General features: G+C 34.7%; 1 protein-coding gene across 1 annotated transcript; it reads right to left on the reverse strand.

The window, feature by feature from the left end:
* Positions 1-477: 477 nt before the first annotated feature.
* On the reverse strand, positions 478-43,752 carry HPGDS (hematopoietic prostaglandin D synthase). Its single transcript, XM_031942332.1, has 6 exons — positions 43,629-43,752; positions 27,211-27,352; positions 23,936-24,028; positions 19,724-19,833; positions 7,069-7,167; positions 478-914 (listed from the first exon to the last, which is right to left on the reverse strand). The coding sequence occupies exons 2-6, from the start codon at positions 27,341-27,343 to the stop codon at positions 750-752; spliced, it is 600 nt and encodes a 199-aa protein (XP_031798192.1). The 5' UTR covers positions 27,344-27,352; positions 43,629-43,752; the 3' UTR covers positions 478-749.
* Positions 43,753-72,089: the final 28,337 nt, after the last annotated feature.

Here is a 72,089-nt window from a genome sequence, read left to right on the forward strand (position 1 = left end):
CCTCAAAATTTTTGAGATAGGTTAGTAGAAGTCTCACAGTAGTGAGTTACATTATGGGAATTTTGATCATATTTTGATTTACATGTTTGTTTAAACTGTTTGGTAATGTAAAGCAATGATTCTTTTTGAACTATGAGAACTTCTTTTTCACATTTAAAATGTTGGCTCCTATATGATAGTTCAATTCATGTTGCATGTTTTGTTGGAGCTAAATAGATCTAGCAAGTTATATTTGGTGTACATATGGATTTAGGAGGGCTTTCTAGAAGGAGAGACCATTAGCTTAAAATTTACTAGTGTGAGCGTCAATTGTAAATGGAGTAAAGCTATTTAGAATCATAGCTTTTGATCTAGAAGGAACCTTAGAAGTTATTGAGTTCAGTTATTTTATTTTACAGATGAGAAGACAGGCACAGAGAGGTTAATTATTTGCCCCGAGACACATATCTAGAGTCAGATACAGGTTTTGAGCCTGGGTGATCCTGATCCTTTTATATCTAGTACTCCTTTTACTACGCCCATGGAGAAAGTACTGGAAGCAACATACTTTTTGATTTGTTTTATACAACAATATGGCAATAATGGGAAATTAATGCCATATTAATTGATTGATTTCCAACAATGACAAATGTAGTGGAGAAAATGTTAAATTTATAGTTATTTTTGTAGAAGACATAAAACATAATCAAGAATGACTTTTACATGGTTCAAGCCAGGGGAAGAAGACTAACCCCAGACCAATTGCTGGTCTACATTCTGGTTTCTGGCCTCTGTTTTATCCAGTCAGAAATTACAGGAATGCTTTGAACGTTTTTTCGTAAGGCTACCAGTTTAGGATGCTTGTCCAACAAGTCATTTTTAAGGACCAAAAGTGTGGTGCTGCAAATGTCCCAGTAGAAATCAGCCCAGGTTACCTAATCAAAGAAGAAAAAAAATTGCTTAAGGTTTTCATTTGTGTATAAACTATTAATCTAACTGAATTGTATTCAAAGGACTTAACTAAATGCAGAATCATTAATCTTCACCTTGCCTCTTAGTGAAAACCAAATAATTCTTCCCCAAATTTCAGAGAGACAATTACCAGGAAACTTTTATTTTAGGAGTAAAGGAATGAGAACTTAAGAATGGGAGTGATAACATTCTTTCTATAAAGTGTACTCTGAAGCAAAAAATGGAGATGTAGGTACAGAAATGAAATTTTCCCTAGAAGAGTCTTTAGATCATAGAATATGTATGTAATGGGGCCTTGAGTTCTAGAGCTGAGACAAACTAGTCTCTTCCCCCTATTGTACAGATAAGGGAACTGAGGTTCAAAGGGAAGTGACTTGCTCAAGACTCCAAAATAACCCAAACTAGGAAATCAAGTGTTCTTTCCATCAAGACCCCTCTTTCTCTGTCACTGATTGCTCATATTTCTTGAATTTGCTCTTTGTTATCTCTGCTGCTTAATTGGGTAGAAGTTTAGTTGATAGCAAAGTGCTCAAAGAACCTTTAGATATTTTTCTAAAGGTTTTATAAATTTTTACTTTATAAAGGCTCTTATTCTTAGTGGTAAAAGGAGCAGAGTAGAAAGCACAATGAAAAGAAATCACTTCATAGAGCTAAGTGATCTCATTTTTTACAGTGTTCATCTATAAGATAAAAAGTTGATACTATAAGGTCCTTTCCAGTTCTAAAATCCTGTGAATTCCTATGACGAGGAAATGTGAAATGACGAGTGAGGGAGGAATGTGATGGACTGAGTTGGAGGGAATAATGTAAGATGAGAGGCTGAGTTAATAACAATATCTCAGTCTGTACTTCCCTAATGGTGGCTCTAGCCCTGGCTGACTTGGGCTTCAATAATCCAGCTCCCATATCTGCAGCCCTAACATTAGGCTATATTGCAATCCTTTTCTGTAGCTTGACTGAAAGGGTCTTCAAGACAACTCTAGTAGCAGATGGAATGAAGGGGGTATAAACCTATGTGGTTTGAGTTTTATAAGCTCAGCATATCCTGAAATAGAGTTTCACATTGAAAATGTTCTTAAATTGTTAATAAAATTATATCCTGGCAATTATGGACAACAATTCTATGACTGGTCCATTATAATAGTTTTATTTGTTGATTTCTCAATATTGTCAGCTTTGTATTTTCAATATGAAGATTTCTGTTTAGGAAAGATAATTTTTGGTGTATTCTGGCCATGTGGTTGTGTTTGTCTAGAAATTTGGTAGGTGTTAAAATAATGGTTTCTACTGCTTCCTTACATAATCTGCATTGATCAATAAATCTTATCTCCTCAAGGATAATCTTTCTGTAACTGGTGGGAATGATTTGGTCTTGTACTATCATAGATCCCTCATTTCAGTACACAAATGTGTATAAATACTGTTAAGTTCATGTCAGTTTTGCCCATTAATAGGGCCGTTTGATAGGCTCTACCCAAAGTAACTACATTTGGTTATATTTGATAAATCCAGTGGTATTTAATTTTGCTCTGTGAATAGATTTCTGTTCATTGCAGAAGTTATTTTTGTATGTTTTTAATCTGTTTCTCTTGTGTTCTGAAAACGTAAATCAATCCAGAGCCTATATTTTACTAATGTATGTTGTTTATTTGGGTTCTTCCTAAATCTGTTATCTGTCTTACTGTTCCAAAAATATACATTAAGTAAAGTATTATTTAGATTTTAATATTTCTAAATGTGTTCTTCCCATTGAGCTTTTTAGGCAACTAGGTGCTGCAGTGGATACCTGGAATCAGGAAAATCTTGAGTTCAAAATTGGCCTCAGACACTTATTAGCTGTGTGACCCTAGGCAAGTCACTTAACCTCTGATTGCCTCAGTTTCCTCAACTGTAAAATGGGGATAACAGCACCTACCTCCTGGGGTTGTTGCGGGGAATCAAATATTTGTGAAGTCATGTATGTTCCTGGCACATAGTAGGCGCTATATAAATACTCCCTTCTGTTTGACAATGCTAATAAGTCTCTTGACATATAACTTTGTGCTTATGTGTCTTTCTTATCACCTTTGTCCATTGGCTCAATTTGGCTTCAGAATTTGAGCTTAAAGCCATTAGTCTTTTTTTCTTGGGCATATTTTTGGGAGGGTGACAGAAGGGATAAACCTCCTATTAATCAGTGAGGAGAACTGAAGGAACTCTGAGGAACTTTCTGTACTAGGGAAGATTGGTAATTCCCCTAGAGAGTTGCCTAAGAGAAGTGACTTGCCCAGGCCCCCATAGCTATTATGTCAGAGGCAGCTTTTTATCCATTACTCCATGTTGCACCTCTGACAACCATTAGGACTATTATATGTCATTTCCATTTTTCAGTGAAGTTCAGATGCAAATAGTCCTGGGCCAAGTCTCAACCTTATTATTATTATTTTTTTAATTCTTTTAATGTTCTGCCAATTTGCATGGATAGATAAAATAACTATTGTAATTGCATAAAAATATTGGGATATAAACTCAACTCATGTAGGCTCACTGAAAATATCTTTGGGAAAAACTCCAAAGTAACATTGAATTTTTATATGCTTTAAAAGAAAAGTAAGCTGTATGTTAGAGATTCAGTTTTCATATCAAACGCTTTCTTTGTATTATGTATATATGGAAGTTGTCTTTTTGTAACTTGGAGGTTATGGACATTTTGTACAGTGACATCGCTTTAATATGTTCTTAAGATTTTTATGGATAATCTTATGTTCAAGCAATTATGGCCAAAAGTCCTGTCTGTTAAAGTGATCCAAGTCCAGTGGTTTATTTTTTTAATTTCTCAGATATTTTAAGTCCTGTACTTGTAATATATGAGGGTTTGTCTTCCATTAGTTAGTGAAAATTAATAAGCTGGTATATATAATTCTAGCTACCAGGTTATGTTTTCCTGCATATTTAGTAGAAGCTAAACTTTTGCATCCTGAAATGATGGGTGGGTTGCAGTTTCTACTATTTCTTGGCATCATGTAAAATGACTAACGAGCCCATCTAATTTCTAGTGGTTTAGAATTGCTAGCATAAACACCTATGTTTTTATGAACAAATCTGCATGCCTTGGCCATTTGTTTGATGCTTCTTTTATTGATGTATTTTGGGTTGGGTTTGTGAAGATGATGGTGATCATGGTAGGTTAATTTCACTCTTAGATCTTAACTATTTTGCATTGGCCAAGAACTTGCTAGCAAAGCACTTGACTAGCTTCCCCTCAAGTATAAGTCAGATCCTACCTTTTGAAGAGCAAGTATTACTTCCAAAAGATACCAGAGACCTGTATATATATCATTTGTACATATATAAATATATATTTTTTTTGTATTCTGTCTCTTCCTCTGCGCCTCCTACCCTGCCCCCAAGCTCCCCATTAGACTGTGAGCTCCCTGAGAGCAGATTGATTTGGGGTTTATTTATTTTTTTTTATTTTTTTCAGCATTTGTATTTTTATTGCTTAGCACAGTGCCTGGCAATTACTAGGCATTTAATAAATGCTTGTTGACTTGACTTCTCAGAATATAGGTCAGTTATGTGTTCATGCATTTGATAGAAAACATTCTCAGTTTAGCCATTTTTGGGGTTTGTTGTTTTTTTAAGACTATAAACATTTTAAAACAATATATTGACTGGGAAACAAAAAACTTCCCAGTTGATTTTTCCAAGTTGTTAACAATTTATCAGTTCAATAATTACTAAAAAGGCCTTCTGAGACTAGCAACATTTCTCCTGTCTTTTTTGATTATTGTAAAGACTCTTTCCCACATTCATGGCTTATGTGTATGACAAATATAAAATAAACCCAAATACAAAAAGAACTCGCATATTTGGTGTACACATGGAAAGTTGTTTGTTTGTTTTTTTTTTAAAACATGACATCAGCAAAACATTTTTTAAAGAATAGTTTATATAAAATATGGCATTTATCGCAGAGACAGTTTAAGTCTGTTATGGTTCTGCTGAGCCTTAAACCCCATTGCCCATCTTAAATAGAATTGAATTCTGGCTTGCAAATTGATAATGAAATTATAATAAAATCACTTGATGTGGATGATACAAGTTAAAATGACTCCACCAAAAAACCCAAAGCTTCAACGTGTAGAGTCTCTCTAATATTAATAATAATTGTTAGCTTCATAAAGCACTTTTAAGATTTTCAAAGCATTTGATTTTATTTGATCCTAACAACCTTGCATGATATTCCTCCCTTATGGATGAAGAACTCTCTGCCCATGATTAAGTTATATAGTTAGTAACAGAAGCAGGATTTGAATTTCTGCCTTCCTGATGCCAATTCCACCCTTCTATGCACCATGCCACCTCTGTCTATCAACGTACCAATAATACCAAAATGTCATTTGTACTTTAAGTATAAAATATTCTATGTCAAAGACACGTCTGAAGGCTAATTGGACTGTTAGATAAAGATGATAATTACGAGTATCTTCTTATCTATCTTATGGGCAGGATAATAGAGTATAAAAATATCAAGAAAGCTGAGGCTGTATATGTCAAAAGATTTCCTGGTAGTCAGAAATGAAAGCACTATTGGAAGGACAGTTAGAGCTATTGACAAACATGCAATATCAGTGCACATTTCAAGTTGCTGATTCATAATCTTCCAACTTCAAAGGTATAGTGATATCTTTTTGAGGGGCCAAGTTTGAATAGTATAATTTCATAACATTTAAATTTTCATGGATTTGTTTATGTTCTTTTTTCATTATCGTGCTCCTCATGTATATAGTTTTCCTGTTTACTTTTTGTCAATTTATGTAAATCTTCCCATGATTCACAGTATTCATTATAGTTGTTGCTTTAAGTATGGTAATGTTCCATTATATTTGTGGACCACAATTTTGTTTATCCATTGTTTAGTTAGTGAGTATATACTTTGATTCCAGTTCTTTGCTATCACAAAAAGTACTGCTGTCAATGTTTTTGAGTGTATGGTTCCTTGGTTTTTATCACCAAGCTTTCTCATCTTTTTTCAGTGGAGTTTAAAGGGAAACAATCCAAGAACAAGTTGTTTTTATGTGTTTAATAATTTGCAGACATTGTCCATCAGAGTAAGATGACTGATGACTTGTTTATAAAAAGTGTATTAGACTTTAAGCTTATTTTCTGAATATTTACTGAAAGTAGTTTCAGAACAATTTTAGTAAAAATAATGAAATAGATAACTAAACTCACTATTATTACTAAGCCAATTATTTTTAAAAGCTTTGCTACACAGAAGCATTCTCATGACTTGCTTCTATGTTTTCTCTTATCTAATGTGCCTCTATGATTGGTCAGTATCGAAAGGAAGCAATATTGTGGCCTTACCCATATAACCAAACAAGTTAATTTATTTCATTCTTAATCTCATCTGTAAAATGCAGATGTTAATATCATTAAAATCACAGGATTGTGATGAAGATGAAATTGTTATATGTAATAATATAGCATTTGATAAATCTTGTAGTATTATCTAAATATTACTTCTTATTTTGGTCCATTAGGCCACAGTTGATAAGTGTTTCCAGTAAGAAATGAATTAGAGAATACAGTAGAGGGTCAGAAGATCAAGGTTAAAAATATGATTACTTAATACATGTGTTACCTTGGGCAAGTATTTTGTCTCGATTTCCTCATCTTTAAAAATAGATGTAAATATCATTATAGCTATACCAGTATAGATACCAATATATCATTTAGCTGTTACCAAAGCTTAATGGAGCATATGAATCACTGTTCTTAAACATCTGAAGGATCTATGATTTTTTTAGTGTAGAATACTCCCTATGTGGGAGCTATCAGCTTTTTAGTAGGTAAGTCCTAAGAAGTTGCTCAAGGCACATGGAATTAAATGGTTTGCCCAGAATCCCATCACTTGTAAATGCCAGAGATAGGATTTAAATCCAAATATTGACTGTTTTAGTCCTGCTCTAATGAGGTTGGCTTGCTAACCAGGTCAGGTTGCCTATTATTTTTTAAATTATTTTTTACTATATATAATATATTATCACTACCACTATTATCATTGTTATCATCAACAAAAATAAAATTTACCTTAAAAGCATTACTGCAATGATATCTTAAACTACTTACAGAGTTGCCAACAAACCAGTCTTTCTTCCCTAAATAAAGATCTAAATCTTGTAGTAAGCTAGGAGCGTCATGTGTGAGCAATTCGTTAAACATCTGGTCCTAGGATAGGGGGAAAAAAACAATGTTAGAGTTTAAGCCAATCTGTAACTGAAAATTTTATCTACATTTGTAAAGTATGGGCTAGTTCCCTGGAGGGCCCCAGGGTCAGCCAATCAGGATACATCAAAGTCCTTGGTCTTTAGGGGGAGAAGTGAAGGAGGCAGGCAAGCTGCCATATGGCTTGCCAAAGATGTATCCTGGATTCTGGAGTCCAGAGTCTCCAGCCTCTCTCCTCTTTGCCCTTCCACCAGATGCCTCTCACTTCTCTCCCTCTGCCCCCCAATCCTTGTCTATGATTATCTTACTACCAAACATTCAGCAAGCACCAATGGTGAGGAGAGCTATTATCCAAGTATATGTTAATAGAGCCGTTGTCTCACATTGAATAGGTAGCCTTAAGTTCTCTCTTGTCTGATTCAGTTTCAGCCCTCTACATCTCCCGCTTTCTTTTGTTTTAGAACACAGGTGGTCACACCCTCCCTGACTTCTCAGGAAAGGAGGTGAAAACACCAAAAAGATGATCACGCCCTCTGACTTCTCAGGAAGAGAGATGAAAAACACCAAAAGGAAGTGGGGAATCAAGCCAGATATTGTTAGCGGGTTTTTGGGCTGAAGGGTCTTACTAGAAACAGGTATACACAAATCCATCAGCATGGGAGGTATTACACAAGCACATAGCAATAAAGCACAGGTTAGTAGTGATGACTCTCCCCACAGCCGGTGGAGGCCCCATGTGGTGTAACAAACATTAATTGTACATGCAAGTAGTGATATAACAAACAATATGAATCAACATAATGTTGTAAAAGATTTCCAGAAGTCCTAGAAGGAGGGTATGTAAATAACAATCACACATACACCTCCTTGAGCAACCAAGAGATAGTCCAAAACCAATCTATTGTCCATTACTTCATGTTTCAGGGAGTCCAGTGATCCTCGCAAGTTTTTGAAGTCCTGAAACAGTCTTCTTATGTTAGGGAATCCAATGATTCCTGAGGGTTTTCGAGTCCTACAACGATCTTGTCATGTCTCGGGGATTCCAATGATTCCTGAGGGTTTTCAAGTCCTACAACGATCTTATTATGTATCAGGAATTTCAATGATTCCTGAGGGTTTTAAAGTCCTGCATCCGTCTCATTAACAATTTTTATGTCCATAAGTCAATTGCTGTAACTGCCATGCTGTTTTCAGTGTTGGGCATAATCAATGATGGAACCACCTGATGTTTCTTGGGTCTTCTTCATTTCAAGGGTGGTCTTCATCTCTCTCCAATGGACAAGGTGAATACAGATCATTGGCATCCATCTAATTCCTTCTCCATCTGTAGCGATACAAGCAAACCCTCTCCCCCAAGCAGTTAACCTATCTGGTCCCTTCCATTCATCACTTTTTGGATCTCTCCACATCACCTGGCGATTATCTAAAGATAGTGGAGTTGCTTAAACTGGACACTGTCCTTCTTGTGGGTTATAAAACCTGTCTGCCAGAGCCAATGCATCTTTGTCAATAATCAAGAAGTTAATTCTATAAAGAGCTAAATTTAGAAGCTCTCTTGGGTTACCCGTGACTCCTCCTTTCTTTTGTCTTTGGAGAAGCATCTTAGTCTCTGTTTCTCCTCTCTACTGCTTGTCCTTGAGGATTAAAAGGTATGCCAGTGGTGTGTGAAATCTGATACTGTGCACAAAAGTATGGAAAATGTTTTAAAAGTATATGCAGGTTCATTATCTGTTTTTATTGCTTGTGGCACACCCCTAATTGCAAATGTTTGTATAAGGAATTCAGTGACTACTTGGGCTGCCTCTTTTGCTGCTGGTATTGCAAAAGTGAATCCTGAAAAGGTATCTACTACAACATGGATAAAAGACAGGTGGCCAAAACATTTATAATGGGTCACATCCATTTGCCAAATTTCATTGGATCTCAAACCACAAGGTTCTTCCCTGGAGGGAGCATAGGAGGGAGTGGAAAGGAAGGCAAGATATACACACTTACTATGCTCCTAGCTTCCTCTTTTGTTATCCCAAATTGTAAACGTAAAGCTTGAGCAGTCTGATGATATTTAGAATGAGATTCTTGGGCTGCCTGAAATAAAGGAGTATTGGCCAACATGGTTAAAAGGTGATCTGCCTTTGAATTACCATCAAAAATAGGACCTGGAAGCCCACTATGTGAGTTGACATACAAGATATAAATCTTAGCTGGATGCTTTCTCACTTGCTCTTGAAGTTCCTTAAAGAACTGATCTATATTAGAAGCTACAAATTTTATTTGGGCTATGGTAATTCTTTGTAGCACACCTACTGAATAGACTGGAGCAGATATTATATTTATATCTCCTGGATAATAAGAGCTAGAATGATTGCATACAATTCATTCTGCTGAGTGAGCTGAAAAGGAGTTCTGACTACTTTATAGTTGTCATAAGAGTATACAGCACAAATATTTTTGGATGCATCTGTAAAGATAGTTGGTCCTTTAAGAAGAACCTCAGAAACCTTTTCTTCAAAAATCCATTGCCAATTATGTAATAGCCGGGTTATCTTTAATGGAGACCCATATGTAAAATTGGAGCTGTGGCCAATAAAATTTTCTATTCTGGGATGGTTACAGCATACATTAATTTGTGCATTGGTATAAAAGATGTATATCTTGTCAGGTCTTATCCCAGATAATTGTACTACTAGCTTAATGGCATTTAATAAAATTCTAGCCAAAAGCACTGGGTAAGGAATAAGGATTTGTTTTGGTTGTGCTGGGAGGTTCACCCACTCTATCACACTGTGTCCTTGATGAAGGACTGCTGTGGGTGCCTCTTTCGTAGCAAAAACTGATATTTCCAAGGTTTTTGACTTCCAACCACATTGGATAAAGCCAGTTCTACTTCTCTCAAAGCTTCTTGAGCTTCTTTTGTAAGCTGGCATGGTGAGTTTAAAGCACTGTCTCTACTTAAAATGTCATATAACGGTTGCAATTGATAGGTAGTCAAACTTAACACTGTATGCATCCATTGGATAGCTCATCAATTTCTGAAAATCATTTAAGGTATTTAGCTTCTCTGTTCTTAAGGAAAGTTTTTATACTGTAGGCACCTTAGGATATACTCCATATCCTAAATATTGGAAAGGAGCATGTCTTTGAATATTTTTCTGGGGCTATATGCAATTTGTGGTTCCTTAGTGTTTCTTTGGTCTTTTGTAGACATGCTTCTAACATTTGCTTCTCGGGTGCACATCGCAATATATCATCCATGTAATATAATAACATTACTTTTGGAAATGCTTTTCTTACTAGAGTAAGAGCAGCAGCAACATACACTTGATACATAGTAGGGCTATTTTTCATTCCCTGTGGCAAAACTGTCCATTCATATCTTTTATAAGCCTCAGCTAAACTAACACTGGGCACTGAAAAGTCAAATCTTTTCATATCCTCCTTATCTAGAGGGATAGAATAGAAACAATCTTTAATGTTTATAACCCAAAGAGGCCCTTCTCTAGGCAATTGAGTAGGAGATGGAAGTCCAGGCTGAAAAATTCCCATAGTTTCCATCTGTTCATTTACTTTTCTTAAATCAGTCAACATCCTCCATTTTCCAGATTTTTTTCTTACAACAAATACAGGGGAATTCCAAGGACTTAGAAAAGGTTGTAAGTGTCCTTGGTCAAGTTGCTCCTGTACTATATCTAATAAGGCTTGAATTTTATTGCTAGCTAAGGGACACTGTTCTATCCACACTGGTGTGTCAGTTTTCCATTGAATAGGAACAAGTAAGAATGTTGACAGGCCTTCAACAGCAGCCGCCTAAAAAAACCTAAGTACTCATTTGTAATCCTAACTGTTGTAAAATGTCTTTTCCCCACAGATTGATGGGGATTTTTTTCAAGTATAAAAAGAGTAAAAATTCCTGTTTCACCTTTAAATGTCCATCTCAAAGGGGTAGTACTAATTTCAGTTGCTATTGATCCTCCTATGCCAGATATATAGGTGTCTGCCTTAATCTTTGGCCAGTGACTGCAGGTCAGTTTGTACCTCTAATGACTCTATGATCTGCACCTGTGTCTACCAGTCCTTCTAATGGTATGTCATTTACATAGATAGTAAGCATAAGATGGTCAGCTGTGACAACTCTTGTCCAGTATATATTCCTGGATTCTGTTGCTTGGAGTCAGAATCTGGGCGACTATCACCAGATTGCCTATTAAAAGTCTGTATCAGTAAACCTCATCTACTACTTCTCCTGGTTGATAAGTCACACATTGTCTACCTGTATTAGTGACTGGGATATTAGCTACACATTCCCCACATTCCCACATCAGTTTATAAATGAACACTATTTTGTAAGTACTCTCAGGAGGTGAAATGGTCAAGCCTACTGTGCCTGGAGGCAAGGGATCCATAGGCTGGAGAGGAACAGATTTCACCTCTCTAGGGGATATCTCAGTAGTCTCAGCTGCATACAACTTTATTCTCCTCAATTGTAATCTCTTTCTTCCATTAGATTGCTTCTTGGCTGATTGATTATGTAATCCCTTCCTCCCATCAGATTGCTTCTTGGCTGATTGGTCATATCTGAGTACTGAGCTTCTAAAGACTCTCTGGGTGTAGCATCGGATGCCATGATGCTCCAAGTATTTTTGCTATGGGTCCTGGGGCCCCCCATCCCATTTCCCTGAATCACTCTACATTCTGATGTCCAATGGAAGTCTCTGTTGCAATTTGGCCACTCTGTTTTCTCACTCTGTCTCTATGCCAACATTGAGCTTTCAAATGCCCTACTTTACCACATTGAAAACATTGAAGAGTCTCTCTCTGGAAGTCTTGCCAAAAGGGACCCTGTCTTCTCATGTTCAGATCTTGGGAAATTTGCATCATAGCCTCTGCATAAAAGGTATTTGTGCCAACTGTGGCACAGCATCTTATGATCTCCTCTATAAGGAGCATCCTTGTGTAGTCCTAGTATAATTCTTCTACAAACCTCATTAGCATTTTCTTTAGCAAGTTACCTTATCATAATTTCTGTTGCTGCATTTTCAATAGTTCGTATGACAGCTGTCTGCAGACGTCCCACAAAATCAGCAAAAGGTTCATTTGGACCTTCCTCTGTTTTTGTGAAGGCTTTCCCTCTATCTTGTTCACCTGGGAGAATGCCCCATGCTTTGATAGCAGCAGAAGCAATGTGTTCATATGCTGCTATGGGGTAATTAATCTGGGCTGAAGTGTCTGCAAAAAAACCTACACCTGTTAGTTGGTCACAGGTGATTGGTGTATTAACTCCAGTTTGCCTATTTTGTTGGGCTTGTATCCTACAGAGTTTATTATATTCAGAAAGCCACAACAAGTTTTGTCCATGTTCTAAGCATGCTATAGATTTCAGTCTTTTGGGATTAAAATTTCATAAGCCAAATTCTGTAATAACATCTTAACATAAGATGATGTAGACCCGTAAAGAGTGCAAGTCTTTTTTAGGTCTTTGATAATTTCTATATTAAAAGGAATGTATCTTGTTTTTTTCTTGACCTGAAGAGTTAAGCTGTACAATCACAGGATAAATTTCTATTCTCAAATCAGCTGTATTCTGCCCTTCCTCTTTGGCTTTAAGAATTGCCTTTTGTAATCTAGTCATGGGGGATGGGGTTGATTGCTGGGGAGGAGGTGTTGGTGATATCACTGCCCCTTCCACTCCTCCTCCTCCCTCCACCCAGGAAGGTGTATCCCTTTTCCCAAAAGAATAAATTATTGCAATTGCTTTTCTGGAACTGTAGCAAGCTTTCTCTATTTTGTAGGTTTGGCAGGAAAGACAGAGTTGGAACAATGTCAAGTTGATGCCATCATAGATACACTGGATGACTTCATGTCAAGGTTTCCTTGGGCAGAGAAAAAAAAAAATTCTCCACCTCTACTTCCACCCTAGCTTCCTTCAAATACTCCCAGTTATCAGTTCCAAATATTCCTCAGGATTTAATACCATAGTATTCAGTGTTTCTGAAACATGAACTGATATAAACCAAAATACTGCATGTGAAATGTACATGCACCCATAAACACAGTATATCCCCATCCTGCCTCTATCAGATTTACCCCAGGTATTAGATAAAATCTAGAAATAAAAAGGACCTAGAATGCCTTCTTGTGTTGAAGAACCATTCTGCAAAGTGATTCAACTATTACTGGTCTGAAACAGGGAACAAGAAGTTTTTCAGATCTTTCTGTGTTAATTTTTCATATTTCTTTGTGGGATTTGGGTGAAGTACTATATGAGGTTTCATAGCCTAGTGAATAGAGGGTTGACTGAAAAGTCACTAAGACAGAGGTTCAAGTCTCACTTCTTAAGTGGAAGTAAGACAACTTCTCTGTACCAGGTTATTCCCTGCGATAAATTACTGGAAGGAGTTCCTTCCATCCTCTGATCTTAGAGTTCAGGGATAAAAAAACAAATTGTGAATTTTAAAGACATGTATAATAAAACTCAACACAAAACGCAATTAACAGGTGATTGGGACAATTCTAAGGTCCCCCCTCCTTTGGAATTTGAGGATTCTGGGCAGTGAATTTTACTTTGAATTTTAAGCCTTACTATTCAAAACTGTATCATAGAGGCATTATTTTTTGCTTATCCATTCACTTTTCCACCATTAATTGTCTACATCTAGTGAAGCAATAAGTGAATCTTATGTATTAGTTGTCTTCAGATATTACTTTGTGATATGAGGTCTCTTAAAGAACAGGTCACTTTTCAAGTTATGACATAAGGATTTTGTTACTTAAATAATTTACAATAGTGCTCTCTTCAATTGCTTTGAGAGATGGCAAAAGAGGCAAAAATTTAATGTATTTTGTCTAAACGCATCACATTGCTAGAATTGTGTTCTATGGTTTAGCCGAATTGATCTTGTCATTGCTATCATGCATGATTCTATCTCCCATCTCCATATTTTTGCACAGGTTATCCTCTGTGCCCAGAAGATACTGTTGCCTCACCTCTACTGCTTAGGATCCTTGAGTTTCCTGAAAGCTCATCTTAAGTACCACAATCTCCTAGATGAGGCTTTTTCTGATTCCTCTAAGCAACTAGGATATGTGTACATACTTGTACACATGTGTATACACGTTTGCAGGTTATGTGTATCTATAGATATGTGTATATACATTATATATTCTTGTATATGTGTATATATATATTATTCATAAATACCTGTTGATTGGTCGAATGAATGGATGGGAGGGTAGATGGATGGATGGATGTAGACCTAGACAGTGAACTTAGAGAGTCCCAAGAAAGGGAAAGTATATTAATAATATGCCAAATTATTATAAGGATCATTTAACCTTAAAAGATATTTTGGGTTTTGCTAAAATTTTGCAGTTATTTTTTGACTTATGAAATCTTATTAGAAAAAATATTGGCCCACTTGAAATTAAATATCTGAAATTTATATATAGTTGGTAGTTTCAGGAAGTTATTATAAGAGAGATATTTTCATAATCTATTCAAATGCAGCATATTTTAGCCCCTTTAAAAACAAAGGCAATGAAGTATGAATTGATTAATTAGTAACATCTTTTACACTGATTATTATGAGCCAGAACTTGAAACAAGGTGTTAACTCAATGGAATTGATAGAAACAATGCTTGTTTACACCTTTGAGAATTTACACATTGGCTCACACATTGGAGTTCACAAGTTGGGAGATATCCAAGTTTACATCTCCCATAATCCCACTCTCTCAGAGGAGGAGTCAACCTTTGGGTTCACACCTTTAAGAGATCATATATAAGAAGCTCTCAGTCTCAGCGAGGATCAGTTGAAAAAGATTGAAAGTCAGAAGTCAGTCAGTTAGAAGATTGCCAGGAGTCGGAATTTAACTAGAGGCAGAAGCTGGCAGAGGCAAAAGACTAGCAACGAGAGCTCGGAACCAAAGAAAGCTAACTGGGCTATTTTGGAAGAGACAATAAAAGATTGAATTTTAACTCCTGTCTGTATTTGAAGTGATTATTACTTTGAACCGAAACTAAGGCTGTCTCCAGGAAACCTCCCCAAGAAACCTGCTCCTAGAGAACAACCATCATATTTTTTGAAAAAAAGAACATTACAACTGATGAAATTCAATGGCACAGTTTGTTTGAATCATAAGGTGGCAACAGTGCAATCCATCATAGAAAAAAAAGAAATGGTAAGAGAGCAAAAGATTTTTCTTTTTTGTTTTGTTTTGTTTTTGTTTTCAAATGAGTAATATATTATTAATATTTGCAAATGGCAGAAATGATATATTCATCAATAGACTAGACTAAAATGAGCTCCTGGTTCTCAGAAACTTGAGGATAAAGAGAAGCTTGAGAACAAAATGAATGCAAATTGATAGTCTAAAAATTATTGAAGTCTTTCCCCCAAAACTCTCAGCAATAATCAGAATTAATGACTTCTGCTCATTTTTATTCTATTTCTAGAATATTAGACATGGAAGAAAAGTAATGACTCTACAATGCCCAGATCATCAATAGAAAGTTATGTGAGGGCAAGGACGGTTTCAGTTGTCTTGTAAAGACAGCCTAAACAGAGCACAATGTCTACTACAGAGTAGATACTTAATCATCACTTTTTGATTGATCTTTAGTAAATCGGTAGAAGGGCTTATCAACAATATTTTCTAACATTTCTCTATTACTTTGATTTACATTTTTTATGGGAAGCTGATGTATCTGAGATATTATGTAAGAAAATTACAAACCTAATATAGGAATAATATTTAATCTTTAGTTGCAATTCATCTCTTTTGTATCTAATATTTCTTTGGATGTATATTTCATTTCCATACTTAGACTATATTTGGCATTTGTGCTTATTTACCTTTTCTGTGTTTATATTATGTTAGGGTGATTGTAGAATAAATAATCTGCTAATGTCTGAATGGTCCCTCTCACCCACCTCTGCAAAGTCACTCATGTGAATTTTTCAAATGCCTCTCTCTTTTTTTTTTAATTAAATATCAACTTTTTGCACATGTCTCACCATGGGTTATATCTTGAATTCCATTGTTCTTTGGAATATATTATTCCATTCCTTTCTGAGGTTTCTGGTGGTTGTATAATAGTCTTGTTTTACATGGATTTCCTTTCCTTTAAGAAGACTTTTGAAGATCTTTTCCATGGTTATTTGTAAAATAAATAAACTTTGTTGTCATTTGAATTGTTAAATCTAACCAACATGTTGTATAGGAGCTTTTCTTTTTTGTTCTTTTTCTTTCTTTTTTCTGGAGGTGGTCTGTAAATTCTTTTGATTAGTACTTGTTTTCTGTATTCAGACATTCTAGACAATTTCCTTGTATTATTTCTTGCATTATGTTGTTGTTCTTGTGTTGTTCTTCATAATTCATACATTATGTATGTATGTATGTTGTTTGGGAGGCTTATGATCCCTAAGTTACTCTAAGCATCTTGTCTTCAAGATCATATATTTTTGCTTATTTTATGATAATATTTTTTCTTCCAGATTGCCCATAACTTTTGTGTATTTGCATTAACAATTAATCAGTTCATTATTTTCATTTCTTTGATTAAGTCTTACCACTATGGTTTCAAGTATTTATGTTTTGTCAATTATTTCTGCTCAGCAGGCCATAAATCTGTTTTCATGATTCTTACTTCTCTCAAAATATTTGGAAACATCCTGGAGTGATTCCATAATTTTGGGAATTTGCTTCTTGAGGTATTGATTTATTTTCCTTTGCCTTGAAATATTTATTCACAAAAGTCTGAACTTTAAAAAATGCTCTAGAAGACATCTTTCTATTTTTATCTTCTTATTGATTTAATTGCTTATACTCAAGGTCTTTCAGATTTCTCTCAAAGTTATCTCAAAATGCTAGAGAGTTAATTTTTATCAGCTTCAGTTTCTGCCTCAGGAGATTTCTGGGGAGATAGAACTGGACCCAGCTATATGCTAGTATCTTTCTTTTCTTTCTGGTGCAGCCCCACACAACTCTTGGTCAGATGCTGCACTGTTCTTTGTTCTTATTTATCTATGTCCTCTGAACGTGGGAGGGAGGGAGAAAGTTACTTTCTCCTACTTGTTGCACCAGAATGGTAGACTGAGATTAGGATCAGAGTGGACTGGCAGAGAAAAACAGTAGCAAGCAAGAAACCTGCTGAGTGAATCCCAGAGAACAAGCATTTGTCTGTTCTGCCATTCCAGAATATGGGAGTGTTTTAGAATTAATCTTTTCTGATATTAATTCATCAGATTGTTTATGTATTAGATTTCTTATTAGTTGGATATGGAAACAATTGCAATTGCTTTTCTTCTTGTACATAATTCTTGTTTTGAATAGTTTTGAGAGTTCAGGAGGATAAAAGAAAAGCATATAGTCCTTCATCTTATTAATCACATTCCTCCTGGTTGTACTTTAAAAATAATTTTCCATCTTCAATAGTTTATTTTTCTCTAATTACATATAGAATTTTTTTCTAAAGTTTTGAGTTCCAAATTTTATCCCTTCCTCCCCCCTTCCATGAGATGGTAAGTAATCTGCAATAGGTCATACATGTGCAAACATGTAGAACATTTACATAATAGTGATTTTATAGAAGAAAACTCAAAAAAATGAGAGAAAGAAAGTGCTTCAATCTGTCTTCAAATAGTATCAGTTCATTTTCTGGAGGCAGATAGTGTGCTTTATCATAAGTCCTTTGGGATTGTCTTGGATCATCATATTATTAAGTCAATCACAGGTCTTCAATGTACAATATTGCTATTCTTGTGACAATGTTCTCTTGTTTCTGCTCACTCAGTTCTGTAATCAGTTCACTCAACTGAAACTGCTCTCTCTAGAGTCAGTCTTTATCTTTCTTGACCTTTCCATACACTCAGACACTGTCAAGCATCCTCTTCACTTTGATGCTTTTTTCTCTGCAGGTTTTAATGACACTGCCCTCTTATGGTTCATCTCTTATGTCTAACTGAACCTTGTGAATATCCTTTGCTGAGTCTTCATACAAGTCATGCCCATTCACCATATGTATCCCATATAGCTCTGTTTTAGGTCCTTTTCTTTTCTGTATCCTGTTCAAGTTGCTGGATGGCAGTGGATGGAGCATTGGGCTTGGAATCAGAAAGACATATTTTCATGAGTTCAAATGTGTGACCCTGGACAATTGCCCAGGAATTCCTGGGAAAATTTTACCCTTTTTGCCCCAGTTTCCTCATCTGTAAAATGAACTAGAGGAGGAAGTAGCAAACCTCTCTAGTATCTTTGCCAAGAAAACCCCAAATGGGATCACAAAGGGTTGGACTCCTGATGTTCCTATTTTTAAAAAAATTTTATATATATATATATATATATATATACACACATATACATATGCATTTACATATACATATTTGTATACATATATACATATGTAATAGGATTGGACAACAACATTGACCAAAAACCATTGTTGAGCCTATGTGTCATCTGTATAAACAACTTCAGAAACTAGCTTCCACTAGTTTATGTAAGAATTATGATAGAAACAATAGATCAAAGAGCTCAATCATGAACTCTGAAAGGGAAGTTATTGGTTTTTAAATGTTTTAATAATATTTTTTGAATTCTCTTATGAAGTAACTAATGAATTCTCACAATAACTGTTGTATAGGGAAAGAGATCAATTGAAGGGAGGGAAAGAAGGAAAGGTACTGACCAATGTACCCTAATGTTGCTCCAGAACTAAGAGTAGGTTCACTATTAATGACAAAGTTCCTCTAAGTGTCTCCATCCATCAATATTCTGATCTTTACTGCAAAAATCTATTTAACAGGAGGAAAAAAAACTATAAAATATATTGGATGTAACAGGCTAGGGCCATGACTTCAAACCAGCATGGCAGGTAAATGATTCTCAATGCTTGTGAAAAATCCAAAATATGGGGAATATATGCAATAATTAAGAATTGATGGCCTTTGAATAAATATCATTGCATCATTTTATGTCATTAGGATAGGAAAGGCATGATGTCTGTGTGTAACATCTAAGGTTTGTGGAAAACATCTGATATGTGAGTAGGAGGAATGGTGGGTAAGAGGAAAACAATATGATGGAATAACGAGCATAGAGAACAATAGATTATAGCAGCAAGTCACTTCATTTCTCTTTGGGACCCATTTTTTTCATCTATAAAATGAAGTGCAGTAATCTAGATGATTCCCAAGATTACTTTCTATTCAAAAGATTTTGAAAACTTCTTTATCTTTTACATTTTCACATGTGACTATCATATGAATATAATACCTTAAAATTTTCATTTATGTATATAATAAAAACATACCTGTATATATATGCATACACACATATACATGTATACATATATACATACTTACCTGTATATGTATATGTTTTGTGTAGGAGTGTGCCGAGACCTCTGATTTCATTAGGGTAAAGAATTTATAGTAATACAGCCTCTATAAATCAGAGGTAAGATCTGAATCCAGGTCTTCCTGAATCAGAGGCTAGTTTCCTATATATTCTAATATGCTCCCTATATATAGTGATTATTTTTATGTGTAATTGATGACATTACTTTGATATCTTTTTTTTTCTCCGCCCAAGGAAACCTTGACATGAAGTCATCCAGCGTATCTATGATGGCATCAACTTGACATTGTTCCAACTCTGTCTTTCCTGCCAAACCTACAAAATAGAGAAAGCTTGCTACAGTTCCAGAAAAGCAATTGCTATAATTTATTCTTTTGGGAAAAGGGATACATTGAATATTTACAAAGTTTTCCAATGGTAGTTGTGTCTAGATACTAGGGGCTAATATATATATATATATATATATATATATATATTATATGTAACATATAATATATAATATAATTTGCATGTGTGTGAAGAGGAAAAGAGGGCCAAAAGTGAGTTTTAAAAGAAAATTTCCTTTATTTTTTATTGGGGGGGAAAAACAAACCATCATTGTTGGTCCTAAAAGCTTTTTCCATTGAGACTAATTTAGTATGAATCAGTAGTTAGACTATCTCTACAGACTGTACCTATTTCTTTAAAACAGGAAGTCTTAACCTAGGCATCTGTGGATAGATTTTAGGGAGTCTATGAAGTTGGATGCAGGGAAATCTACATCTTTTTTTTTTTTTAAACTAACCTTTAGTTTCTTTTAGTTTATTTTATGTATTCAAATACATGTGTTCTGAGAACAGATTCTGAGAATGTTTTCAAGTACATTATTTCACCAGCCTGCCAAAGGGGTACATTATACAAAACAAAAAAATTAATCACCTTTGACTTAGTGCATAAAAAACCAACCATTTGGCCGTGGCTGTAATAACAAATATTAAATGCTCAATGCTGATGCCAACAAAATTCTTTCTGCTCTCTAGATAGAAGATCCTCAGTTCTTGTCTTATTTTTATTTTTCCTGCTGAACTACTTTGAAAAATTGTTTAAGAATACATTCTCTAGTAGTCATTCCCTTTCCCATTTCTTTTAAACTAATAAATACATTGCCAGACTCTTAAGCTTCACTTAACACTTAACCCAATTTGCATTCCTATCTCCAGTTAACTTCTTATTCAAGCTTAGAAAATTGTTTTAAAAAAACTTTGTCATCCCAGCTATCTTGGCCTTGAATCTTTCTCCTTTGTATGCCATATAGTTGCACTTTTCCTTCTACAGAGCATTCTATCTCCTTTCATTATTCTCCCACAGTCATTATTAAATTATTCTCCTCTTTCAGTTTGCATCTTTCTCCAGTTCTCAAATATTTCTAAATACCTCCTTCCTACTGAGTTAAATTTGTTAAAAAAAAAAAAATAAGAGCCATGCCCCAAATGATAAATGATCAAAAGATATGATCTGTGCCCAAAATAAATTCATGCAAATCCTTTGTTCTAACAACACAAAAAAATGAAAATGACATATATACAAAAATATTCATAGCAGCTCCCTTCTTAGGGCTTAATCCTAGAAATTGAGGGGATGAAGAAATCAAGCCATTTTCCAATTGATAAATGGTCAAAGGATATGAACAGACAATTCTCAGACGAAGAAATTGAAACTATTTCTAGTCATATGAAAAGATGCTCCAAGTCATTATTAATCAGAGAAATGCAAATTAAGACAGCTCTGAGATACCATTACACACCTGTCAGATTGGCTAGAATTACAGGGAAAGATAATGCAGAATGCTGGAGGGGATGTGGGAAAACAGTGGGAAAACCACTGATGTATGGTTGGTGGAATTGTGAATACATCCAGTCATTCTGGAGAATGATTTGGAACTATGCCCAAAAAGTTATCAAACTGTGCATACCCTTTGACCAGCACTGTTACTACTGGTTTATATCCCAAAGAGATCTTAAAGGAGGGAAAGGGACCTGTATGTGCAAGAATGTTTGTAGCAGGTCTCTTTGTAGTGTCAAGAAACTAGAAACTGAGTGGATGCCCATCAGTTGGAGAATGTCTGAATAAATTGTGGTATATGAATAATATGTTCTGTAAGAAATGACAGCAGGATAATTTCAGAAAGTCCTGGAGAGACTTATATGAACTGATGCTGAGTGAAATGAGCAGGACTAGGAGATCATTATATGCTTCAACAACAATACTGTATGATGATCAATTCTGATGGATGTGGCCATTTTCAACAATGAGATGAACCAAATCAGTTCCAATAGAGCAGTAATGAATTGAACCAGCTACACCCAGCAAAAGAACTCTGGGAGATGACTATGAACCCCTACATAGATCCCCAATCCCTCTATTTTTGTCTGCCTGCATTTTTAATTTCCTTTACAGGTTAATTGTACACTATTTCAAAATCCGATTCTTTTTACACAGCAAAATAACTGTATGGACATGTATACATATATTATATTTAACTTATACTTTAACATATTTAACATGTTGGTCAACCTGCCATCTGGGAGGGGGGAGGGGAAGGAGGGGAAAAATTGGAACAAAAGGTTTTGCAATTGTCAATGCTGAAAAATTATCCCTGCATATATCTTGTAAATAAAAAGGTATAATTAAAAAAAAATTGAGGGGATGCCCATCAATTGAGGAATGACTCAATAAACTGTGCTGTGTGTTTGTGATAGAACATTATTATTCTATGGGAAATGATAAGCAGAATACTCTTAGAAAAAAAGAAACACCAACAACCTGGAAAGGCCTCCATGAACTCAAGCAAAGTGAAATGTACTGTATACAAAGTAATAGTAATATTCTGGAATAAACAGCTGTGAATGACTTTGCTATTCTCAGTAATACAATCATCCATGACTACTCTGAAGTACTAGTGATGAAAAATCCTATCCTACCCAGAGAAGGAAATGATTACATCTGAATATAGATTGACTTCCTCTCTATCTCTTCTTTTTTTAACTTAATTTCTCTTGAGGGTTTTAATTTTCATTGGGGTAGGAGATCTATATTTTTTTCACAACTTGACTTTTATGGAAATGTTTTACATAACTTCACATGTGGTTTCATAATTGTGAATGGGAATAAGGAAGAGAACCTAAGAACTCAAAATTTTTAAAAACAAAAAATTGTTTTAAATGTTACTAGGGGAAAATATCAAGTTAAAAAAATTTTAAAACCCCAATAACAAAATAATAAACAAATATCTCCTCCCACAATTCAATCTTTGGTTTTCTTTACAAATCCCAAATTCTCTGAATCATATCTACAGATTCTTTTCTTATTCATTTCAAATACTTCTTTTTTCCTGTCCCCTTCTGTTAAAGGTTGGAAATACAATAGCCATTACTGTTTCCGTGTTCAAGTGTCCCATATGGGCTCAAATGTTAATAGAAAACATTACTGATGTACTAAACAAGAAACTAAAGATTTTAGGAGAACTAATAGTGTTTTCCTTAATAGTGTTTCCCATTAAACACAAAATTTTCAGAAGATAAAAGCAAATTTTTTTTTGACTTAAACCTTAGTTTAAGAAGCTGGTGAATGAAAATGAGGTTTTGATTATATACCAATGATTAAATTATAGAAATTAAACTCTGGACTGGCCAGACAGAGATGGAAGGGATCTAACAAAGACTAGTAATAATCTATTTGCTTACAATATTGCAAATCTTTTTTTTTTTAAAGAACAGACTTTGAACTAAAATGTAAAGGAAACGGGAAAAATTGTCTATATAAATCCATTAATCTATGTGTGATAGAGAAAAACCACCATAACAGATGAAGAATAGCAATCAAGATTACCAGATATCCAAAGGAGGTAGAATCCAAAAAATGACTAAAAAATAAAAACCATAAAATTAAAATAACTATATACAAATGCACAAAATATGACTATGAACACATAATAGACACTCTCTGCTCTCTGGGGTTATTTGGGGAGGGGAGGGAAAGAGGCAATCAGGATTAAATGATTTGCCCAGGGTTTAACAGCTGGTAAGTGCTCAAGGCCAACTTTGAACTCAGGTCCTCCATACTCCAGGACTGATGCTCATTCCACTACATTGCCTAACTGCCTCCTTTGGGGAATTTTTATGAACAAGTGTTAGGTAGAATGAAATTAATATTTGGATCAAGAGACTGTAAGATCTTTAAAAGTAGGGACTTTATTTACCTTTGTAATCTCTACTATCTCTAGCACAATATTACACTTTTAGGTGCTCAGCAAATACTCTTCCAATAAATAGGCTTTAATATTTTTATTCAATACAGGACCTAAATGCTAGTGTTTCTCATGGCCCAGAATCAAACAACATCAAAATATATGTAATTGCAAAAATCTTAAATGAATTACCTGCTTCTCTAGCCAGAAATCTTCCTATGGCAAGACTCTGGTGAAGGGGAACTCCATCAACTTCTAAAATAGGAATTTTGCCAAATGGAACAGCTTTAAATAAAACAAAATAAATCAATAGATAATACACAAAGTGAAAGTACAATGTGATTTTTTTCAGATGAGTCATGGAAATTTTAAAAAAATAGTAGTGATGAACTCTTTGGCAAAGGGTATAAGGGAAAAACTCAGAGGGTTTTAGACATAATTCCAAAGAATCACTTTCATGATGACACTACATGTGCCAGAAAAATGACCAGGTACATTCTTGCAGCTCTTACTAAAGTCAGCCAAGTATCAATCAAAGAAATAAACATTAAGTATTTACTTTTTCCCAGGCATTATGCTACAGGGAATAAATGAAATAATTCAATACCCTTAATGGGCCTACAATCTATTATATACTGAAAAATCAATATATAATGAGGAAAGGCAGTCACAAGGATTATGAATTAGAACCACAGAATAGTAGGTTTTCATGCCCTTTCCAGTAGTAATGGCAATTTTAATTTGATTTTTCATGAGCAACCAAATATAGTTATTCATTGTAGTTGTAAAATATGCTTTAGGAATACCATATAAGATAAAGTTTTTCAATTTCAGGTATTTCAATATTTTTAAAATTCATAGAATGCAAGCTGTTCTATTATATTGTTTTACTTATTTATTTTATATAAAATAAAGGCTTTTTATTTATTTAGAAGATTGTTACAATAAATAAAAATTTTTCAGATAACATACAAGAGTCCTTGCTTCCAAATGTTGAAAATTGATTGAGACAAACCACATCTCACATCCTAGGACATCTGTGGTATAGCAGACAGAGTATTCTTGGAATGAGGAAGAATTGAGTTAGAAAGTTATTTCAGATTTGACCAGTTGGCCTGCAAGGACTCTTCAACTCTAAATTTATGAGCTCAGAGTCCATAATCCTCACAAGGCCTCTGGACTAGAACAGATCACTTCCTTCCTCTTTTTAGCATACTGGGACTTCCCAATTGAAAGGACTTCTAGACTAGCCCAAAGGCACAAGATGTCAAGCCCCCACTTTTTGGCTGGAAAATGATCTATCCTTGCCTAGAGTCATATAGTTACTGTCTGATGCTGGATTTGAACTTAGATTTTCCTGACTCCAGGCCCCACTGTGCTATCAGCTAGTTACCTCAGGGATCTGTGCTTTGTAAATTAATTATTTGGATATAGGTACAAAGTTATGAACATCAAATTTGTAAAATAACATATAGCTGAGAGGAAGAGCTAACACACTGAATCACAGAGGCAGGATCCAAAAAACATCTCCACAAGCTAGAACATTGGATGAAATCTAATATAATGAATTTCAGTGGGGATAAATGTAAAATTTTATACTTAAAAACTATAAAAAGAAACTCAGCTTTCCAAGTATAAGGTGGAGAAGATGTCATTAATAATTAGTTTGTCTGAAAAAAAGACTGGAAAAAAGTCTACTAGAAGTAGTAGATTGTCAGCTCAATATGAGTTAACATGGCAGTGTGGCAGCCCAAAAGGCTAATGTCATCCTGAGTTAGCATAATAGTTTTCAGTACTGAGGAACTGAGAGTTCCCACTGTTCTTTATACTCGGTAAGTCTCATATACAGTAGTGTGCTCATTTCTGAACTCAAGAGTTTCTGAAGTAAGGCATCTTATCTATCTAGATATCTAGAAAAAAAGGCAGCTCAAATAGTGGAGGGCCTTCAGTTGAATTCATGCCATATAGGAGGAGAAAGAAAAAGAAGAGAAAAAAGAGAAGAAAAAAGGAAGAAGAGGAAAAAAGAAGATAGAGAAGGGAAAGAAGAAGTTTCAGAGGGAATAGACTTGTTCTGTTTGCGCTCAAAGGTCAAAGCTAGGAGTGATGGATGGTGGGGAATGGGGAAGAAGTTGCAAAGAGGATGAATAATCATCAGGAATCAGGAATAGCTTAGAATGGTCCAAATGGGGGAGGGGGCTGACTAGAGAGGTTACTCCTCTTTTGGGTTTTTAAGTAGATTCCAAATGTCCAGTTGTTTGGTGTATTATTGTGGGGATTCCTTTTAGGTAGGGTTTGGACTAATTGGCCACTGAGGTCTATTCCACATTTGTAGAGATTTTGCTTAAAATAACATTCTTATAGAATTAAAATGAAATATTGGCTTTTCAATTGGAATATGAATTATGACATTCTGGAAAAATAAATATAATTCAATTCTTTGATGTATGTTAACTGAAAAAAATCCTAATGACTAAATACTGACATCAACACTTAGTTCAGAAACTTGCTATCTGTAAGAATAATGGTATAGGACGAAAGAGGAACTGGACCTGAGATCTCTCTTCTCTGCTTACTATCTATGTGGATTTGGTCTTTAACTCTAAAGCTTATATTTAACTCTAAAGCTTATATTTTCACCTGAAAAAAGAAAAGAGTTGAATGAAATGATCACTAAATTCCATTGTAACTCTAAATCCTAGGTATTCAATGGCAAGTTTTGCTGAAAAGCTTTTGAGCTAAGGTTACTCACTTCATTTATATAACTTTTATTTCTTCATTTTTAAAATAAGGATTTTATAGCCACAAAAAGACAATGAAACATTGAGTATGGCACAATGGATAGAGAAAGTCAATCTGGATTCAAGTTCTGCTTCTGACATATACAGGTTTATGCTGGACTTAACTTCTCACTGCTCTAGACAACTTTGAAAGAGTATTAAGTTACAACATAAGTACCAATCTCCACTGCCAGAAATAGATCCAGATAGTTAGTGAAATATTATGTATGAGTCTAAAAATGAAAAGACAAATTTAGATAAGATTAAGTATCAGCTTCAATAGAAAAATAAAATGTTAGAATAAGGAAAAACTCCCTTTAAAATATTTTTAAATTGAGTGTATTCAAATTACCTTGTCTTTACAATATTCATTTGAGCATTCTTCAGGGCTCGCAAGATGGATTCTATTGTTCTTAATGGATATCTCTTTCTTGCCACAATTCTAAACATTTGTGTGCTACTCCAATCCAGAGGTCAAAAATAGCCTCAAAAAAGTGATACTGTGAGTTTTGATAAACTGAATAATTAACTCTTGCCGTTACTCAAAAGTTGGAAATCTCCTTTTAACATGTACATGAAATTGCCATGTTACTGGATATTTTATATCCAATGGAAGAAACCATCATGGTTCTAAACCCATTAGTTAAATCATTGGTCAAGAAGCATCAATGTCTTACTTATTCCACTTACTTTGTTTGACTGTTGGCCAGTCATCTTGACTTATCCGATGGTCTTCATACTGTATGTCTAAATAGGCAAAAAGGTAGCGAATAATTTCTGCTCTTCCTCTCATGTTAAAATAAATGAGTTTGTAGTGTGGCATGGTACAATTCTAAGAAAGAAGAGTAGGAAACATTATTTAAGGAACATTTCAGAGGAAAAACAACACACAAATCGCCAGCACATGTGGTTAATCACCTCATTGTCTCCCTATTACATCCAAGACCAAATATAGCCTCTAGCATTTAAAGTTTTTCATAATCTGATGCCTTCCCAGCTTTTCAGATTTCTCATATTTCACTTCCCTCAAAATACTCTATGATTCATCCATATTGGCCCACTTGCAGTTCTTCCAAGAATCCAGTCCATTTCCATACCTTTGCCCTGGTTATCCCCATACATGGAATGCTTTGCTCCTTCACCTGTACTTCTTGGTTCCCTGGCTTCCTTCAGCATTCAGCTGAAGTATTATGTTCTGAAGGGGATCTTTCCTAGTCCTTCCAGATGCTAGTGCCTTCTCTTCTCAGATTACCTGTCATCAACTCTGTATATATATTTGTATATACACCTTTATTTATATGTTGTCTATCCCAATGAATATATACTCATCCATCCTGTTTTCTCTAATTACATGGATAGTATTCTAATTTAGAATTTACTTATCTCCCAGGTTCTTCTTTGAATCCTCATCTCTCTCAATCCTATCTTTCCATCCAAACCTCCACCTCCCTACCAATATCCAATCTGTTTTCAAGATCTATTAATTTTACCTTCATGACTTTCCTCACCCATATATCCCTTTCTCTCCTCTGATAGGACTACCATTTTGGTATAAGCCTTCATCACCTCACGCCTAAACTATTGCAATAATCTGTTTATTTGGGGGTTTTTTGTCACAATTTTTCTCTACACTCAAGTTCATCCTACACTCAGCTTTTCAGAGTGATTTTTCTAAAGTACATATCTAACCATGTCACTTTTCTACTTAATAAACTCCAATGACTCTCTATCATCTCCAGGATCAAATAAAAATCTTTTTTGGCATTCAAAGTCTTTCATAATATGGCTCCCCCTTCCTAGTCTTCTAATATTTTACATGTGTTACCTTCAAATACTTTATGATCCAACGACACTGATTGATCTACAAGAAGGAGCTCCATCTCATAGTGTTGGGCATTTTCACTGGCTGTCCTCCATCCTGGGATGTTCTCCCTCCTCATTTCTGCTTTCTAGCTTCAAGTCCCAACAAAACACTCTACCTGCTACAGAAAGTTTTTCCTGATCTCCTATAATTCTAGTGTCTTTCTTCAATTGATCACCTCCAATTTATTCTGTGTATAGCTTGCTTGTACATAGTTGTTTGCATGTTGTTTCCTTCTTTAGACTGAAAATTCCTTGAGAACAGGGAGTGATGTTTACCTTTCTTTGCATTCCCATGCTTAACACAGTGCCTGACACGTAATATGTATCTAATAAATATTTATTACTGACTGACAATTATCACAGTGACTTCTTTGGTTACCCTGCATTAAATTTCTCCTTTCTCTAATCTGTCATCTACACAGCAGCTAAAGTGTTTTTCCTAAAGCTCTAGTCTAATCAAGGAACTCATTGACAAAAAATTCCAGTGACTTCCAGGATTAATAACTCTTTTGTTAGAAAAGTTGTGTGGTTCAGCTAAATTAGCTTTGCCATTTCTCACCTACAATACTGTTTCCTATCTCTCCATTTTTGTTTTTATTTTTTTTTAACTGGCTGTCTTCCATTTATGGAATATCCAACTTCCTCATCTCTACCTTAAGATCTCTAATTTCCTTTCAAATCACTTAAAGTGCCTCCTTTTCCATAATGGCTTTTTTGATACCTCAGCTGATTGTGACTCTCTGCCCCCCAATTATCTTGCATTTATTTGCATATATTTTGTGTATCTTTGTATGTTGTTTCCCAGAACAGAATATGATTTCCTTGAGCACAAATGATGTTTTATTTTAGCCTTTACACCTGAATTGTCTAGTACAGTGCCTGAAATACATTTGGTGCTTAATAAGTCTTTGCTGTTCCTCAAACAAGACATTTTCTTTCACCCTTTCTCCTCATCTCTGCCTCTTGGCTTCCTTCAAGTTGAAGTTAAAATACCACCTTCTGTAAGAAGTCTTTTCCAGTCCTCCCTAATTGTTTTCCCTCTCTGTTTTTATCCTAACTATAGCTTGTATGTATATGTTGTTCAATCATTTAATTCTTCATGACCCCATTTGGGGTTTTCTGGACAGAGATACTGGAATAGTTTGTCATTTGCTTCTCCAGCTCATTTTACAGATAAGGAAATTGAGGCAAATAGCATTAAGTGATTTGCCCAGGGTCACCCAGTAGGTATGAGGCTAGATTAAATTTACAAAGATAAATCAGCTGTTTGCATATTGTCTTCTCCATTAGACTGTAAGCTCTTTGAGGGCAGGGGTTTTGTCTTTTTTTTTTATATCTCCAGCACCTAGCATAGTGCCTGGCACTGACTGATTTAAATAAATAGTTTCCTCAAAGGAGAAGTTGAACTCTAATTAAACAAGAAATGGAAATTCCATGTTTTGAACGGTTAGTGTTAGTATGAGAAGCCAAATTCATATTAGGAAATTTTATATTAGCATATAGCTAACATATAGAATATAGCATCCATAGATGCTATACATACATACAAAGAATTTATTTCTAATTTCTAATTTTGACCAAGAAAGACCAAAAGAAGAACTATCCTTCTGGCTATCTAGCTACATCACCTTGGTCTTTGCTGAAAATAGTAGAAATAATTCATATGAAATTCCTCTTATCTCACAGTCTTCCATTTAGATATGGTGGTATTAGATACCCCTGCCACAATGATATCCACTGCTGCGATTTCAATAAAAAGAGCCTACTTTAACAGAGTTAGTCTGGTGTGATGGCATGAAGTGAAATGGGAATGGAAAATTTTTCATTCTTCTCTTACCCAGAGTGTCCAATTAAAATATCCCCATTTAATTAACAACTGCTTAATTGCCAGCTGGAATAAATAGAAATGAATGGTGAAGGCTATATAACAACAAAGCATTAGCAACTGTTGACACCTGAAAATGCATTCTGGGAAAAACTCTTTTGTTGTGTGACAAGTTGATTGATATATCAGCACCTCAGAATGTGACTTCAGCACACATTAATAAGCTAGGAGGCATTTCAAGTCATTTATAAATACAGTTATCCCTTCCATATCTGACTTTCCTTATCACAGTTTTGATACCTTTCATGTTATCATAAGAAATTAAATGAGAATTTGAGGGGAGTTTTGCAGAAGCCACAGACAAAATGCAAAGGCTAGCAGACTGCACAGAAAAAGTTTAGAAATTCAAAAAATGCATAAAATATATGTATAGCATCTTTTAATACCAATATATTTTATGTTTTAATACCATAAATATACACATTTTTCTTCTCTGATATGAAGGGAGGGCCAAAATATTTATGCAGATTTTAGGAGCCTTTGTGCTCCTAAACCCTCCAATGTGGAAAGGATAACTGTATTTATTAGATGTAGGTGATGGGAAGGATTAATAACAGAAGGAAAAGATAAGTGATGATTCTATAGGAAAATAGACATTGATGAAAAATGGAGTTCTTAGCACATAGAAGAGGAAACACAGTGGAGTCCAACCATTGGTGAGAGAATACCAGCTTAACTCAAGAATCATATGTTCCCCTGGCTAGGGAAGTGGAAGAGGGCAGGAATGATGGATATTGTGGGAAGGGGATATTGAGGGGAGGGGAGAAGAATATGCATTTGCCCAGATAGGAAAATACAAAGAAATTTCTGGACAGAATGACCACTAAATAATTAATCAACAAGGGTTTATTGAGTACTTACTATGTGCTAGGATAAAAAGACACCAAAAAAGGTCTTACTTGTTTAGGAGCTTTCCTTCCCTTAGGCAGATTGGAGGGATAATAAAACCTTCTTAGAGGAGGTAGCAGAAGATCTGAATTAGAAATCCTAAAGGATATATAACTGCCATGCACTTAATACTAAATTTGTTTTTCATTTGAAAGATTTTTAATAGACTGGTCAAGTGGATGTTTTATTTTTAATAAAAATATGTATCACAGAATGTCAGAATTAAAACAGACTCCAGAAATATTTTAGTCTATGTTCACCAAGAATCTTATATATATTTTACCAGATAAATGGTCATCTAGTGTTCACTTAAAGGCCTTCAATAAGAGTTTGGGGAGGGACAATGATTTCTCCCTGAGCTGGCTCTTTTCACTTTAGGGATGACTCTAATTATTCTTCAATTTCTCCTTACATTTAGCCTCAATCTGTTTGTTGCAACTTTCATCCATTTGTCCTTCTCCTTTGCCTTGGGACCAAGCAAACCAAATTCAGTCTATCTTTCATATGGAAGTCCTTAAAACATTTTTATACCTCATACCACTTTGTATTCCCATTTTTTGTTCAACCTTTACCATCCAGAATGTTATTTTTCATTCATTCATTTAATTTGGTATGGCTATTTTTTTTAAAAGACATATTGTGAGATACATACTAATATACTAGAAATACTTTTTCAATTCTTTAAAATGGGTATATTGAACCAAACACCCCTTTAAAGTTTTCCCAATCTATGTTCCTGTATCTACTTACACAAAATAGAAATACATAAGATAACACATTTTTAAAATTTACTCTTATACCCTGAAGAATTTCCATTCTTGAGAGCTTTCTAAGCACTCCCTTCCCTTATATATAGGTCACTGCCCATCCACTGCTCTCATTCTATGTTGGTCTAGTCCACATCTTTCTATAAATCTTCTCTAGATCCCCTCCAACCAATTGGGAGACTTTCTTTGGTTCTTTTAATATTTCATAAACCATTTCACTGAAGTTTAAAGATCAGTTTTGAATTCTTCACATAGCTAGGCAACTATCTGTCTCTAATTTTGGAACAATCTATAAATCTAATCATGGTAACTGTCTCAACTCCACAAAGAGAGGACAAATATTTATCTTTTTACAAAACATCTTTTCAACAGTCACAGCTCATAAAGAGGCAGTACCTTTATACTACATTCCTACCATTACTTGAATAATTATCTTTCCTGGGAAACAAATCTCTATTCTTGGTTCCTATAGATACCAAAATCCCCAAGTAGAAGCATTTTTGTTCCTTGGGTATTCATATAAATATGTTCACACATGTTTTCAAATCCCAAACCAAATAAGGTAAGCCATATGTTACTAAAAACAATCATTAATACCAAGAAAAACTTTATGTGTTATAATATTCTTTGTTAACAGTTAACAGAGAAAGACAAGAATTCCAGATGAGGATTTCTATGGCCAATTTCACAGAGTACCAGAAAGCACAAAAAATACAAAGAACATTCCATACATTCTCTTTTGTATTTCACAACAATATTGAGAAGTAGATATTCCAAGTATGATCATTTCTCTTTTTGAAATAGGAAACTGAGGCTGAGAGATTAAGTGACTGGTCCGGGGTAACATATTGATAAGAACTGAAGTTGGACCCCAGGTCTTTCTGACACCAGACCCAGAATTCTCTCCATTATTCCACACTGACTTTCAACATTACTAGTAGAGTACATACACTTAAAAAAATAAAGCCTGTTCTTAAAGTAACAGGCAGAATTTGAAACCAGAAATTTTCTTAATATTATATTTGCAGATGAAAGAAAAACCTGATACTTTCTTAACACTGCAACAGAAGTCTTTATCTTCATTTTCTTAATGATAGTTAAAAAAGATAAGGAGGCAGTTGGATGGCTTAGTGAATAGAGTGCTGGGCTTCAAGTCAGAAAAATCAGAGTTCAAATCTGCCTTTAGATATTTACGAGCTGTGTGACCCTAGACAGGTCATTTAATCTGTTTATCAAAATCTCCTGAAGATAGAAATAGCAAACCACTCTTTGCCAAGAAACATCATGGAGAGTGTGATCTATGGGATCATAAAGGTAAGAAATTACTGATTAACACAACAATAATAATATTAAGTAAGTCTTTGGTTAGAATTCATGGTAATAGGAAAATATGACATGAGGAATCTGGTTTGAGTGATCATTCCCAACAAATAATATAATGATTTAAATATTTTAAAACAAAGTTGTAGACATGTTACCAAGTTGCCATTAAAACTTTACATGGCTTAAAGGTACCATATAAGGTCCTTACGACTTTAGATGAATATATTTATATAAATATTAAGGCTTCAGTTTCATTGAGTTATTTTTGGAGTGAATTCTGTATCTATCTCCTGAACCTTTGTAGCACAGCACCAGATTTTGGTCTATGAGACGGTAGATACTTAATCAACGGTTGTGGAACTAAATTGTGTTTTGAAACTACCCATGCCTTTGGCCAGACAAATTTGCAATACCTCTTAAGTACACTGTGACCTGGTAGCTAAACTAGTGTGATTCTGGTTAATCTGTTAGTCTAGTGACCTTCACACCATCCATTCACAATGAGTGCACTGTCTGGCTCATGGTCTTGCCTCCCCAACTCTTGCTCTCCTTGTCGTGTACTTCAACATACTACTCCCTCATATACCCTAACTTCCTATTCCTTAATCTACTAATTTTCCATGATTTCCTTCTCATCTCTACCTCAGCTACACTCAGACATGTCATATCATTCATCTTGCCTTTTATCAATAAAACATATTCCACTTCCATGTTCATGAAGTATGAAATTCTTTTATCTGAGCATTATCTTCTGTCATTTTTAATCTTTTTTTTTTTTTTACTATACAGTTTTTAATTTCCTTAATCCTGACAGTGACTTCTAATCCTCAAGCAATCATAATCCCTGTACTGACTACACTCTCAACTGTTTCAGCCCAACTCTACCTTCTTATCTTCTCTCAGGACTCTTACCTCCTTCTATTATTATTGATCTCCCCCTGCTAAAATATGACTTTAGATTACTACTTCCATGTAGTGCCTTCACTCCTATTCATCAGATGTTAAATCAAACTGGAGAAAATCACAAAATCATGCTGATTGGGTCTAGTATAAATGTATGTTACATAATCTCAACTGCATTGTGATTGTAGCAAGACAAACCATTTATACTTTCCTAACCAGTTTACAATCCCATTCACCGCAGTAGCTTTTCCAAACTTTTTTACCCTTCCTCAAGCTTTGACATCTTTATACACTATCCTATCAGCTCAACACTGCGTCATACTTCACTGAAAAAAATGGGTCCATCCATACAAAATTTCAATACTCCCCTTTGCCTCATCTCATGTCACTCAGATATCTCCCCCTACTATTGTCACTCCTTTTTCACACAAAGAGATAGCTTCTCCTTGGCAAGGGAAACTCCTCTACATGTAACTTTGAATCCATTCCTTTCCATCTCCTCCAAGAGATTGTTTCCTCTCTCATTCCTACTCTCTCAGTAACCTTCAATCTTTTTCTCTCTCTGAGCTGCTTCCTACTATCTACAAGCATTTAAAAAAAATCTTCACTTGATTTGACCATCTCCGTTTAGTTACTATCCTATATCTCTCTTCTTCATGGGAGAATTTAAGAAACTAAAAACGGAAATGGAGGCACCAACTGTAGATGTTTTTGGCATGGGCTATTGTTTTTCTTCTTCTACACTATCTTGCCTGGTGATCTCATCAGTTCTCATGAATGCATTTATCATTTCAATGCAGATAGTTTTTTGGTTTATTTATCTGGCTTTAAACTCTCTGCTGACCTCCAGTCTTGAGTAATCTACTGTCTTTTGAACATTTTGTACTAGATGGCCTGTAGACATCCAAAACTCAACCTGTCAAAAATTGAACTCATTAACTTTCTCCTTTCAGTCTTCCTTGCTTTCTAATTTTCCTATTATGTTCAAAGATCCCATCATACTACAAACCATTAACCTAGGCTTGTAATCTAGATGTCATTCTTTTTTTTTCAGGTACAATTATTTCTTTTTATTTGGCTATATTTATTTATTGAAGGGGGGCTCCTATTTGGCAAGGAAGTTAGTGGGTTGTGATAAATGTAAAATCAAAAGAAAAGAGCATTAATAATTAAAAAAAACAGAAGGAGGAAAACAAAGTCAAAGAGACATTGGTGGAATAATTTTGTTACCAGTACTGATTTCCTTTAGAATCATCACTAAATATTAATGGTTCACATTTTGGTTCTTTGCTCAGTTAATGAAGAGAAATGACTAGGCCATTCATTCATTAGCCAGTCATCCTATACAGAAGTTGGTAAACCAAGGGCCAAATCCCCTAAGAATGGTTTTTAAGAATTATTAGAATAATAAAAATTAACATTTATATAGTGTTTACTATGTGCCAGGCATTTCACTAGTTATCAGCTCTTTTGGTCCTCATTAAACAATAATTTTTTTTTTAAGTCCAAATTCTTTACTATTTCCTTCAGTCTCCCAGTCTTTGTCAGCAGTATCAGCCAATCAGCCAGTAAGAAATCTGCACATCCAAATGTAATGTCCTGCTTTCTAGAGCCCTCAAGTTGGAACAACAAAACGTACCATTGCTTTCTAGAGCCCCCACACTGGGCTGGTTAAAATATAGTTGTCCAGACTGGCTCTCTGGAGATCTCGGGACCAGTCCCAAGTCCTTGGTCTTTAGTGGAGAAGTGCTGAAGGCAGGAGAGCCACCAGGACAGTCTTTTTTTTTTTTTTAAATAACTTTTTATTGACAGAACCCATGCCAGGATAATTTTTTACAACATTATCCCTTACACTCACTTCAAACAATAAAATTTTATATTAAAATGTAAAAAATATTTTTATCTGGCTCTTCAGGTTTGTTGAATCCTGATCAAGGTGTCATTCTTGACTCCTGATGCTCTTACTCACCCCTTCTATTCATTCTATTGCTCAAACCTGTCAATTTTATCTTTATAACACTTCTTGAATATATTCCCTTCTTTCCTCTGACACCAGCATTGCCCTGATGCAGGCCCTCATTAACTGAACCTGAACTGTCTTAGTCTATTGATGAGTCTGCTCACCTCCAGTCTCCTAATTCTAGACTCGACTAAGTAGACTCCACTATTCCACTAAGCTTCAAAATGATCTTCCTAAAGTGGTTCCCTATTGCCTCAAGATTCATACTTGGCTTTTAAGCCTTTACAATCTGGCTCCTTCTTACCTTCCCAGTCTTTTTACATTTTACTTCCTCCCACATACTCTTATTCCCCTTCATAGACTCCAAGATTTGACAACACTGGTCCTCTTGTAATCTTCCTGTCCTGTGCACTTTCACTCATTTTTTTCATTCTTGGAATATCCCTTTTCACTTCAAACTTCTGACCTTCTTTGGCTTTCTCCAAGGCTAAAATCCAATCACACCTCATGCAAAAGACTTTTCTTGGGTGTTTCTTCTCCCTCTTTCCCACTGCTGGTGTCTTCTTTCTGAGATTATTTCCCATTTATACTGTATATATCTTGAATGTACATAATTATTTGCATACTGTCTCCTTTCCATTAGAATGTGAACTACTTAAAGGCAGACTCTGTATTTGCCTTCATATTCTTAGTATTTAGTATAGTGTCTGGTATATAGTAAGGACTTAATAAAAGCTTATTGACTGACTAATTAAAACCACTCTCACCCAAACCCCCAACTTCTCTGCATTTATCAATGTATCTTCCTAATGTGAACTGCCAAATCCAGTTCATATTGAATAATGTGAAAATTATTCTATTGTTAATTCATTCATCCTGTCTCCAATATAGTTAGCATCTTTAAGGACAATCATAACAACCTTTGAGACAACATAGATGGAAACTTAGCTTTCCCAGACTGTCTTATTATCGTAAGTTAAGAAATTAAGCTTTCCAGCAGTCATCAAAACCATTTAGCACTGGCTAAGAAATAGAACAATTGATCAGTGGAATAGTTTAGGTTCATAGGACAAAAAGTTAACAACTATATAATAATCTATTGTTTGACAAACCCACAAACCCTAGTTTTGGGGATAAAAATTCACTATTTGACAAAAACTGCTGGGAAAATTGGAAATTAATATAGCAGAAAATAGGCATTTACCCATACTTAACACTATATGCCAAGATAAAGTCAAAATGGGTTCATGATCTAGACATAAAGAGTGATATTATAAGCAAATTAGAAGAACAAAGTATAGTTTATCTCTCAGATATGTAGAGAAGGAACGAATTTGTGACCAAAGAATAACTAGAGATCATTATTAATCACAAAATAGAAAATGTTGATTATATCAATTTAAAAAGGTTTAAAAACAAACAAAACTAATGCAGACAAGATTAGAAGGGAAGCAATAAACTTGGAAAACATTTTTATAGTTAAAGGTTCTGATAAAGGCCTCATTTCCAAAATATATTGAGAATTGACTCAAATTTATAAGAAATGAAGCCATTCTCCAATTGATAAATGGTCAAAGGACATGAACAGAAAATTTTCAGATGAAGAAATTAAAGCATTTCTAATCATATGAAAAGATGCTTAAATCACTATTGATCAGAGAAATGCAAATTAAGACAACTCTGAGGTACCACTACTACATCTCTCAGATTGGCTAAGATAACAGTAAAAGACAATGACGAATGTTGGAGGGGATGTGAGAAAACTGAGATATTAATACATTGTTGGTAGAGTTGTGAATTGATCCAACCATTCTGGAGAGCAATTTGGAGCTATGCTCCAAAGGTTATCAAACTGCGTACCCATATCCAGCAATGTTTCTACTTGGAAACTGAATGGCTTGCCCATCAGTTAGAGCAGGGGTCCTCAAACTACGGCCTGCGGGCCAGATGCGGCAGCTGAGGACGATTATCCCCTTCACCCAGGGCTATGAAGTTTCTTTATTTAAAGGCCCACAAAACAAAGTTTTTGTTTTTACTGTAGTCCGGCCGTCCAACAGTCTGAGGGACAGTGAACTGGCCTCCTATTTAAAAAGTCTGAAGACCCGTGAAGAGAATGGATAAATAAGTTATGGTATATGGATGTTATGGAATATTATTGTTCAATAAGAAATGATCAGAAGGATGATTTCAGAGAGGTCTGGAGAGACTTACATGAACTGATGCTGAGTGAAATGAATAGAACTAGGAGATCATTGTACACAGAAATGGCAAGACTATACAATGACCAATTCTGATAGATGTGGCTCTTTTCAACAATGAGACAATTCAGACAAGTTCTAATGATCTTGTGATGAAGAGAATCATCAACACCCACAGAGAGGACTGTGGGAACTGAGTGTGAATCACAACATAGCAATTTTATTCTTTTGTTCTGTTTGTTCTGTTTGAATTCTTTATTCTCTACTTGAATTTAATTATCTTTCTAATTTTTTTCCTTTTTGATTTGATTTTTCTTGTGCAGCATAATAATTATATAAATATGTTTACACATATTGGAGTTAACATATATTTTTACCATGTTTAACATATATTGGATTACTTGCTATTTAGGGGAGGGATGAGGAGAAGGGGGGAATTGGAATACAAGATTTTTCAAGGGTTAATGTTGAAAAATTATCTATATATATCTTTTGAATAATAAAAAGTTTTAATAAAAAAGAAAGAAAAAAGAAGTTAAGTTTTCCTAGACTATCTTGATTCACATATCTTTAGGCAAGTCTGGGACCTGGCCTGCCTCCTGGCTCCCAGACCCTTCCTCTTCAGTTTGTACCTTCGCAACCCCCAAAGCTACATTTCTCCTATAAAAAATCTGCTTATGATGAAAATCTTTGCTAATACTCTTCAGGACAGCCTATTATGAGGTACTCTCTTTCTCTGCCTCATAGTGCCTTCCTTCTAATAACACCAGTTTCTTTACTCTAGCTAACTGGTTAATGTAACCTGCCAGACAATGGTTTCTCCCACCTCATGGAGTATTTCTCTTGGTTAATTGTGATTTCCCTTGAAGGAACTTGTCTTTTCCCTTTTCTATCTATATGATAGATAGAACTCCCCCAACTCTATTTCATAGTTACCATTCCTGCTCTCTGTTGTATTACTTCATTTTGTCTGAAGCCCTTTCCCCTAAATAAATCTACCTTTTGTCAAGAAGAATGACCTTGTGAATTTGTCACGTGTTTATTTTGAACTAGATATTGCTATCTCGCCACATCACACAATAAACATTTATTTAAATGTTTATTTATTGATTAATGCATGTTTCCTTCCTTCCTCCTTCCAATTTTTGACCTCTCACTCTCCTTCATCTCCCACTGCTGATATTACCTCCACAACCTTTCATGTATATATGTCATCTTGATTTATTGTTTTCATCACTAGTTCAGCACCTCATTGACTCTGATAATAGCTTCGTAATTTAGGTCTCTGCTCACTGCCATGTCTTTACTTCCCACTGTATGCTCCATATGGCTGCCAAAGACTTCCTAAGTCATGTCACACTCCTGCTTAAAACTTCAATGTCTTCTTGTTAGCACTAAGATAAAGTGCTTTCTTACCTTGGCATCAAAAGCTTGCCTTATTCCAGTTTACCTTTGTAACCTTATTCTACATTAGTCCCAATATGCAGTTTGCATTCCAGTCATATTAAAGTATTAGCTGTTTTTCAATCTCAACATGCTGCCTATTTCCTGGATATATCACAGGACATTCCCCATGCTTAGGATGTAACCCTCTTCCATTTCTTTCTTTCACAATCTTCCTCAGCCCAGGGCTCCTTCTTACATAAAGCCTTCCCAGATGCCCCTTGGAAAAAACATATATTCTCTCACCTCCCCGCCACCTTTCTCTCTCTCTCTCTCTCTCTCTCTCTCTCTCTCTCTCTCTCTCTCTCTCTCTCTCTCTCTCTCCTCTCTCTCTGTTTTTTTCTCTCTCTCTCTCTCTCTCTCTCTCTCTCTCTCTCTCTCTGTTTCTCTGTCTGTCTCTCTCTGTGTCTGTCTTTCTCTGTCTTTCTCTCTGTCTCTCTCTCTCTCTTTGTCTCTGTCTCTCTCTCTTTGTCTTTCTCTGTCTCTCTCTCTGTCTCTGTCTGTCTCTCTCTCTGTCTCTATCTCTCTGTCTCTGTCTGTCTGTCTGTCTCTCTTTCTCTCTCTATCTTTCTCTGTTTCTCTCTCTGTCTCTCTCTTTGTCCATCTTTGTCTTTCTCTCTGTCTCTCTCTCTCTCTCTTTGTCTCTGTCTCTCTCTCTTTGTCTTTCTCTGTCTCTCTCTCTCTCTCTCTTTCTTTCTTCTCTCTCTCTCTCTCTCTTCTCTGTCTCTGTCTCTTTCTCTTTTTGTCTTTCTCTCTCTCTCTCTTTTTGTCTTTCTCTTCTCTTTCTTGTCTCTCTCTCTCTCTCTGTCTCTCTGTCTCTCTCTCTCTCTCTGTCTCTGTCTCTCTCTCTCTGTCTTTCTCTGTCTCTCTATCTCTCTGTCTCTGTCTGTCTGTCTGTCTCTGTCTCTCTCTCTCTGTCTCTCTCTCTCTCTGTCTCTCTCTCTCTTTCTCTCCCTCTTCCTAAAAAAGGAAATAGAAAAAGGGAAAAACCTTAATCTTAATTCAATAATTATTATTAATAAAAGAGAAATAAACATATCTCTCATTAAAAAATGAGAGAATGTACAAGGTCCATTTCAGCTCCAATGACTATACATTGACATTCAATAAACAAGATCTGATCAGTGCAAATTGTAAAGAATTTTACTTTTGCTTATTACATTTTTGTGTACTTAGCTGACTATAGGCTATTCCCCATGCTTAAAATATTGGGTCATTTCTAATCAAATGATCAGTTTAGAAATAAATTCTTACTTAGTTAAAAAAATATGTGTTTCTTTTGCCAGGTGTAGATCCTTACATTTGTAGAGAGAATCAGGTTTTTTTTTTCCCCTGGGATTATGCTGCTAGCAAAAATATATTTAAAAAGGCAGTGAAGCTAGCTTGAGGGAAAAAGTAGGGAGGGGAGACCAATATTTATCTCCACAGCTTAGATTTTGTCCTGGCTCAAATTCATTTACATACTAAGTCAGGGAGCATTCATGATAGTTGTTTGCAAGACAGCATTATAAAGTCTGCTCAGACATTGGGGTCTGAAAATAAATGACTCAATATTAACTTAGAAACATTCTACTTTGTGTGTTGGCTGGATGTAGTAGCTATGACTAAGCCTTTATTAGGAAGAGTTTCTAACCACCATACTTTAGCAGACTGGTGAGACAGTAGACAGGTAATCCTGAAGAGATGAAACCCAGAAATTGGTGGTAGGGACCAGGGTCCAGAAAGCTATGTACCCAGTGGGCATTGCAAATCCACTGCAGATTAATAGAACAACAACCAGCTGAGGCTGTGTATTCACCACACATAAGAAGCTATCATGGGACTAGCAGAGTGTCACATGCAGCAGAGATGTTGCACAGAGGGGGACACAATCTCAATTAGAATAGCATGATGAAATCAGAAGACATTTGTGATTGGATAACTGTGTTAGCCTTCCACGAAGGTATCTTAGCCATACTTTTCTCTAAATAAATATGCATGTTACTACTCATGCACTGACAGTATGCTTATTAATATCTCAGATTTATGAGTGAGAGGTGATGTTCTCTTGTGACTTTATGTATCTATTTTTACTATTTGTTAAATATCTGTGCTTTGAACCATTTATGATCTCCAGGATGACTAGAAAAACCCACACATCAATAGAGGTTCATGAATCACTGATTTGAGTGATTGTGTACTCAAAGAGCACACCGGGCCCAAAAGAGCAATTTTAGGGAAAGTTGGGAGGTGGGGATGTGCTACATTTGCAACTTCTATGTTTTCATTAGCTATTGATTTCAAAATCATTAAAAAGTTTGAAGAATATTAAAAGCACTGCAATGAAGGTGGTATCATTCAAATAGAAATTCATCATCTGGGAGCTGTGAATTTGAAATCCTTTTCAAAATGCCAATGGAATTTCATTCCTTTTAGGGACTACTAGGTGGTTTAGTGATTAGAGGGCTGTGCCTGGAATCAGGAAGTCCTGAGTTTAAATCTGACCTCAGATACTTACTAACTGTGTGACCGTAGCCAAGTTACTTAAATTCTGTTTGCTTCTGTTTTCTCAATTGTAAAATGGGGATAAAAATAGCTCCTACTTTCCAGGGTTGTCGGAAGGATTAAATGAGATAAAAATTGTAAAGATCTTCACATGGTGCATAGCTTATAATAAGCATATGTAAATGTTGGCTATTATTACCATTATTATTAAATTGTGTCTGACACTAAATTGTGACCTGGAAGCAAATCTGGCTGCACTTACAGTAGTTTTCTTCAAAATCTGAGAATAGTAAAATAGAAAATTTTTAGCAAAATGCTTAAGCATGTTCTTAAAAATATACGTCATAAATATACAAATTGTTACAAATTGAAGTGCTTAAAAGAAAAATAGAAGCCAATAGGTTGTACTGATTTTCAGTTATGCATTTCAAATTATTGAAAGGAAAATATCAGATAAATTTCTATCAGTTGTTCCAAATGATCAAAGTAGGATTTCTTCTTTACTTCTAAGTTTCTTTAAAAAAAAAAAACTACTTAAATTTTAAATTTAATAGTATTTTATTTTTCCAATTACAGAAGACAATTTTCATCATTTTTTGAAAGATTTTGGGTTTCAAATTTTTTCCCTCTTTTCTCTGCTCCCCCTCTATCTGATGGCAAATGATCTGATATAGGTTTTATATATATATATATATATATATATATATATAGTCATGTAAAATATACTTTCTATATTAATCATGTAAAAGAAGAAAGAACAAAAGGAAACACACATATGGCACACACACAAAAACCAAAACAAAATAAAAATAGTAATGTTTCAATATGTATTCAGATGACAAAAGTTCTTTTCCTGGATTACTGTCATTTTAAACTATCAGATGATAGAATATCAGTCCTAGAATCACAGAAGACCTGGGTTCAGATTCAGCTTTAGACATTAGTTATACATTCCTGGTCAAGTCACTTACTCCTGTTTTCCTCAGTTTCCTCCTCTGTAAAGTGAGCTGAAGAAGGAAATGGCAAATTACTCCAGGATCTTTGCCAAAAAAAACACAAAAAGTCAGACAAGACCAGAATGACTAAACAAAATTTTAAAAATAAAAATCCACTTGGGGAAAACACATTAAAATTTAGTTTTAATGAATACCTTTTCCCCTGAAATGATCAAGGAATTCTGTTCGTGCAACAATAAAAGAAGCTCAGGGCAAAACTAGGTATACTGAAAATCATGACATATAGAGAGAATAATTCAACAAGATATTTCAAGAATGTTACAAAATGATCAAATAATCACAGAACAAGATGTGAATAAAAAAGAGAGAATATACAAAACGATGATCAAGAAGCATATTTCATTCCCTTTTTATCTGTAGCCTAGAAATATCACTTACTTTTGTTGTGTCTTTCTTCTAGGCAACCTGCACTTCAGGCTCTACAGCTAAGTGGTAGTCAAATCCACTAAGACAGCAGACTGACTATTCCACTTATGTCTTTTCATTTCCTTAAAAATAAATAGTACAGTCTGAGCCACAACTATGCAGAGACTTCCTGTTACTCAGGGCATTTTCTAGGATCTTTGCATAGATATCAGTGAAACTATTGATTTTAATTTGATATTCAGAGTTCATGGGAATATTTAATATGCATTAATTACTATGTCATTCTTATTTTAATTTTTAAGCTACCAAGTTCCATTAGAAAAGAAATAAATACAATACAATACTGTACAATAAAATTTAATTTTCACTATTGATACATATATTTTGATTCTGTGTGCTAATACATGCTACTATATAAATAAATAAAAATTTATTAGCATTTTTAATAGTTATAAAGGCATTTTGGTTATAAGGATGGTGAACTGGACTTGGGGCAGCAGTGTCAGAAAACCTCTATTCAAATCGTACCTTACACCCTTACTCTCTATGGGATCAACTTCTTAAACTTTTTTTTTAAATTGCTGTTTGTGGAAAAGTATAAATATAAAGCTACTTTCAACTTCAAAGAAAAATACATTTGCTTCCAGTAAATAATAATAAAAGCAATGCTAACAATTATAAACTGCAAAACACATTTCTACAATGCCTTAATTTTTCTTTTTTTCTAATAATAGATTTTTATTTTCAAAATACATGCAAATACAGTTTTCAACATTCACCCTTGCAAAACCTTGTGTTCCAAATTTTTGTTCCTCCCAAACTGAGCTGAGGGGATCCTCAGCTCCCTCCCCTAGACATTCATAGTAATTCAATATAGGTTAAATTGCATATGTTATATACATGTTTCCACATTCATCATGCTGCACAAAAAAAAAAAAATCAGATCAAAAAAATAAGAAAAAAATTAGAAAGAAAAAAGCAAGCAAGAGAACAACAACAAAAAAAGGTGAAAATACCATATTGTATCCACATTCAATTTCCAAAATCCTCTTTCTGGATGCAGATGGCTCTCTCTAAAAACAAGTCTATTCGAATTGAGTCCCTTAATTTTTCAAAGTGCTTTTGGATTTAATTATTGCATATATAAGGAATTAATGTTACTTTTACCATAGTAGTTTTCATCTTGGAAACATTTAATTTGGAAAGTAAATATTCTTTGAGCTATAAAGGTATATAACAATATTAAAGATAAATGATTTTAAATTATATACTATTAACACTTTAAATTTTGTAGAATCATAGAATTTCAGATTTGGAAGGGATCTGACCTCTAATCTGGCATCTCCAAATGCCTGTTGGTCATCTCAAGCTAAATGTGTCATAGTCATCTTAAATCAACTTTTCTAAAAGTGAACTCATTATCTTCCTGCTCCTGCAACCCTCTTCCCTATCCTGCCTTCTAAATTTCCTGTTCCTTACTTATGAGGGTTTTCCCAGTCATCCAGATTTGTAACCTATATGTGATCTTTGACTCCCTGCTCTTTCACTCTCACCCCAACCCCTAATCTATCAGTTGCAAGTCCTGTCATTCCTACTTTCAAAACATTTTTTTTACTAGTCCTCTTTCTCCCTCTCTTGCTGCTACCACTTCAGTACAGATCCTCATGACTTTATTCCTGGATTATTGTAATAGTCTACTAAAGGTTGTTCACCTTTACTCAAGTCTCTCTCCATTCTAGCCCTTTGTCTATTTAACTCTAAAAATTGATCTCCCTAAAGATCAACTCAGAATATGTCACTTCTTATTCAATCAATGCCAATGGCTCTCTATTGCTTCCAGGATCAAATGGGGAATTTTATTTGGCTTTCAAAGCTTTCAGTAACTTAGGCACTTGATTTTGCAAGGGTCAATGTTGGGAAAATTACCCATGCATATGCTTTGTAAATAAAAAGCTTTAATAAAAATAAAAATCATAGTCCAATGGGGTCAAGATACAGACAGGATAATTAGAGATAATCAACAGAGGGGAGAAGTAGAATCAAGGGGATAGGGAAAGGCTTCTTATATTAGGTAGGACTTCAGTTGAGACTTAAAGGAAGTCAAGGAACCCAGCCAGCAGGGGTGGGGAGGGAGAGAGAGAGCAGAGGCTGTTTTGTGCTTTTCTTTGTATGTCCAGCATTTAGTACAGAGCTTGTGGACTGACTGATCCTGGAAGGCATCTGGTGTAACTCATGCTGAACAAGAATTCCCAAGTGGGATCCGACAATTTTCTTGAAGACTTCAATTAGAAGGAATCTACTATCTCCTGATTCAGTTCATTTGACTGTTATAAGCATTGTTCTTTGTTCTAGCCTCTGGAAACAAGCAAAATAAATCTTCAACCTTCATTTTACTGTCCTTAAAATGTAAAAATTTTATCATATTTTCAAATTCTTTTTCTCTTACTAAATTGGGCATAGTCTAAGATTCTGTCTTTTTTTTTCCTCTCCATTTATCATGGTTTTCAATCTGACTAGTTTAGCCCTAAATTTTTCCTTATTGTTATCATTTTTTTTCTCTTTCCTTAGTTCCCTTTCCTTTCTATTTCCTTCCCTTCTTCTCTCTTACCATACTCCTTGACAAAAATCCATTATCTTCAACTTACACTTCTGTATATATGACTTCTTTAGAGTACATCTCCAGATCAGACAAACTGAGATCCAGATATGTATTTGTTCTTGCTCATTATGCTTTTACTAGCAGAATGAATAGAATGCTGGGCCTGAAGTTAGGAGGAATTGAGTTCAAATCCAGCTCAGATACTTATTAGTTTTATGACCTAGACAAGTCTCTTAACCTTTTTTGCCTCAGTTCTTCATCTGTAAAATGAACTGAAGAAGGAAATTGCAAACTGCTTCAATATCTTTGCCAAGAAAACCCCCAAAGTGGTCACAGAGTCAAACATGACTGTAAGAACTAGACAACATTTAGATGTTCTAGCAGCACTTCAAATTCAATATATCCAAAACATCACTTAGCATCTTCCCCTTCTCATTTCTGTCTGTGATCGATATCATCCAGTCATCCAGGCTTGAAATCTCCATATTGTTCTTGTCATTGTCTTCTCTTTTTCCTTCTTCCACCTCCTGCTCCTCTCCCTCCTTTTCCCCCTTTCTCCTCCTCCAATCAATTACCAGTTCCTATTGACTCTCCCCAATATATAGTCCTTGGACATAGCAGCAGCTAAACAAATGAACCAAATCAATGAATTAATCTTTTAGTAATATTTAACATTCATTTGACCTTTGTAACACTAAAAACTATTCCTATTTTACTGACCAAAGACTGAGATATTGAAATTATAAGTAAATTGCCCTAACTCTTCAGGAAGGAAGACCTGAGATGAAAGCCTAAATCTTTGGATATTCAATTTAATGCTGCCATCCACCATGCTGGGCCCTCCATCAATACAGTTTTGATCTTATCACACTATTTCTCTTCTCTGTCATCATCAGGGGCGTATGTATATACATACATATATATAAAAATATATGTATATATATATACACACACACAAATACACACATATATATATGTGCATATATATTAACTTTAAAAACATCATTATCTGATTAAGTGTAATTTTTTTCTCTAACTGACCAAGCAATTTATATATCAAGACCAAACTTTTTTAAAATCTTAGTAATCATCTTGAGAGACTCTGAAGTTTATTTATTTCCTAGATTAAAGAAGCATAATATAGATCAAGGGATACTACATTTAGAATCAGAACACCTGAATTTAAAAAGCCAGTTTTAGCCATATGACCGAAAAAAAATCATTGCTCCATGTCTAAGTTTTTTTTATCAATATAAATGGAATAATAAGTGTAAATTGGACAATAATTATTATTCCACTTACCTTTTAAAGTTATTACCAGGGTCAAATATATGCCTATACATATATACAACTATTACTTTATATAAATTGTAAAGTATTATAGAAATGTTATATACAATGTTATGTAATTGTTCTCTTAAATCTTACTGTCCAAGTTCCACTTCTATTAATTGTTTAAAAGGGAAGTTGAATTTGTATTGTTTTGTTTTTTAAGAAAACCAACTTCTACTTTTTCTTAGCTATTCTTCTAATTTAGAAGTCTTCAATAAATATATAGAGAAATTTTCTATGCTCAGATTCTCATTTCACTTTGTTTCCCAAATTTAATTGTCTGAGAACTTAATAACTCTTTTTTTGGTTTGTTTTTATATACCAACATACCAAACTACTACCTCAGAAATATCCACAATTTAAAATATAAAACTGCTCACAATAATGTTCATTAACTCCCTCACACTGAATTTCTCTTTTAGATTACATAGTTTGTCCTATGATCTCATAAAATTATGATAACAGCAACGTTACAGCAGAAAGCTAATGTCTATAAACCATGGTAAACAAAAAGCAGGTATAGCAATCATGATTTTAGTCAAAGTTGGTCCCAATTCCGGTGGCCATTTCCTATCCCTTGCTTCTTTTGTCCTTTCTCTCTTAAACTTTGTGCTTCTCAATCCTGTTTCCTCACTAATTTGCACGACTTTTCTGGCTAATTCCATGGCATACAGACATGAAGCAAACTACAAAATGTGGCTGATGGAAAATGTAGCTAGGCTGACTCCATGTCTTCCCTCATTCTAGGGAATACAACTGAGGGTTCGAGGTTGACTTTCACTAATATCATTGGTTCAAATCATTAGAAGAAGTGTGATATATTCTCAAGATTACCAGCTGAGTATCATTTTAGTTAGACTCAAATAGCTTTTAAAATTGGGCATTTACTAAGGTATCATAATAAGAGCAATTATAAAGTCTTTCCCAAAAGTCTGTGACTCACTCTCCCACAAATACAGAATTCAAGGGAAAAGCGAGTTCAAGCTTAGAGTACATAGGCCATAATTTCTGAAGTCATTTTCTTTCAATTTTGGAGTAAAAATTGCTTATAAGAAATGTTCTGTAGGCATGGTATGGCTTTTTACACATGTACATCTTTGAGTCTATCTGTACTTTGTTCCTTAAGATGAAGGCCCTACTTAATCTGATAATGCTATTTAGAACCCTGATGGGAGGATGAGAGCCATTGTTTTCCTGGAATTATTATTAGTCCTCTGCAGGTAAGATTAGAGTTCCAAACAATTCTTCTCCTGCCAAGAGTACCAGCCAAACCTAAAGATAAAATCTTTATTTCATACCTCAGGCAGTTTTTTTCTCAGGGGTTTCAGCAAGAACTCCACGTTCACTGTAACTTATGAAATCTCCTTTCTTAACTCTTTTAATAATTTATAGACAATCTTTCAGTCATAACCAAATTTTTTCCAGCCCATTTGAATGCTTGTTTATTGTTAAAAGTCAATTAGTGCTTATTCTAAGGACCAGTTATGATTGATTGAGATATAGCTGATTATCAGTGCTAAAATGAGATAGAATGGTTTCTCCAGTCTCTTTTTTTCAGTTTAAAACCATCTTAGTATGGAAATATTTTACTTACTTGTAAGCAAAGTGATATGGCAGCCAAGAACAAAAGAGGTTTAGAAAATAAATTCATTTCTAATGTCTATCAGAGAAGAATAGTAGAAGATTATGAATAGTATCACATCACAAAATAGAGAGAAGCTTTGGATGATAATGCTATTTTAAAGTTTCTTGGCAAAGACTCCAACTAAGCAAAATCAAGTATGGAATTGGGACAACAATTAGAATAAAGATTAGCAAGTTCTACACAGGTTTTTATGACAAATGTTTCTCATTATCAAGGACAGTGCCCTGTCACATATGGAATGCAATTTCACAGTTCCAAACATGTTTATAGAGGAAGTAAAATGGCTCTAAAAGAAGAAAGCTGGAGAAATTCACCTGAATTAGATTAATTATACATAGAGAACTTTTCTAGAAGCCACATAATGGCAGTGATATTAAAGGATCACAAGGTATCTGACAAAGGAGAGGATACCAGAAGTATAGAAAATTTCAAACTTGGTTAAGAGCATTTAAAGTTGACAGAGACCAAAAATTATCAACTTAGATGTCTACCATCTCTCTTTGAATGTGAATGGGATAAAGTCACCCATAAAATAGAAACAGAGAGCAGAATGGATTAAAATTCAGGATCCAACAATATGTTCCTTATGAGATACATTTAAAAATGAGAAATATTCAATTAAAATTAAGGGTTGGAGTAGAATTTATTATGCTTCAGCCAATACAAAAACAAAAAGCAGGCATAACAATCATGATTTCAGTCAGTTATAATTAAAAATAAATTTAATTAAAAGAAATAAACAAGGAAACTACCTTATGATAAAAGGTACCATAGACAGTGGAGCAATGTTAATATCAAACCTAAATGTATCAAATATTGTAGCATCTAAATTTTAAAAAGAAAAGTTAAATGAATTAGAGGGGGAAATAAATAGTATATATAATACTATTATTATAATAATCTTCCTCTCTCAGTATTAGATAAGTTTAATCAAAAAATAAGAAAAAAGTCAAGAAAGTAAATAGAGTTTTACATAAGCTAGATATGATAGTTATCTGGAGAGGATTGAATGGGAATAGACAAAAATGGATCTTTTCTCAGCTGCATATAGTATCTTCACAAAGATTGACTAGGTAGTATAGCATAAAAAAATTCTGCTAACAACAGAAATATTGTATCTTTTCCCAACCATATGTAATTTTTATTTATTTATTCAATAAGGGAACACGGAAACATAGGAAAAAGCTGATTGGAGACTAAATAATCTAATCTTAAAGAATGAGTAGGTTAAAGAACAAATCATAGAAACAATCAATAATGTCATTAAAGAGAATGACAATAATGAGATGACATATCAACATCTATGGGATACAGTAAAAGCAGTAATCAGAGGAGAATGCATGTTTCTAATTGCTTACAGCAATGAAATAGAGAAAAAGCAGACCAGTGAACTGGGTATAAAATAAAATAAAAAAACTCTAGAAAAAGAACGAGTTAAAAATCTTCAACTAAACACTAAATTGGAAATCCTAAAAATTAAAGGTGAAATTAATAAAACTGATTGTAAGAATAATAAATAAATAAAGCTAAAAGTTAGTATTATGGAAGAATCTATGAAATAGATAAACCACTGGTTAATAGGATTATAAAAAAGAGAAAAAAACCAAATCATTACTATTAAAAATGGAGAAATTAAAGCTTTCTATGGACATATCCCAAAAAGTGCTCAAAATCCAGATTGTAGAAATGCAAATTAAAACAACCTTGAGACATGACCTCACACTTTTCAAATTGGCTAATGTGACAGAAAAGAAAAATGATACATTGTAATGTTAGGGCTAGCTTTCTGAAGGTCCTTCTGGCAGGCCTTGGTCTTTAGGTAGAGAAGTAATGAAGGCAGGACACCACCATGAGGCCAGACAAAGATAGAATGTCTATCTACTATCTACTAAAATTTATATATTGATTATATGACATAATGGCTACCATTAGATAGCCATTTCTAAGGTGGGGGACAGGGGACAGGAAGAGAAAAAAGAAAAATATTTACATAAGAATTTTGTTGTATATTTGAAAGAAATAGCAAGTTGTACATAATTGATTCATAGTTTTATTTACAATTGTATTTTTTATTTTACTATATCATGGAAATGCTTGTTTTACTTGTTTACATAAATTAAAAATAAAGTAAAATAAAACAAGATATACATTTAGTGATATCAGATATTCTGTTAAGGTTATAACAACAAATTTGAACTGAAATGTGTGACTCGTAAGTGCTCAATTGTTATCCTAACTGTTGTAAGATGTCTCTTTCCCATAGACTGATAGGGATTTTTTTCAACTATAAAAGGAGTAAAAACTCCTGTTTCACCTTCAAATATCCATCTCAAAGGGGTAGCATTAACTTCAGCTGCTATTGATCTTCCAATGCCAGACATATAGGTGTCTGACTTAATTTTTGACAATTGGCACCTCTAATGACTGTACAATCTGCACCCATGTCTACCAACTCTTCCAGTGGTATGCCATGTACATAAATAGTGAGCATAGGATGATTAGCTGTAACAGTTGCAGTCCAGAATATTCCTGGATTCTGTTGTTGGGAGTCAAAATCTGGGCAAATATCACCAAATTGCCTATTAGGAATCTGTATCAGTAAACCTGATGCTACTACGTCTCCTGGATGATGTCACACATTGTTTACCTATATTAGTAATGGGATATTAGCTCACATTTCCCAGTTTCCCAAATCAGTGTATGGATGGACACTTTTGTAAGCACTCTCAGGAGGTGAAATGGTCAAGCTTACTGTGTCTGGCGGCAAAGAATCCATAGGCCATACAGAGACAGATTTCACCTCTCCAGGGGATATCTCAGTAGTCCTAGCTGCATACAATTGTATTCTCCCCAATTTTAAGCCCTTTCTCCCATCAGATTGCTTCTCTGCTGATTGATCATGTAATTTCTTTCTCCCATTAAGTTGCTTCTTGGTTGATTGATCATGTCAGAGTACTGAACCTCTAAAGACTTTCTAGGCCTAACATTGGCTGCCATCATGCCCCAAGTGTTTTTTACCTGGGGCCCAGAAGGTGGGCCCTACTTCCCATTTCCCTGAGTCAATCTATATTCTGATGCCCAATGGAAGCTTCTGTTGCATTTTGGACATAGGGTTTTGGGTCTTGTTCTCCCACCCTGTCTTTTCTGCCAACACTGAGCTTTCAGATCACCTACTTTCCAAAAGGGACCCTGTCTTCCCATGCTCAGATCTTGAGAAGTCTGCATCATAGCCTGGGTATAAAAGGTATTTATGCCCACTGTGACCCAGTGCCTTATGGTCTCATCTAAAGGGGCATCCTTGTGTAGTCTTTGTATAATTCTTCTACAAACCTCATTAGCATTTTATTTAGCAAGTTGTCTTATAATTTCTGTTGCTACATTTTCACCAATAGTTCATATGGCAGCTGTCTGCAGATGTCCCATAAAATCAGCAAAGGGTTCATTTGGATCTTGCACTATTTTTGTGAAGGCTTCCCTTCTATCTTGCTTTCCTGGGAGGGTGCCCCATGCTTTGATAGCAGCAGAAGCAATTTGGTCATAGGCTGCTATAGGGTAATTAATCTGTGCTAAAGTATCTGCATAAAGACCTACCCCTATTAGTTGGTCAGAGGTAAGTGGTATATTAACTCCAGGTTGCCTATTTCATTGGGCATGCATTCTACAGAGTTCACTATATTCAGAAAGCCACAGCAAGTTTCATCCAGTTCTTAAACATGTCCTTGCTATAGATTTCCAATCATTAGAGTTAAAACTTCAAAAGCCAAATTCTCTAATATCATCTTAACATAAGGTGATGTAGACCCATAAAGAGTGCAAACGTTTTTCAGATCTTTGATAATTTCTAGATTAAACAAGTGTATTTTCTTTTTTCTTGACCTGAAGAGTCAAACTCTTCAATCACAGAGTATGCTTCTATTTTTAAATCAGATATATCCTGTCCATTTTTAGCTTTAATTAGTGCCCTTTGTAATAGCATCATAAGGGGTGGACAAAGCTGCTGCATGGGTGGTGCTGATGGTCTCACTGCCCTTACCCCTCTTCCTCTTCCCTCCACCCACAAGGGCAAAATTGAGGGGAGAAGATCAGGAAATAGGGAATGCCCTAAGGGCACTTGCTCAGGTGTAACTGAGCTATGAAAGTGAGAAGCACTACACTCTAAGCTTATTGGTATGATATTTAAGATCCAACTCTCCATGCCTTTCAGCTGCTTTGTCAGTACCATATCCCCTCCCTGCCCCTCCTCTTTCTCTTCTTTCTTTATTTAAAACTTGTGGGATTCCTTAAAGCCAATTGTATCTATATATAGAATGTTTCCTTAGGAATTGAATCAGTACCATTATCATTGTAATATTCAATTAGTTTCTCTCCTACTAGTTTCCACTTATCTGGCTCTAAATTTTCTTTCTTAGAGAACCAAGCAGATGTGTATTCTAATGTATCTAATAGTCCAATGATCTACTCCCAAGTTACAGTCAAACCTTGCCATTTTATTAACCTAGCTATGCTTTCTACATACTTCCAATGGGGTGGGGAAGGCTCTTTTTTTTTTTTTTAGTATTTGTCCCATTTTAGTTAAAAAACGAAAGTGACTAGTTTATTCACCCTATTTCCTGGTCACAGACACTTCTCCACTGAACTTAACAAACCCATGAGTTGAACTACTGAGTGTAGGGCCTCATGTCCAGAGCCTCACAATGTAGTGTGCTTCTTTCAGTGCCCTACATTCAGACGCCAAAATGTAGTGTTCAGGCTAGCTTTCTGGAGGTCCTTTGGATGGGCCTTGGTCTTTAGGTAGAAAAGGGATGAAGGCAGGACAGCCTCCACGAGGCTGGTCAACGATAGAATGTCTATCTACCAGTCCTTCTTAGCCCTTATATACCTTATTGCAATTACATCATTACAGCATACTGATTATGTATGTAGTAGGAACCATTACATAACCATACTAAGTACTAAATATATATGTGAACTAGAGAACCATTATATCATCAATTCCACTGAGTTAACACCTTGTTTCAAGTATACTTCTCCAGAGTTCCAGCCCTTTACAATAAATCTTGGAGAGAATATAGAAAAGTTGAGACATAAATGTACTGTTGGTGGAGTTGTGAACTGATTCAACCATTCTGGAGAGCAATTTAGAGATATGCCCACAGAGCTACAAAATAATACATACCCTTTGATATGTTGATTACCATTGTTGATAATGGTATTACAAAAATATTTTTTAAAAAGAAAAAGCATTTGCCTATATAAAAATATTTATAGCAACTCATTTTGTGGTGGCAAAGAATTGAAAATCAATAGTATGCCTATCTATGGGGAATGGCTAAATAAGTTATGGCATATGATTGTGATGGAATCCTATTGTGCTATAAGAAATGATGAACAAGATGTTTTCATTAAAACAAAAAACTTGGAAAGATTTAAATGAACTGAAACAAAGTGAAGTGAGTAGACCCAGAAGAGCACTGTCCTCAGTAACAGCAATATTGTATGATCAACTGTGAATAACTTAGGTATTCTCAGAAATATAATGATCCAAGCCAATTTCAAAGGACCTATTAGTAAAAATGCTAGCTCCAGAGAAAGAATTAATGGAGTCTAAATACAGATTGAAGCATACTTCAAATTTTTTTTTCTTGCTTTTTTTGGATGGGGTGTGGTCTGTGCTTTCTGGCTAATATAGCCAGGATATTTATATAATATATTTGGTAAATTCTGTGTTACAATTGAAAGTCATTTGTATAGAAATGGTCACTGAGCTCATACTAATTCCATGGTTTGAACTTTATACTTAAAATATTTTTTAAAATTTACTTATTTGTTTCTTTTGCTGAGGCAATTGAGGTTAAGTGACTTGCTCAAGGTCACATAGCTGGGAAGTGATAAGCTTCTGAGATCAGATTTGAACTCAGGTCCTCCTGACTTCAGGGCTGGTGCTCTCTACATTGTGCCAACTAGCTGCCCCTAAAACATCATTTTAAAAGCCTAACTATACAAAAACATTCATAGCTATTTCATTTCTAATAGCAAAATTTGGAAACACTCAATGTATCTAGTAAATAAAAGGATAATTGAATAAACATTATTACACAGACATAATAGAATATTGTGGTGTTATAAAAGTGATAAATATGAAGAATACATGAAAATGGAGAAGGGTCTATAGAAATTGATAAACAACCACAAGACCATCAGAATCAGAAATCTCTCTCTCTCTTTTTCTTCTCTTTTTTTTTTCTGTTTCCTGTCATTGCTTTTTGTCTCTGTCTCTCTCATATATCTTTACATATACATATTTACACTATAATTTGTGTTCAAATAAATAAAAAAAGATGTGATATTTGCAATGGAACATCAAATACATTTTTGTTTATTAATCTATTCACTTATTTTATTCTTTTTCATTAAATGCTAAAGACTTTTGATATTTTTATTCCTTATTTTGTACCTTCTTTTTCTTGATTGGTTATTAGGTATATAGCAACTTTAAAAACAAAGCAAGGTATTTAGCAATATGCTACTTTCAAAGTATAGACAATATAAAGCATTTATCTTTTTTGATTATAAGAGAATGCTAGAGTAAGATTCACAAAATAGTTCATGCTGTTGTGGTTCCCAGGCCACAAGTGCTCAAGCAATCCTCAATGTTGTGCTCATTTCAGACTGCTGAGGGATTGCAGAGGAACTGGAAAAAGTGGCAGTGGCTGCATAAACAGCAAGAGCAACTGCAGCTGTAAAAAGACAGCTAAGGGATTAGACTCTAAGTGCTGGGAGAAGCCAGAGGAGGCAGAGTTTTATACAAGTTATCAGGGAATCTCAGCCTAGGCAAGAAGTCAGAAATCTCCTCAAACAGATAGAACTTTTAAAAAACATTACCTTGATATATTCATAATATAAAGAACTTTTATTTTGAAACGGTACTTGAATGGCTTGTTATTCTTTGAGAAGCTTTTTTCCATGATAATCAAACATTTATTACAGCAACATTTGCCCCCAAATTTGCTGAAGGCATAATTATTAGAATCTTTGAAATGGAAAATGTCTACTTGAACTTGATTACTTACCCCAGTGTCTTAGATTGTGGGTATCCAAAAATATTCTTAGACTGATCCCAGCACATGAGAGATGGCATAGAATTGGAATTGTAATGAGTTTCAATGGGGAGCTTTGAATAGGGAGCATGAAGAGGTAAAGCTGTTTATTAATGCATATTTCCACCAAATTAAGTACAGGGGTGGGTTTTTCCCCCTGAAGCAGATTCTAAGGAGATTGCTTTTCTCAAATGAAGAATTTAATGTTCTCTTTAGTAATTATCATTGAAGCCCTTTTCAATTTTAAAAAAGAATTAAATATGTTACTGAATATAGGTTTTTAATGAACTCTTTAGAATAATCTCATATAGGAGTCCATAGTTTATTTAAATTCTAAGGCTGTAACAATAACATTTAAAAGTACCTTGTATCCTTTTATCTGAAACAACTTTATACCTTGTCTACCTATAGGGGTATCCCCCTATAGGAGATCACAGATTTAGAACCTGAAAGAACCTTAGAGATCACTCCTTCCCAACTTATAGATGAGGAAAAAAATTCATAAAAGGTGAAAAAGTCTGCCTCAGGGCATACAATTAGGATGTGTCAAATGGTATGCTGCCCTCAGGGAAATATTCAGTGTTCACCATATAATCATATTTCTTAACCATATTGGATTTTCTTGGTAGACCAAAATGGCCCAAATCACAATTTGCATATCTTTAGAGATTGCTTTCATTCATCTGGCACTGTTTGGCATTTTGGGGAATCTCTTGGCTTTTTGTTCATTTTAGAGTGTTAGATCTTTAGATCTTAAACCTAATCACTGAATACCTTTTGCTTAAAATGCTATTTTCACTATACAGCCCTTAGGTAAATTTCATCATAAAGTATCAGTTGTTAAAAGGAAAGTTACTCTTATATTTTGCTTAACTCCTTAACTCTGTGACATTCTAATTTGTATAGACATATACAACTTTTGGAATTATTTTAGATTTAAATTCAAATTAAGCTCTAGAATGCATTTGTGATTATTTTTCACTCAACACAATAAATATTAGTGTATTTATGGCAAAATGAATGGGGTTCAAATTTTGCCCCTGACACTTTCTAGCTATGTGACTATGGTCATGTCATTTGATTTTTTAAAAATTCCTTATCTGGAAAATATGGGAAATACTATTTCTGGTAATTATTCAGAGGGCTATTTTAATGTTCAAATGAGGTAATTTATACATGGCACTTTGTAAACCTGGAAACGCTGCATGCGTAAAATATCTATGGTTGTTTTTATAGTTTAGATTGTATCTTGGTTTTTTTGTGATCCATTAATTTTTTTCAAAAAAAGATTAAACTTTATAATGTATAGTAATTTTGTTCAGTCAACTGTATTTATTGAGTGATCACTTTCCTAGGTACCATCTATCAAGTATCAACACTGTTTGGGGGGTTTTTTTTGAGTGAAGGAGAGTGAATGTTAAAATTAAATAGTTTGAAAAACCAAACATGTCATGTGGAAAAAAATGTACTTTCTCCAATACTATTTTTCTCTTTAATTAATGGTTTGATTTTTTTTTTAAAGACATTTTTTCAAGTTCTTTGATTTTATTTTTTCTGAAGAGTATTTTTAGGTCTTTTAATTAGGGAGAACTGTATTCAAGATTTACGGCTGTGTGACCCTGGGCAGTCATTTAACCTTTCACTGACCCCAACAGACATCTTAAACCCATAAATTATAGAGAAAGTACAGACCAGTATGGGGAGAACTTGCCACATTAGTGAGATTACAGGTCTGTTGACAAATCAAAAATGGTTAAAGATCCTAAGAATAATATCAATGTTTTAATGCGCGGCCTCTGTTTTTTCACTAGGAAAAAGCAAAAACAAACAAACAATAAAGCATTTAATGGGCTTGATTATATTAATTGCTTTCTGTTTCTCAGTCTAACAAAGACTCAATAGACTGGATTCATTTCCTTCCAGGACATATAATGTTTCTGTGACAGGACAACATTTTGTCCCATCCCCCACCATCTACCCTGTTTGGGTTGAAATGTGGAATAAGAAGTTGACATAAACTATAGAGATGAGCTTTTTTGAACTCCAAGCTGCTAAACATTATCACATATTTTATATATATATACACACACACACACATATATATATATACACACAAATATATATCTATAGATATGTATATGTATTTGTATGTATATATACATTTATACATAGATAGAAATATATCTAAAACAATATTAATATGGCTGACATAAAATGTAGAATTCTCTCTTGATTGAACCTTTAAGTTTAACTTTGTCTGAGACCAATAATACTACCCCTACTTTCCCCCTATAATATATCTCTTATTCCCTATCCCCTCTAACTATTCTTCTTTAATTCTACTCCTTAACTTGTCTTGCTATTTCTTGACCTCTCCCTTTCCATGGACTCCTCCCTTATCTTTTCCCTCCCTCTTTAGCCCTTTCCTATTAATCTAATTGGTAATTTTATATCAAACCCAGTATTTTTTTCTCATTTTTCAAATTTTATTTAAAACTTAAAATACAAAATAGAAAAAGAAATAAATGCAGAAAAAGGAAAATAACAACCACCAAATTGTCATGTACCTGGCAGTATATCAGGGAGGCTTCAAAATATGTAACAATAAATTTCCATTTCTAGAAAGCATATATAGTAATAAAATTTTTTCTATTCATGACTGTCTAGCTTTTTTTTTTTTTGCTTTCTTGTAAGTTATTCTTTTGTTCTCTGCTGTGCATTTTAAAGTTTATTCTTTTTTTCCTCTTTCATCCTCCTCCAATCCCTCAAGCAGATTACAATTAAACATGGACATATTTGTGTATATATATATATGTACACAGACACACACACACACACATATATATATACATATATCAGACACACACACACATATATATATACCTAAATGCATACATACACATTTATATGTATATATGCACAAACATATATACATGCACATTTATACATACATAAATATGCATCTAAAACAATATTAATATGGTTAACATATAATGTAGATTTCTCTCGATTGAATCTCTAAGTTTAACTTTCTCTGAGATCAATAATTACTCATCTACTTCTCCTCCCAATATATCTCTTATTTCTTGTCCCTCCTCACTCTTCTACTTCAGTTCTACTCCTTAACTTGTCTTGCTGTTACTTAACCTCCCCTTCCCCACTCTGGATCCCTCTCTCTTCTTCTCCTACCCTTTCCCTCCTCTTTATCCCTTTCCTATTAATCTACACATCTTGTCCCACTGCCATAAATTTACACATTCATTTATACCTCACCTTATCCTATTCCCTCCCCTCATTTCTTTATTCTGAAGGTGCCATACTCTTCATGATGTATGTGTATGTGTGTGTGAGAGTGTGTGTATACATTATTCCCTATTTAATCAGAACTATCAGCCTTCCTCCCCATCTGTGCTTCTGCGGCGCTTCTTCCACTGCACCTCATTCATGTAGCATAATTACTATTTTTACTTTTTAAAAGATGCTTTTGCTTTTTAGAATTAGTTCATATTCAGCTGAGTCCCAATTTTTCTTTTAGACTACCCAATTACTTATGTCAGTCTTAAACATATGGTTTACATTTACACTTACATAAACAGTTTGTCCTTAGTGAGTCCCTTGAAATTAGTCTTTTATGAGAACTCTGGGAGATGACTAAAAACCATTACATTGAATTCCCAATCCCTATATTTATGCACACCTGCATTTTTGATTTCCTTCACAAGCTAATTGTACAATATTTCAGAGTCTGATTCTTTTTGTACAGCAAAATAACGTTTTGGTCAGGTATACTTATTGTGTATCTAATTTATATTTTAATATATTTAACATCTACTGGTCATCCTGCCATCTAGGGGAGGGGGAGGGGGTGGGGTAAGAGGTGAAAAATTGGAACAAGAGGTTTGGCAATTGTTAATGCTGTAAAGTTGCCCATGTATATATCCTGTAAATAAAAGGCTATTAAATTAAAAAAAAAAGAAATTAGTCTTTTATGTAGACTCTTATATGTTAGATTTTCTATTGTGTTCAGATTGGTTTTAGACAAAATCCTGAAAATCTCTGAGTTTATTGAATGTCCATTTTTTTTATTCAATAATATACTTAAATCTGATAGATATAATATTTTTGGTCACAGGTCTCATTCTTTTGATTGTTGACATATAATATTCCAGGATCTGTGGTCTTTTATTGAAGCTGCTCATAAATCCTGTACAATTCTAATTGTAGCTCCAACATATTTGGATTTTTGTTTCCTTGTAAAATTTTCTCTTTAATCTGAGGTTTTTGAAATTGAGGAATAATGTTTCAATGTGTTTTCTTTGTAGGATCTCTTTGAGGTAGTAACTGGTAGATTTTTTTCTATTTTTATTTTCCCTTCTTGTTCTATCACCTCACAACAATTTTCTTTGATTATTTCTGGTATCATTGTATCAAGGCTTTTTGATGGTCATAGTTTTCAGGTAGAACAATTATTCTTATGTTTTCTCTTCTTGATCTGTTCTCCAGAACAGGGTTTTTGTTTTTTTTTTTTGGGGGGGGTGCATTTCACATTTTTTTCTATTTTTTTCATTTTTTTTGGTTATTTCTTAGTTCTCATAGCTTCCAATTCTAATTTTCAAAGAATTATTTTCTTCTTGTTGATTTTTTTTTTGTTTTCTTGAAGTTTTTGTTGGGTTTTTTTATTTTTAGTTTTTCCTCAATCTCTCTCACTTGCTTTTAAAAGTCTTTTTTGAGTTCATGTATAAATTCTTTCTGGACAGGTAGCCATTTAAAGTTACTCTTTGGGGTAGGAAACCTTTTTTATTTTAATGTCCTCCTCTGAAAATGAATGGCAGTGTTCCCTATTCCTATAATAAAAGGTTGGGTTCTTTCTCCTTAGCCCGTTCTTTTTTTTTTTTTTTTTTTTTTTTTAAATAAGGACCTTTAGTCCTGAGGTGAGAATTGGGAGCACTTCTCTCCTCTAACCAGAAACCCCAAACCAAGAACTCCATCCTCCTGTAAATGTCTGCAGCCAGCAACGTTCTCCCCACTGCTTCTGCAACCCCAAGGCATGTACTGGTTCCTTCTCATCCAAGGCTGAATCTCAACAGCACACTTAGATCTGGCATCTATTATCAGAGCTTTCTTCAGTCTTTCTGAACTCAAACTCCCAACTCCCCATGCAGTGGAGAGGTAAAAATTCCTGTTGTTTGGGTTGAGGCTCCTTTGAATCCTTGCTTGCTGTTTCTGAGGAGCTAGCCTGCAGGTGTTTACATTTCACACTGGCTAAAGCTCAGTTCTAGGGTCTTTCTTTGGGTCTTTTTGGCAGTCTCAGCAGGAATCCTGATCTGTTCACCCTCCCATTTTTATTTATTTTTCACCATACTATGTTATCCTGAGGTGCAATTTAGTTTTATTTGTGGGGGAACTTGGGAATGCTTGGAATTTTCTGACCTACACTACTATCTTCTCAGAATCCTCTCTCAACCCTAGAATTTTTAAAAAGAAACAAATAGCAGAGGGTTACAGGAGACAAAGATGAAAATCTGTGACCATTATGTTTTTATTATTATTCAATACTCAGAGGTTCTTAATCTGGGGTCTGTGAACTTGATTTTTTTAATTGATAACTATATTTCAGTAAAATTGGTTACTTTTGTAACTTATATATTTTATTTTGTGCATTTCAAAATATTATTTTGAGAAGGGGCCACAGGGCTTCACTAGACTATCAGAGGGTTATGTACTTCACCACAAATATTAAAAACCCTTGTACTAAGACATCTGGAGCAAATTGAAGAATCAGGTCTATTAAACCCTGAAAATACATGGGAAGAAACTAAATATTTTCTTTTTATTTCAAGATTTCATTAGGAGTTTTAGGCACTGCAACAGGTACTCCCTAAGTATTTACAGTTATAGCTATCTAGCACTTACATAGTGATGTAAGGTTTGCAGAGCACTTTATATGATGTACATAACCATCCTATGAAGTAATGTTATTATTATCCCATTTTACATATTGAGAAACTGAAACTGATAGATGACTTGCCCAGAATCACATAGTTAATGAGTTTCTGTGACAGTTGAACTTGGGTCTTCTTGAGTCCAAGTCCATCATCATAATCACTAGACCACTTAAATGCTTATTGAATTTATTGAAGCCAGAGAAGCAGAAGATTCAGCAAAAGCATTACCATTTCCTTGCCTTGAATCTGACTGAGCTTGTGAACTCATTTGGGTTTTGTAGGGGGCAGGGTTTTTTCCATCCCCCAAATGGACATGATGAGGACACAGTCCCCTACCTCATAGCAAAGCTGTTTTGGTATCACCAATTGCCTGTGTAAGATTGGTAAAAAGCAACATCTTAGTGATTGTATGACAGTGTGATGAATCTTGTATTAGAAGCAAAAAGAATTTGAAAAGATTTAGGAGCTAACTTCAAGGAAGATGGAGTCAATCAACAGCAGAGAGCTCACAGAGATGTACATATAATCAACTTTGTATTTATTTGTGTGGAAGAATAGTTACTTCTGAAGACTTGTAATTTTCCCTTTTCTATTTAAACACCTAAGTTACTTCTCTGTAAATGAAACCTACCAAAAATATCCTTAAGATACCTAAAGGAGGATGGGTATTTATACAAAAGAAGGGGAAGTTGTAATGGAAATATGGGGAAGGATAATTCAGAATTTCGAGAAGTGGTTGTAACAGTGATAAACAGAGCTACAATGAGGAAGGAAGAAAAAGGAAGGAAAGAATCTTTGTAGAGCCCACAAGGTGCTAAGAGCTCTATAAATATAATCTCCATGATCCTCACAATAACCTTATAAGATAAGTGCATGACAAGGAATTATTTCATCAAAGGCAAAAGCAGTAGTTTTAGTTATATGTTGTTGGGGACAGGGAAAGAGGAGATCTGGGGGCAAAATGTCATTGAATGGGGGACAATGATGGGGAGAAGATGGATAACACTGAGGATAATCCGAATTTTGGTGAAATCACACTAGGAGAGGAGCCTACTGTATATTAGAGAACCTAGGTCCCTAAGAAACTAGATTTGGAAATGGGGAGGAGAAGAGTTGTTTTGGAAGAGAGCTGCCATCCAGAGGGATGAGAAGATGATTTAGGGAGCAGATATCAGGGTTACTCCATAAAGAGCAGACTTGTGGAGACCCAAAGATGAAAGGCACAGTGGAGAAACCACATAGAGAAAGTATTGGAAAAAAGTGGTTACCTCTGAGGAAGAACTAGTTAAACACTAATTATGGTTCTGGTGATACTAAGTAAATGGAACTTTGGGACTCAGTAGAAGAAAAATGAGGAACCAATCATAAAAAAAAAAATGCAAATACAACAGGCTTTTTCACTATGGAACCAGAGCATGTTATCTAGCTGAGTCCATCATTGTGGCCCTTCAGGTAATTTGGTTGGTATGCAATTAGTGAAACATATTTATTTCTACTTTTGATGCAATTTATCTCTATTTTCCTTCTTATTGGCTATTCATTACTGCACAAACTATAGACAGCTTTAGAGGGAATTTTCTTTATGAGTGATGATGTATGTTGTATCTCTTTACAATTCTGTTCAGTAATTCCAACTTTTGAGTGTCAAGTGATTGAGAAAATAATTTTGGTGTTGTGTTGTAGTCATTTGGTTTTTCCCTGTTTTTATACTACCTACATGTGTCCAAATCGGATGGAGCTAAAATTTGTTTTTTATTTTACTCTAAAATCGTATGAATTATGAACTTCAAAGAAAGATGTTTTCATGGTCCCTAGAGGGGCAGATTGCATGAATCACAAGGCATTTATATTAGTATATCTCTTTTTAAAGAATGAATACTGAACATATTCTTAAGTTGTCAGCTGATTGTGTATAGATATTAATGCACAAAGTTTAGGAAATTAGCAAGTTAAGTTAGAGATCCTAATACAAAAATAAATTTGGACCCACAGGTGTCAGTGAGAGTTGGTAGAATGAAATATGGCTTATTTAAAAGAACTGGATTTTAAAAGGGGACTGGTAGAACATTCTGAAGACATAAAGAGAAACAGTTCTGTTGAAGAGGAAAAAAATGGATTCAAAGGTACTTACTGACTTAGATTTTTGAAGTATATATAGAGAAGGCAAAATGTGAGATCAGGCAAAAAAAGCTAAATATTGAATTCTAGTTCAGTTCTATCAGAATAATGGCAAGACTAAATAAATAAAAAAGAGAAAGGATGTGAACAAAAAGAGAAATATAAACTGTGGAAACCATGTGCTAGACTCTGGATTTCCACTGAGTAATATTTCAGAGAAATCTAAAATAAAGCTTCAGTGTAATTTATGTCTACCCAATGTGGCTAGTAGGGTCCTCTCTCACAAAGCTTCTCCATATATGAGATGGATATCAGGTATGGGATCATTTCCTCAATTACAAAACACATAGGAATCACAGGCATATATGAAAACCTGAAAAACTACATACAGTGATTCATTTTGCCCTCCAAAAATATAAAGACCTTTTTTGGAACTACTGAATGAATATTTCCCATTTACCTTGGGCCTGAAATATCTGAAAGATGAAATCGTGAACTACTGGATCACTGACTAGTTTTAGTTATCTGCTGGGAAATGCTTGCCTCTGGGAAGCTGGTGCCAGGCTCTCAAACTAAGGATCTTTTAGATTCAAGGATGACCTTAAGGATAAATTCATCCATTCTCAGGATCTGATTTGTGATCTGTGATCAGAAGTGAGAAGGAAGCAGCCAGAAGTGGGAGGTCTAAGCTCTCAAACTCACCTAGGTAATGTGACATTTAAGGAATTCAAGAGAAAAAATTTCTGAATAATTAGTAATTTTATTAATGATTCTAGCATTTTAATAAAAGAGGTCAATGACAATCTTGAATACCAAAGATCCCTTATGATGATAGGTTCACAGTATAATATGCCCTTGAAAGAGTAGATGTTCCTGAGGTTGGCAATCAACTTTGATTGGTTCATAATTAATGAAAGAATGAATATTATAATGAGAGGTGAATTATATTCCAAGGAGGGTCTTGAGGTACATGACACTGAACACCCAAACCTCTGTTAAAGAGACTTATCAATTTCTATATTACATGCCTGAAAAAATAAAGAAAGCATTTCCTTTATCCAATCATAATCATTTATCTTTCTATCTCTTTATAGCCTCAAACTTCCTAAATCTACTCTTCGTCCTCATTATGACTTCCACTCCCATCATCCATCAATACTATTCCAGGCCACCATTCCAGTTCTAATTCTATTTTATTTTTTTCCCAATCTTAATCCCTTGGTGGACCACTTCTATTCTTTGCTATCCTCTTCTCTTGAATACCTTTGTCCTCCTGCAGTGTAAAATCCTACACCTGGAATTTTCCCAATATCTGCCTAATTTATTCTTACTTAAATGTTGTTGAATGGGATTAGAGAAAAATCATAAAACTGTGTTGAATGGATACACTACAGTTTATTTATCCTGTGATCTCAACCTCTCTAGAGCAAGGTAATCCTATCCTCCCTAATCAATCCCCTCTCCTACTCACTACTGCCTCTATTCCACATATTTATTTTTCTTTTCAGGTTTCTGTTGTCACTTCTTTCCTCCACTATTTCTGCTGAGAATCTCATTTCATACTTAATTGAAAAAATGGAGACCACTTACTGAAATATTACTCAGTTTCTCATATGAGGTATGCTTTCTTGAAAAGGGCAACCCTTCTACCCATACCTTTAATTTTGAGATTCTCTTTTCTCTCACTTATCTAGCAGATTGCCTTTCCTATCATTCCCACTCTCTCTTTAATCTTCAACCTCTCCCTATTTACTAGCTCCTTCCCTAGTATCTTCAACCACACCCAAGCATCCCTCATCTAAAATTTTAAAAAAGGACATCAATAATCATATTAGATGATTTAATCAAAGCTATCAACTCCCATCCTACAGTTCTTTTTCCCTGGAAAAAAAGTCATTCATAAATGATGTTTCCACTTCTTTCACACCCTTTTAAACCTTCTTTAATCTGGCTTTCTACTTCATTCAATTGAAAAGTCTTGTGTCATACTTTGCAGAGAAGTTCACAGTGAAATCCCTCTTCTCTATTCTATATCTCAAAGCTTCTTGACATCATTCCCCATTCTTGGCTCTAATGAACAGATAGCACTTATGCTTAACAAGGACAATATCTCTACTTGAACAAATAATAGAATATCCTCCCCTTTCCGCCATTAGATCACCCTCAGAATCTCCCCTTTCACTATCTAGTGTTCATTTCTCCCTTCTCTTGGCTCAGCTCTGCTGCTTCCCAATATGCCTAGTTTTTCCCCAGCCTTCAAAACATCGTTTTTGACTCTCAAGCTATGGTCCAATATATCCTATCACTCCACCTCTTTCTACAGATAAATTTCTAGAAAAAATCTGCTACATTTGTTATTTCTATTTCTTTTCCTCTTATTCACTTCTAAACCCTTTTCAATCTGGCTTTCAAATTTATTACTCAATTAAAATTTCCTACCCTAAAGTTATTGGTGACTTCATAATTGCCAAATACCATAGACTTTTTTTGAGTTTTCAAATATCTTGACTACTGTAGGACTGGACACTGCTAACTACTGTCTCTTTCAGGTCACTCTCTTCTCTGCTTTTCATGATATTGCTCTGTTCTGGTTCTCTTCCCTAATATATAAATGGCTTTCGAGATCCCTTTTGGCTCTAGATCAATAATCTTATAAATATAGAAAAACCATGATCTATATTGGTATATGTAAAACCCCAACAATGAAATTATCTATCCATCATAATATATTGCAAAGAAATTTTATTTTAAAGATGCATTTATATATCTATATGCCTAAAAAGTAATTAAACTGCCTATATCCTTTGACCCAGCAATACCACCAATTGATCCATTTTCAAAGATGATGAGGGAAAAAGAAAAAGAACCTATATGTTCTAAAATGTATATAACAGCTCTCTTTGTGGGGAGAAAGAACTAGAAATTGCAGGGATGCCTATAACTCAAGGAATAACTGAAAAACTTATGGTATATGATTGTGATGAAATACTGCTGTAAAATAAGAAATGATGAACTGAATGATTTTAGAAAAATATGGAAAGACTTACATGAAATAATGAAGAGAAAATAAGCAGAACCAAGAGAACATTATATACAGTTACAATACTGTTTTAAAGATAACTTTGAGTGAATCATTTATTTTGTCTATTATAAAGATCTGAATTAATTACAAAGGGTGTATGAAGATAACCATCTGTATCCAGAGAAAGAACTGATAAATAGAAGTGTGTATAGAATAATTTTACATATATATATATATATATATATATATACACATATATATGTGTATATATATATATATATATATATAATTTATATACTGATTTATATCTAATGGTAGCCATTTCTAAGGGGGGGGCAGGGAAGAGAAAAAAGAAAAATATGTACATGAGAATTTTGTTGTATATTTGAAAGAAATAGCAAGTTGTACATAATTGATTCATAGTTTTATGTACAATTGTATTTTTTATTGTACTATATCATGGAAATGCTTGTTTTACTTGTTTACTTTACAGAAATTAAAAATAAAGTAAAATAAAACAAGATATGCATTTAGTGATATCAAATACTCTGTTAAGTTATAACCAACAAATTTGAACTGTAATATGTGACTCGTAAGTGCTCAATTGTTATCCTAACTGTTGTAAGATGTCTCTTCCCCATAGACTGATGGGGATTTTTTCAACTATAAAAGGAGTAAAAACTCCTGTTTCACCTTTCCATCTCAAAGGGGTAGCACTAACATCAGCTGCTATTGATCTTCCAATGTCAGACATAGAGGTGTCTGCCTTAATCTTTGTCAATTGGTACCTCTAATGACTGTACAATCTGCACCCATGTCTACCAACCCCTTCCAGTGGTATGCCATGTACATAAATAGTGAGCATAGGACGATTAGCTGTAACAGTTGCAGTCCAGAATATTCCTGGATTCTGTTGTTGGGAGTAAAAATCTGGGCAAATATCACGAAATTAAACTCTGATGCTACTACTTCTCCTGGATGATAAGTCACACATTGTTTACCTGTATTAGTGACTGGGATATTAGCTACACATTCCCCAGTTTCCCAAATCAGTGTATGGATGGACACTGTTTTATAAGCACTCTAAGGAGGTGAAATGGTCAAGCCTACTGTGCCTGGAGGCAAAGGATCCATAGGCCATACATTCACCTCTCCAGGGTTATGTCAGTAGTTCCAGCTGCATACAATTGTATTCTCCCCAATTGTAATCCCTTTCTCCCATTAAGTTGCTTGTTGGCTGATTGATCATGTCAGAATACTGAATTCTAAAGACTCTCTAGGTGTAACATTGGTTGCCATCGTGCCCCAAGTGTTTTTCACCTAGGGCCCAGGAGGTGGGCCCCACTTCCCATTTCCCTGAGTCATTCTACATTCTGATGCCCAATGGAAGCTTCTGTTGCATTTTGGACATAGGATTTTGGGTCTTATTCTCCCACCCTGTCTTCTCTGCCAACACTGAGCTTTCAGATGCCCTACTGTACCACATTGAAAGCATTGATGAGTCTCTCTGGAAGTCCCTTTCCAAAAGGTTCCCTGTCTTCCCATGCTCAGATCTTGAAAAGTCTGCATCATAGCCTGGGTATAAAAGGGTGCCCACTGTGGCACAGCATCTTATGGTCTCATCTAAAGGGGCATCCTTGTGTAGTCTTTGTATAAATTCTTTTACAAATCTCATTAGCATTTTCTTTAGCAAGTTGTCTTATCATAATTTCTGTTGCTACATTTTCACCAGTAGTTCATATGGCAGCTGTCTGCAGATGTCCCATATAGGATTCATTTGGATCTTGCACTATTTTCGTGAAGGCTTCCCTTCTATTTTGTTTTCCTGGGAGGGTGCCCCATGCTTTGATAGCAGCAGAAGAAATTTTCTCAGATGCTGTCAAAGGATAATTAATCTGCACTAAAATGTCTTCATATTGGCCTACACCTGTTACTTGGACAGAAATGACTGGTATATTAACTCCAGGTTGCCTATTTCATTGGGCATGCATTCTACAGAGTTCACTATACTCAGAAAGCCACCACAAATTTTGTCCAGGTTCTAAACATGTCCTTGCTATAGATTTCCAATCACTAGGGGTTAAAACTTCTCTAATTCTCTAATATAATCTTAATATAAGGCGATTACATTCATGGCGACCCATGAAGAGTGCAAGCCTTTTTCAGATCTTTGATAATTTCTAGATTAAACAGAGTGTATTTTCTTTTTTCTTGACCTGGAATCAAACTCTTCAATCACAGTTGCTTCTATTTTCTTCTATTTTCTATTTTCAAATCAGATATATCCTGGCCTTCCTCTTTAGCTTTAATTAGTGCCCTTTGTATGGCAGGTGTATAGGTGGTGCTGATGGTGTCACTGTCTTTCCTCCTCCTTCTTCTCCCTCCACTCAGGAGGGTGAAATTGAGGGAAGATGGTCAAGAGATGGGGAACCCCACTGACTGTGACCCTCTACATTTTGCCCTTTCTTTTGTTTTAATTGAATCAGATATATACCAGTTTATTGACTCTAGGCCTGGCACTGAGATGTCTACCTGCCCTAAGTTATCTTAGGCAACTTCAAATTGTAACCACAATCACATTTATATAGATAAAAAGCAAAATTTCATTTTATTTTATGGCAAACTAGCTTGAATGACTGAATGCAAAAACATTTATTAAGTGCAAACTTTGTGCCAAGCACTATTCTAAAGTGCTGAAATACAAACAAAAAAGCAAAACTATCTTTTTTTCCCTAAATCTCTCATATTCTAATTCAGGGAGACAGCACAGTAAATGTGACATCAATAGCTGTTTGATGTAAATTATTCTCTAATTCCATTTATATTATCAATAGACCCACAGAGCACAAATGCACAGAGAATCAGCTGCTTTTGAGTATGATACATATGTATATACAGACTGCATGTTATGACTTGTTTTTGCTTATTTATAACATGCAAAGTACTATCAATGTCAGAAGGCCATGCAAATTAAATGTGATCAGAAGCGTCATTGTATTTGGGGTCGAATGGATATTTCCCTTTCATAATAGTGACACACCCTCCTCATAGATCCAGAAATTACATTCTATTCCCCACCTCCCCACTATACAATTAGTATTCAGAACACATCTCTTACACATGACCCTTGATCTACATTCACACAGCTATCAGCTTAGGTCATATTCTCATTAACACTTTCTTATAGTGTTACAACAGCCTCCTATTTAGTCTCCTTCCCTCAATTATAACCCTAGTCCATCCTATTCAGTGCTGTCAGAGAGACAGCCAGATAGAGATGGAGATAGGCAGACAGAGAGCTAAAAGGTGGGGAAAAGAGAGAAGGAGAGAAATTATGAGGGAGAGAGAGGAGGGAAGAAAATAATGAGGAAGAGGGAGAGAGAGAGAGAGAGAGAGAGAGAAATTATGAGAGAAACAGAAAGATGGAGACTGAGACAGAGAGACAGAGACAAAGAGACTCAGAAAGCCAATAGAAACTTAGTTTGACAAAAACTGATCTGATGTTGGAAAAGAGCAATGAAACAAAACCTATCTCAATCAAAGCCCCCAAACTAAATACTACATACCTCAACTACTAAGTCATGTATTTATTTGCATACCTCTCAATAATCTATCCTGGATCCTTTCCCTATGGATTTCAAGGACTTCAAGTTTGAAAATGGAATGTTTTATCCTGTATTAAATAACGGATCCCAAGTAACAATAAAATTCCAGTTTCTTTACAAAAAACTTTAAAATAATATCTCAAAAACTTATTCAGAGGCTAAGCTTCTATGGATTGGGTGAGACAAATTATACATACATAAACTATATCAGCACAAGTTTGGAATTATTGGGGGAAGTCATGAGTATCAAAAAATAAAAAAGGGATTAAAAACTGGCCCTGATATATCTAGACCCACAGTACAGGTTTGGGTTGTTAATATTGATTCAGACCAACTCAAATCTATTTGAAACAGAGGCAAAATATTGTAGGCAATGAGTTGGAACTCAATACCTGACAATCTAAGCACTTTATGCATTAGATTGTCAGACTTATAAGATGAGAAAGTGTTAAGAAAACACTGAATTCAAGACTAGATTCAAAGACTCTTTTCTTCTTTCTCTACACTTTCTTTTTGTGACCTCACTAGCTAACCTCAGTTATCATCTCTAAGCACTTGACTCAAAGACAGCTATATCAGAAATCTCTTCCATTGCTGTATCACCAAATACTTAACAGACATTTTTCCCTGAGTGTTCCATAAGCATATTTAATGCAACAAGCTTGGAGAACAACTCATTGTCTTTCCCCTAAACTCCATCTTCGTTCAAAATGCTTTATTTCTGATAAAGGTGCCACTCTCCTTCCTATCACATGAGTTAGCAGTCTTAGCTTCAAATTTAACAGCTCATTTTCCTCATATCCAAGTCATGTTAATTCTCTTGAATCTATCTCCTCTTCATTCAAACTATCACTACTCTAGCTCAGGCTCTTGATTTTTCATCTAAAATATTTCAGTAGCCTTATACTTGGTCTTCCTGCTTCAAGTCTCTTCCCTTTCCAATTTATCCTCCACAGAGCTACCAGGGATTTTCTCTAAAGCAGAGATCACTCCCCTGATCAATAAATCCCAACACCTTTCTATTACTGGTAGAACAAAATCTAAACTTCTCTACCTTTTAGTGCTCTTCATAACGTGGTTTCAATCTACATCCCAGGAATAGTACACATT

This window comes from Sarcophilus harrisii, chromosome 6 (assembly GCF_902635505.1).
Source record: "Sarcophilus harrisii chromosome 6, mSarHar1.11, whole genome shotgun sequence".
Classification (NCBI taxonomy): Eukaryota; Metazoa; Chordata; class Mammalia; order Dasyuromorphia; family Dasyuridae; genus Sarcophilus; species Sarcophilus harrisii.

What these genes read in the sequence shown, in the direction of transcription:
- HPGDS (XM_031942332.1), bottom strand. Translation starts at nt 27,343, where the DNA reads ATGCCACACTACAAACTCATTTATTTTAACATGAGAGGAAGAGCAGAA. An exon ending in ATTTCTGGCTAGAGAAGCAG is followed by an intron (nt 19,834 to 23,935) that starts GTAATTCATTTA and finishes TCTATTTTGTAG; the next exon opens with GTTTGGCAGGAAAGACAGAG. An exon ending in ACTGGTTTGTTGGCAACTCT is followed by an intron (nt 915 to 7,068) that starts GTAAGTAGTTTA and finishes TTCTTTGATTAG; the next exon opens with GTAACCTGGGCTGATTTCTA.